This window comes from Bufo bufo, chromosome 1 (assembly GCF_905171765.1).
Source record: "Bufo bufo chromosome 1, aBufBuf1.1, whole genome shotgun sequence".
Taxonomy (NCBI): domain Eukaryota; kingdom Metazoa; phylum Chordata; class Amphibia; order Anura; family Bufonidae; genus Bufo; species Bufo bufo.
Window position 1 is genome coordinate 9,203,309 of NC_053389.1, and position 72,089 is coordinate 9,275,397.

The 72,089-nt window shown below is 45.4% G+C and overlaps 1 protein-coding gene across 1 annotated transcript; it reads left to right on the forward strand.

Annotated features, from left to right (window-relative positions):
• The first annotated feature begins 2,401 nt into the window (after positions 1 to 2,401).
• On the forward strand, positions 2,402 to 51,422 carry LOC120987310 (urokinase plasminogen activator surface receptor-like). Its single transcript, XM_040415881.1, has 8 exons — positions 2,402 to 2,412; positions 4,436 to 4,585; positions 12,693 to 12,808; positions 25,578 to 25,715; positions 30,823 to 30,969; positions 36,935 to 37,087; positions 45,979 to 46,110; positions 51,175 to 51,422. The coding sequence occupies exons 1-8, from the start codon at positions 2,402 to 2,404 to the stop codon at positions 51,420 to 51,422; spliced, it is 1,095 nt and encodes a 364-aa protein (XP_040271815.1).
• The last annotated feature ends 20,667 nt before the right edge of the window (positions 51,423 to 72,089 follow it).

The following is a 72,089-nucleotide window of genomic DNA, read 5'->3' on the forward strand; positions in this document are numbered from 1 at the left end:
CGAACTTTTCAAAATTAAACCCTTCTTGGTTAACCCCTTCTACCCTGGAACAGTTTTCAGCCTCCTGCCCAGACCATTTTTTGGAAATCTGACATGTTGTCACTGTATGTGGTAATAACTTTGGAACACTTTTACTTTTCCAAGTCATCCTGAGATTGTTTTCTCGTGACACATTGTACTTCATGACCGTGGTAAATTTATTTATAAAAAAAAAAAAATCCAAACATTTACAAAAACTTTTTTGAAAATTGCAAATTTTTTTATTGTAATTTCACTGCTTTTAAAACAGAAAGCGATACCTCATAAAATATTTATTACGTAACATTCCCCATATGTCTGCTTTATGTTGGCATCATTTTGTAAATGTTTTTTTTTATTTTTCAGGATGTTAGAACGTTTAGAATTTTAGAAGCAATTCTTAAAATGTCTAAAACCCACTTTTTTAAGGATCAGTTCAGTTCTGAAGTCACTTTGTGGGGCTTACATAGTGGAAACCACTCATAAATGACCCCATTTTAGAAACTACACCCCTCAAGGTATTCAAAACTGATTTTACAAACTTTGTTAACCCTTTAGGTATTCTACAAGAATTCAAGAAAATGAAGAAGAAATTTCGCTACGCAATTTGCAGACCGCAAAACACGGCACGGTCGTGTCAATGTAGCCTAATTCACTGACCGTTGCCTAGGAGACCCCAGGGGCTCAATCTCCTCGGCTTCCGTAGAAGGCAGGTCCCGATACCTCTGCAAGGCATCAGGCTGCCTCCTCACCTATCGGGTCCCTGTCACCACAGAGCGGGGACCCGATGGAGACCCTGACTGACCGTGGCATAGAAAGTATTAATACGGTGGCAACAACTTCTACAGCGATGCCGGCGGATACAGCAGGGGCCCTGATATCAGTGACGGCCGGGCCCCCGCACTGATCAGGCGCACACCGCTCTGGTGCACGCCTGATCAGCATGACATACTAGTACATCGTATGTCGGGAAGGGGTTTAAGGGTTCTAGGAGATGAGAAAAACATGGCTGCTTTCCTCCAGAAACAGCGCCACTCTTATCCCGTGTCTGAGTCTGGTACTGCAGCTGAGCCAATTCACTTAAAGTGGTTTTTTAGGAGTACATTGGCGATAGGTCATCAATATCTGATCTGTGGGGGTCTGACTCCTGGCCCCCGACAGTCAGAAGAAGACGTGGTGCTCCAGTGACCGCCGTGGCCTCCTCACAGCATGCCAAGTACAGCGCCCTACTTTGTATAGTGGATGCGTTTGGTATTGCAACCCCAGCACTTTTCAATTTTATATCAATCGTTCATGTTTTTCAAGATCTCCGCTTGTTGTCATTTGCAGTGGACAAAAATGTGTCCTGATCACGTGACACACAACTCTGAGCTGTGCCTCTGCTGAAAGAAGTCAATGAAGATTCCCATTTAATGACAGCCAGCAGAGATCTTGAAAACCAGGAGAAACTGATCCAGAAAGTGTATTGGAAAATGATCCATCTTTTACTTTGTATCTTTTCATTTATCTCTGCTGATTTCGCTGATTTGCTCCGATCCTCGCAGCACCGGTGCGGAGAAGACGAGGATGACGTGATGGAAATGTATTGCGCGCACAATGGACGTCAGGTCACATGAATAACACATCCTGGAATTCACTTTTTTGGGTGGCGTTCCTGCTTATAGGTCAAGTATTTATTACTGTAATATTTACAATTTTCTGTTGCATTTTTTTGCCGGGGAGGGAGAAAAAAAAAAAAAAAAAAAAGAAGCGAGGTGTGTCCATCGTCATCACCAAACCAGTTCTGAGCTATGTCCTCAGTAGTGCTACCCAGCTGTGGGACAGGCGAGGACTGAGCGTCCCCCCACACACCACCGGGCGGCTGGGAGGAGAGACCCTCAGGGCTGACCTGGACTCCGCGAGATGAAGGCCAAAGGCTGGACACTCTTACTGCTCTGCCTCCACATCTCACCAGGTAAGTGACCGTCCCCTGGGCGATCCATGGGGGAACGTCAGACTATGCCTGCTGGACTCGTGGATGGGATCGCATCCAATGCCTCTTACCACAGAGATGTAGCAGAGCTGAGTTTATCATTTGACACATTTGTAACCTATAGTCTTACATAGGACTGCTAGTAAACCTAGTGTGCGCTATCACAATGCAACCAAAAAGAGCTAAGTGTCATTGTCAGCTCTGCTACATCTGTCCTGGTCCTCTGTTCTAATCTGATATCATAACTATGGAAAGTGCCAGTAATTGCTTTCCACTGGATTGCTGTTGGACATCATTTCACCTAATTTTGGGGAGCGGCCTAATTTGTTTTTGAGGGGAATTGAATGGTGTTGATATCAGTTTGGTTGATAGAAATGGAGCGCCCTGTCCCTGCATCAAAATACCTTGACGATGGCGGATGGGTTTGTTTGGACTCCCTTGAAACCGGCACCTGGGGCCCCTCGGCGACACAATGATAAATTGCGAGGGGGGCCCACATTCCAAGTGCTCTGTGGCCGTTATTCCCCCACAGGCCTGGAATCTTAGTAATCTCATTACGCCCGGGCAGAGGTTGGGTGTGATACGATGACATCACAGGTCCAGACTGCAGTACAGAAGGATCACGACGTAGTGTACAGGCTGGAGTCATCTAGGACGGAATCTTGCGTTGCGTTGTTGGATTCCGGCAGGCAGTTTCGTCCGGCAATCTGTATGCAAACGGACGGCATTTGTAGACGGATCCGGATGCATCTCACAAATGCATTACAATACCGGATCCGTCTCTCCGGTTGTCATCCGGAAAAAACAGATCCGGTATTTATCTTTTTTCACATTTCTAAAGGTCTGGGCATGCGCAGACCGCAAAACCAGATCCGTTTTTCTGGAACACTTAGGGCCATTGAAATTACATTAATGCATTTCATTGTAAAATAATGACGTTCTGGAATTTTGGACGGAGAAAATACCGCAGCACTCAGTATTTTCTCCGTCCAAAAACCGTACAGTGACTGAACTGAAGACATCCTGATGCATCCTGAACGGATCGCTCTCCATTCAGAATGCATTAGGATAAAACGGATCTGTTTATTTCCGGTATTGAGCCCCTAGGACGGAACTCAGTACCGGAAAAGTTTAGCGCAAGTGTGAAAGTACCCTAAAAAAAAAATGTAAAAAAATGGATAAAGTTTCTACAAATGTAAAACAAACAGTAAAAATTCACCACCAATAAACAATAAAAAAAAATAATTGCTAACGCCGCGAAAAATTACAATATAACGCTATTTATCCCATATGGTGAAGATCGTAAAAAAAAAAGTGCAATGTCAGAATTATCAATTTTGGTCACATTGCTTCCCAGCGAAAAAAATGTAATAAAAAGATAATCAAAAACTCATACTGTATGTGGCTCAATCAGCTCGCCCTTGAAAAAAAACTAAGGAACAAAAAACACGGAGAATAAAAAAAAAAACTATTTATTAATTTTTTTTACTTTGTAAAAGCACTAAAACATAAAAACTATAAAAGTTTGATATATCGCCGTAATCAAGACATATTATATGGAACATTAAATGGCGCCACTAAAAAATACAAAATGGTTACACCGCATGTCAATGGAACAATAAATAAAGTTATGGCTTTCGGACGGCGGCGGGAAGGGGGCAAAACTATCACCCCCATTATTGGCTGGATGTCCTGCGGAGGTGCAGTTTGCTTGGTTTACCTTTAGGGGGCACCCAGGAGCTCTTTCTGATAGCAGGTTCCCTTTAACGTCTCATCTGTCATGTCTACGAGGCCAACACGAAGTGCCGCCTCGTACCTCACAGGCGTCCCCTGCGCTCATCCCACAGATAAATCTACCGTCACGATGCAGATCTCCTCGACCTGCACGCAGCCGGCAGATAATGGTGGCGCCCGTGTAATTATCGCCGGCGCCCCAGCTGAAGCGCGCCGCCTTGATGTTTCCCGCTGATTGAAGACTTGTTATTTCCCTTTATGGCAATTTGTTCTTTGATATTTTACAAGCTGCGTTATCTCCGGCGGCAGCGGCGGCGGCGGAGAGATAAGGCCATTGTCTCTCTGCACCTCCATAAGAAGATGGAAAGTGACGGATCTTTCTGCTTCATAAGTCGGAATTTACTTATTTTTATGGCAGGAAAAGAAGCCAAAAATGGGAGATAATTGACAATAATTGCCGTCATGTCTGGTAATTAGCGTTACCTGGACGGCCGCCATTCAAGAGGCTGGATCCGTAGAGATTGTGAGAGGCGGCGTACGGCTAGGACATACTGACAGTGTCCAGTCAGTCGGGATCCGGATACGTGACGCTCTTCTGCCAACGTCATGTCCTTGACCAGGTTTCCGGCCTCGGCTATGGCGGGGGCGTCACTTCCGCTGTGGACGGGGACAGAACTATTCCTCTCTCCTCATCCCACTCCATCTGCGCAGGCGAATTTGTGTGGTCCGTGAAATACTAGGGGACTGGCCTAGGTCCGAAGATGGTGGAGCACGGGTCGCACCAGAGGTCCCAGCCACACAGGCACCAGAAGTGGGGCCCCGACTGATAACACATTCATGGCTGCTGCTATCAATATGCCAATACATGTGGACGGCTCTTAAAGGGGTTGTCGGCTTTTCTATATTGATGACCTGTTGTCAGTATCTGATCGGTGGGGTCTGACTCCCGGGACCCCCACCGATCAGAGAAAGCAGGTTCGTGCTCTCTTCTTGTATCCCTGCTCGCCGCTGTCATTGCGGTGATCATACAGTGTGAATACGGCTCTGACGTCCTGTTGACGTGAAGTCGGAGCCGCCCCATCGAGGTGAACGGGACGGCAGAGCCGTATTCACACTGTATGATCACCGCAATGACGGCGGCGAGCAGGGAAACAAGAAGAGAGTGCGGCGCTCGTCCGAACCTGCTTTCTCTTCATACAGCTGATCGGCAGGGGTCCCGGGAGTCAGACCCCACCGATCAGACACCGACAACAGGTCATCAATATAGAAAAGCCGACAAGGATGATGAGAATGATGGACAGATAGATAGACATATGAGATATATCGGAACTGTCCGACTCCAGGATGTATCAGCCCTCGGTCGCACGGAGCTGCAGAGCTGAGTTGGTTATTTAACCCAATCAACCATGGTAATAATATTGATGCAGAAAGGCACAAATCCAGCTCTGCTACATCAATCAATTCCTTCTACAGTTTGGAAGCATCAGATCCTCGTAAACTTCCTCCCACGAGTGACACTGATGTCCCAAACAGTGATTTCTATGCAGAAGAAGTGAAACGTGACGAGTGAGCGCCACGTGGACGGACAATGGGAGGCATGGGGGGGGGGGGGGGGGGGGGAAGCGCGACGCTCACAATGCGCTGCAATCCTCTGCTTTTGTCTCTGTAATCTCAGCCTTTCGCCGTATTTTCCGCAGACTCCCCACCGCCCACTCCTTTATGTGGTTGACATAAAAGCCCCGGGAGCAGATGTCACAGCCCGGGGCGGAGGGCTCGGCCAGGAGGACACCAGGGGCCCCTCACCAGCGACGCTGACGTCCCAAACAATGAAAAAACATTCACATTTTTACCAGACACCCCCCAGAGGTTCCTGACACCCTTCTACCATCTCCAGCAGCAATGTTGTCAGCAGTTTGCTCTACAGCAGGAATCAGCCCGACGGGCTCGCCTTCACCCCCTCATCGCCCCCATGACCCCGTGGCCGATTGTCCTTCCTGGAACTCTTTTTGGTAGGTACCGACTACTACATACCGATATACCGCACACCGCCGTCCTTCTGGAGTTCTCACCCCGTCATCTACAGATCCTCACACTCGCCCATCTTTCCCGCTTGCGCTCGCCCATGTTTCCCGCTTGCGCTCGCCCATCTTTCCCGCTCACGCTCGCCTATCTTTCCCGCTTCCAACTCATCAACCTCAAGGACTGACGGTTCAGTCGGTGGCCGATGTAAACCTGATAATCGGTGGTTTTACGGTATTTTTATCGCACGTACACGGCTCTCTCATATAGGTCATGTTTTGATTCCTTTCCTTTTTTAACCCCTTAATGACGACCCATAAGTATTTTTACAGCGGTCATAAATGTCCTTTATTCTAGGCCACCTCCTCACGTGCAGTAGAGAGTGGGGTCTCAGCTCTCACATGATGAGAACTGGCCTCCTACTTAAATGGCACAGATCGGCAGAAGCGCTGATCCGGGCTGCTTAACCCCTTAGATGCCACGGTCAATAGCGACTGCGGCATCTTAATGGTTTAGAGGGAGAGGGTTTGCTCTCTCAGGCATTAGCACTCCAGGGTGCTGATGTCTGTGCACAGCAGGCTGGAGCCTAATGAAGGCCCCTGGGCCTGTCTGCAGTGTATGCCCTATCAGGCTGTACCTCTCTGGCGCACCCTGATGGTGCCCGTCAGTATAGCACTGACAGTATAATACAGTGGTGCCCAACCATTTTTCCCCTGAGGGCCGCACTAGACTTAGTATAAATTTCGTGGGCCGGAACCAGGTAGCTTTGCCAGAAAGAAATGCAAACGCTGTGAGGGGGCACGTGTGAGCATTACTACTGTGAAGAGGGCACATATCTGGCATAACTACTGTGAGGAGGCCACATATCAGGGTATAACTACTGTGAGCTGTGAGGAGGGTACATATCAGGGCATAACTACTGTGAGGGGGCGCGAGTGAGCATTACTACTGTGAAGAGGGCACATATCTGGCATAACTACTGTGAGGAGGCACATATCTGGGCATAACTACTGTGAGGAGGGCACATATCAGGGCATAACTACTGTGAGGAGGGCACATATCAGGGCATAACTACTGTGAGGAGGGCACATATCAGGGCATAACTACTGTGAAGAGGGCACATATCTGGGCATAACTACTGTGAGGGGGCACATATCTGGGCATAACTACTGTGAGGGGGCATGTGTGAGCATTACATCTGTGAAGAGGGCACATATCTGGGCATAACTACTGTGAAGAGGGCACATATCTGGGCATAACTACTGTGAGGAGGGCACATATCAGGGCATAACTACTGTGAGGAGGGTACATATCAGTGCATAACTACTGTGATGGGGGCACGAGTGAGCATTACTACTGTGAAGAGGGCACATATCTCTGGCATAACTACTGTGAGGGGTCACATATCTGGGCATAACTACTGTGAGGAGGGCACATATCTGGGCATAACTACTGTGAGGGGGCACATATCTGGGCATAACTACTGTGAGGGGGCATGTGTGAGCATTACATCTGTGAAGAGGGCACATATCTGGGCATAACTACTGTGAAGAGGGCACATATCTGGGCATAACTACTGTGAGGAGGGCACATATCAGGGCATAACTACTGTGAGGAGGGTACATATCAGTGCATAATTACTGTGATGGGGGCACGAGTGAGCATTACTACTGTGAAGAGGGCACATATCTCTGGCATAACTACTGTGAGGGGTCACATATCTGGGCATAACTACTGTGAGGAGGGCACATATCAGGGCATAACTACTGTGAGGAGGGCACATATCAGGGCATAACTACTGTGAAGAGGGCACATATCTGGGCATAACTACTGTGAGGGGGCACATATCTGGGCATAACTACTGTGAGGGGGCATGTGTGAGCATTACATCTGTGAAGAGGGCACATATCTTGGCATTATTACTGTGAGGGGGCACATATCTGGGCATAACTACTGTGAGGAGGGCACATATCAGGGCATAACTACTGTGAGGAGGGTACATATCAGTGCATAATTACTGTGATGGGGGCACGAGTGAGCATTACTACTGTGAAGAGGGCACATATCTCTGGCATAACTACTGTGAGGGGTCACATATCTGGGCATAACTACTGTGAGGAGGGCACATATCAGGGCATAACTACTGTGAGGGGGGCACATATCAGGGCATAACTACTGTGAGGAGGGCACATATCAGGGCATAACTACTGTGAAGAGGGCACATATCTGGGCATAACTACTGTGAGGGGGCACATATCTGGGCATAACTACTGTGAGGGGGCATGTGTGAGCATTACATCTGTGAAGAGGGCACATATCTTGGCATTATTACTGTGAGGGGGCACATATCTGGGCATAACTACTGTGAGGAGGGCACATATCAGGGCATAACTACTGTGAGGAGGGTACATATCAGTGCATAATTACTGTGATGGGGGCACGAGTGAGCATTACTACTGTGAAGAGGGCACATATCTCTGGCATAACTACTGTGAGGGGTCACATATCTGGGCATAACTACTGTGAGGAGGGCACATATCAGGGCATAACTACTGTGAGGGGGGCACATATCAGGGCATAACTACTGTGAGGAGGGCACATATCAGGGCATAACTACTGTGAAGAGGGCACATATCTGGGCATAACTACTGTGAGGGGGCACATATCTGGGCATAACTACTGTGAGGGGGCATGTGTGAACATTACATCTGTGAAGAGGGCACATATCTTGGCATTATTACTGTGAGGGGGCACATATCTGGGCATAACTACTGTGAGGAGGGCACATATCAGGGTATAACTACTGTGAGGAGGGTACATATCAGGGCATAACTACTGTGAGGGGGCACGAGTGAGCATTACTACTGTGAAGAGGGCACATATCTGGCATAACTACTGTGAGGGGGCACATATCTGGGCATAACTACTGTGAGGGGGCACATATCAGGGAATAACTACTGTGAGGAGGGCACATATCAGGGCATAACTACTGTGAGGGGGGCACATATCTGGGCATAACTACTGTGAGGGGGCACATATCTGGGCATAACTAGTGTGAGGTGGCATGTGTGAGCATTACATCTGTGAAGAGGGCACATATCTTGGCATTATTACTGTGAGGAGGGCACATATCAGGGCATAACTACTGTGAGGAGGGCACATATCAGGGCATAACTACTGTGAGGAGGGCACATATCAGGGCATAACTACTGTGAAGAGGGCACATATCTGGGCATAACTACTGTGAGGGGGCACATATCTGGGCATAACTACTGTGAGGGGGCACATATCAGGGCATAACTACTGTGAAGAGGGCACATATCTGGGCATAACTACTGAGAGGGGGCACATATCTGGGCATAACTACTGTGAGGGGGCATGTGTGAGCATTACATCTGTGAAGAGGGCACATATCTTGGCATTATTACTGTGGGGGGGCACATATCTGGGCATAACTACTGTGAAGAGGGCACATATCTTGGCATTATTACTGTGGGGGGCATGTGATGTATACATGTGTGTTATGTATGAAGTGCAGTATCTGATGATCACACAATGCACTACATACATTACACACATGTACACATCACATACTGCGCTGTCACCTTCTTCTGCAGGTCTACCTTGATGTCTGGTCTTTAGGCTTCAGTCAGATCCTCCACCGCCATGCTTGCGCCGTGTGCCCGACACCACCAGGAGCTGGCCCCTCCTCCTTTCATCTCCCGCCGGCTTCTCCTACAGCAGGGCGCTCTATCGCTCCAGTGCCCGCCCAATCTTACCAATCAGGGGCGTAGCTAGAAATGACTGGGCCCTAGCAAAAAAATTTATGGGCCCCCCCTCCCGGATCTCCCACCCCCACATACCTATCTGACTTCCCACCCCTTCCAGAGCTCCCACCCAAACACTCCTCCTGTCCTCCACAGATCCCCCCTTCAGTGTCCTCCACAGATACCCCCCTTGAGTGTCCTCCACAGATCCCCCCTTCAGTGTCCTCCACAGATTCCCCCCCCCCTTCAGTGTCCTCCACAGATTCCCCCCCCCTTCAGTGTCCTCCAAGATCCCCCCTTCAGTGTCCTCCACAGATTCCCCCCCCCTTCAGTGTCCTCCAAGATCCCCCCTTCAGTGTCCTCCACAGATTCCCCCCCCCCCTTCAGTGTCCTCCACAGATCCCCCCTTCAGTGTCCTCCACAGATTCCCCCCCCCTTCAGTGTCCTCCACAGATTCCCCCCCCTTCAGTGTCCTCCACAGATTCTCCCCCCCCCTTCAGTGTCCTCCACAGATCCCCCCCTTCAGTGTCCTCCACAGATTCCCCCCCCCCTTCAATGTCCTCCACAGATTCCCCCCCCCCCTTCAGTGTCCTCCACAGATTCCCCCCCCCCCCCTTCAATGTCCTCCACAGATATCCCCCCCCACCCAGAGCCGCCTCCTAGCTAATTTATTCACTGCACTTCCCTCTGTGAAATTGAAGAGAAGCGCCGTAATCTCGCACAGGGAGAAATGGCAGAGGCCTCGAAGTGCGCATGCACCGTCTTCCCGGCCTCTGCCAGCGCGCCTGTGCGAGATTACGGCGCTTCTCTTCAATTTCACAGAGGGAAGTGCAGTGAATAAATTAGCTAGGAGGCGGCGCAGCGCGGGGAGATTGCAGGCAGAATCGCTTTGCTGCCTGTGCCGTTCGCAGCGCGCCCTGCGCTGATAAAGTCCGGTCACTGCGCGGGCTGCATGACACGGCTTCGCTGCCTGTAGGTTGGGCATCACTGGTATAATACACTGTACTGCATAAGCAGTAGAATGCATTACAGAAGCGACCAAAGGATCCCCTGTCAAAGTCCCCTTGTGGGGATAATTAATGGTAAAAAAGGAGTTAAATAAAGTTTTTTAAAAAGTTTAAAAAAATTAAAATACACCCTTTTCCATTGAAAAAAAAATTCTAAAATAAAATCCCCTCCATGTATTTGGTATCACAGCATCTGTAACAATCTGACCTATACAGTTATCACATCATTTATCCCTTCTGGAGAATGGTGAATTCTGTAAAAAGATAAAAATAAAATCAATGGCAGATTTGCTGTTTTTTGCTTTTCTGTCACCAAAAAAAAATGGAATACAAAGCGATCAAAAAGTGTTATATACCCCAAGATGATACCAACGAAAACTATTAGTGTTGAGAGAAGCTTCATCCTAGGTCGCTCATCGGAGCCCATACATTCTAATACCGGATGGAGACGGATCTCCGTACAGTATTGTTGGAAGCGACTTCGGATGAAGCCCTCACACGGCTCCGCAGAACGAAAAATAAAAAAGTTTGGGTCTTGAGAAGCAGCGATGCAAAAACATTTTTTAAAAGAGTTTTTATTGTGTAAAAGAAGTAAAATGTAAACCTACTCGGTGTACACTGTACACATGGTGTCGCTGTGATCGCACTGACCCAGAGGAAGGCTACTTGTTATTTATGCCACAAACTGAACGTCATAAAATCTGCAAAAGTGTTTTTTTGTGTTTTTTTCCCAGTCCCCTCAGAAAGGGCTCGTTCACAAGACTGTATGGCTTTTTCAGTGTTTTGCGGGCCGTTTTTAACGGATCCGTTTTTTCCGTTATTTGTTTCAGTAGTGTTTCCGGTTCCATTCCGTTTTTCCGTTCCATTGTTCTGTATGGCATATACAGTATACTGTAATTACATAGAAAATATTGGGCTGGGCATAACATTTTCTATAGATGGTTCAGCAAAAACGGAACGGATACGGAAGAGGTACGGAGTGCATTCCGTATGTGTTCTGTTTTTTTTGCAGACCCATTGACTTGAATGGAGCCACGGAACGCAATTTGCGGCCCATAATAGGAAATGTTGTATCTTTGAACGGAACGGAAAAACGGAAATATGGAGACGGATTGCATATGGAGTACATTCTGTTTTTTTTTTGTGGAACCATTGAAATGAATGGTTCCGTATACGGACCTCAAAAAACGTTTGTGTGAACGAGCCCAAAGAGTTAATAAAAGTTAAATCTGTAAGTTCTGTGCCATTTAAAATTAGAATAAAACAAGCCCCCGTGCGGCTACATTGACGGAAAAACGTCATAGCTCCTGGAACGCAAAGATGGAAAAAAAAACAGCTTTGTCTCTACAGCCCCAGATGCAGATGACAGGGGTTAAAATCTCTGCTTGATGTCACTGAATTATAACAATTTTCTCTCTTTCCAGAGGCTTCTCCCAGTTTAGATTCTTCTCCCAATGTATCCAGTTTACAGATCCTCTGATACATTTTACCTGCAATGATACAATGTTGCAACCTGTCAGGAGAGGAGGGGGATTGAGGTATCAGGCGTCAGTCTAGGCCCGCTATGTGACGCCGAACAGTACGGGCCCCATGTACGCAGCAGTGATGAATATGTGGCTCCTAAGGCTACAGGGAGGCCCGACCTGCGTCTCTCCAGCTGTTGCAAAACTACAACTCCCAGCATGCCTGGACAGCCTACAGCTGAGCATGCATGTGTCCTGCGTGGAGAGAGAGGAGAACGTTCCTGCCAGAGACCTCAGTCCTGTCCTGATTCCGTTAGCAGAATAAAGGGATTTCCAATGCTGGATCCTGATCACCCCCGGTAGAGAGTCGGGGGCCCCGTGCACTTCACGGAATCTGTGGGCTGGGCCGATATTTCGCTCACGTGCAGGGCCTGCTTTTGTTATGAAACAGGTGGAACGATGTAAATGTCAAGAGTTTTGTAGGACGACTATGGAGGTTCACACGATGGTGATGTCAGTACAGGGCGCAGTTTACACTTGACATTTAAGAAATAGGCGTCGCAGCCACAAGGTTCAATGCCTGAGAATAATAGGGGGGATTCACAGGTGATACCCGTATCTGTCCCCCTTTTAATAGAGGTGCAGATAACTGAGAGTCTCTGAAGGCTTCATACAAGGAGCGCCATCCTCACCCTTGTCTGCTTCCTCCCACAGTTCTCTGCCTGAAGTGCTTACAGTGCGTTGGCTCCAGCTCCTCGTGTCGTATGGTAGTGAAGACGTGCCCATCCTATGAGACCACCTGCATCTCCCTGGCCTACAGGTCAACAGGTGAGGCTGATATTTCATACTTCTGTATCGGAGATGGACAACGAAGCTACAAACAAAGCAATCAGGGTTGTGCAACCAACTAAGCAGCCGTGTAACAGTCTCAAAGCTCGTGCACATGAACGTAGGGGCAGCGTGACTGTTAGTGGTCCGCAATACATGGGCACTGGCCGTGTGCACTCCGAGCTGCGGATGGGAACCCATTGACTTGAATGGGTCTACGATCTGCAAAATACAGCCAAAGATGGGACATGTCCTATCTTTTGCGGAGCGGAGGCACGGATCGGAAGCCCACGGAAACACTACGAAGCGCTTCTGTGAGCTTCCTGGTCCGTGCCTCCACACCACAAAAGATAGGACATATCCCATCTCGGGACGCACCTTGCAGATCGCGAACCCATTCAAGTCAGTGGTTGTGGGAGTGCACGCGGCCAGTGCCCGTGCATTGTGGACCGCTATTTGAGGTCTGTAGCACGGACACGGAGCCCTTAGATGTATCCTACTGCTTTGGGTTAACAGCAAATATGCAGACCTTTGTGTCTCCATGGTTACAGACTACAAACATACCCAGGGTAGTCTGGTCAGATCCTGGCGTCATGTGTTAAAGGGTTTGTTTCATCATGGACAATGGGGGCATAGGATATGCCCACCATCGTCTTATAGGTGCGGGTCCCACAGCTGGAACCCGCACCTATATCGAGAACGGAGCCCTGCAAGTGTAGGAGGACGCACTGAGCATGTGCAGCCGCCCTCCTTACATTCTCTATGGGGCCGGCGATTTCCGTCGGCCCCATAGAAATGAATGAGAAAGGAGGCCGCGCGCGCGTGGTGCGCTCCCATTCACTTCTATGGGAGCCGGCTTGGTGGTGGCCGGACCGGAGTCCTCCAGCCACCACCTTGTGGGGCTCTGTCCTCAATATAGGTGTGGGTCCCAGCGGTGCGTCAATGGGCTCCATCAGTGAACGGCTGCATGCACGGATGCACAATTTGCGGATGCATGAGGCCTAAGGAACATGTGGGCCCGGCCTCCAGAAAATGTGTTAGCAGCCCCCTGCTCTGGTAAACAGGGTGGTCCATGCATAGGAACCTCTCTACATGCTCATTACATAGTACACAGTGATGGACGAACATTGGCTGGGACGGTTCGCGAACGCAAATGCGCTTTCACGATCAAATGTTTGCAAACCGGGCGTTCGCAGTGGGCCCTATTCACTTTAATGGCAGGCGAACCGGAAAAACCTTCAGGTCATATTTGCAGCCACCAAATACTTACTAGAAGTGCACAAATCATCCCACCACATGGACAGTGACATAGCAGAGGGGGATCAATGGCAAAAATTCCCACAAAAAATATGTATTTTAATCAGGGGCCATTTTTATGCGTCTTAAAGGGAAGCTCTCAAAAATGTGCCCTGTTGAAGCCTAGAAAATTTTTATTTTAGGCCACGGGAGTACAGGCCCCAAAAATTCGGCATTCACCTGACAGAAAGGAACTTGTGATGATGTGGCTGGAGGTACATTAGGCGGTCACTGGATAAAATTTTAGGCATTCACCGTACAGAAAAGGCTGTATATAGATAAGACAAGGACCATTCTTTGTTCTGGGTGGTGGCGGATATGTGTGGGCTGGCATGAGGAAATTCAATTACACGTGGTTGTCACAGATGTTGAATACTCCGAGATCCATGCCTCATTCATTTTTAGAAATGTGAGGTAGTCCACACTGTTGTGATCTAGGCGAGTGCGCTTATCGGTCACGATCCCCCCCTGCTGTACTGAACGTCCTTTCGGACAGGACACTCGATGAGGGGCAAGCCAAGAGTTCCATGGCAAATTGTGCCAGCTCTGGCCACAGGTCAAGCCTGCACACCCAGTAGTCCAGGGGTTCCTCGCTTCTCAGAGCGTCCACATTGGCAGTTAACCCGATGTAGTCGGACACCTGTCGGTCTAGGCGTTCCCTGAGGCTGGATCCGGAGGGCGGCTGTCGATGGGTTGGCTGCAAGAATGATCTCATATCCGAAGTGACCAACACATCTTCAAACCGCCCTCTTCTTGCAGGCGCGGTAGGATTGGTACCAGAACCTGTTTCGCTGTGATTGGAAATTCCTCTGCCAGCGCCCGCAACAGTAGAATGCAGCATCTCTCGCAGCAAGGCCTGGGAATGCTGCATTCTGACAGCCCTCTGTGATGCTGGTAACATGTCCGCCATTTTGTGTTTGTATCGGGGGTCTAAGTACATTGCCACCCAGTATTGGTCCTTGCCTGTCACGACCGCTATCCCAGCAGCAGTCGTGTCGCACCAGACGGAGGGGAAGGGGGACCCTTATCTACGGATGGGAAATAGAATGGCCACCCCTGACTAACCCCAAGCTGGCACCTGTCTGCCCTGATACCCTAGACGGGGTGTGAACCCGTGCGGCGAGCAGGATGCCTAAACCCTCAGTCACCCTAACAAGACTAGACTGGGGAAAGGCCGATGGGAGCACTAGTCACCATCACTCACGTCTAGGAGAACAAAAGGGGAAGACAGCAACAAACAAACAATCAACAGCAGAGATAGACTTATCCAGTCACGAGCAGAGAAGGCGATCCCAAACACGACAGTCCACACCAGACAAGAGCTCCACAGCAATACCGTCAAACGATCTCCTTCAAAGGTCAGAATAGCACTGAAAGTAAGGACTATATCTGGCAATGACTGCAAGTGAAAGTGAAACTAATATAGTAGCTGGGAGTGGCAGACAGGACTCACCTGAGAAGGATGCCTACAAACTCCCAGTCAGGACAAAAAGGTTCACAAGGCAAAACCCGGATGACATACCCTGAACCACGGAGCAAACTTACAAGCTATCGCGAGTAGCCAGTCGCTGCGACCTTCTCCTCCCAGACCTGTCTGGATCAGTCACAGTCGTGACATTGCCCTTTATGCTTTTTATACGGGGGTCCCTCTTCAAACACTGGAGCATGAAGGCCCCCATTTGCACTAAATTGGAAGCGGTGGAGCGCCCTGGCTCCTGCTTATCGCCCAGGAGAATGTCGTCCTCGGTCTCCTCCCCCCAGCCACGGACAACCACATTAGGGATCCCTGAAAAGTTTAAAGTCTCCCTCAAAGTCAGCTCTTCTTGCTCCTCCTCCTCCGCCCCGGCACCATCCTCCTCTGACTCCTCTTCAGACTCCTGTTGACTTGTCTCAGATGGAGTAGCCCCCATGGGAATTCATCGAGCATTGCGACTTCCTCATCTTCCTGCTCCTCCAAGGCTTGATCAATGACACGACACAATGCACGCTCCAGAAAGAAGGCATAAGGTACGATGTCACTGATAGTGCCCTCGCTGCGACTGACCAGTTTGGTGATCTCATCAAATGGCCGCAGAAGTCTGCATGCGTCGTGCATGAGCAGCCACTGGCGCGATGAAAAGAAACCAAGCTCCCCAGAACCTGTCCTGCCGCAGAGTTCGTAAAGGTAGTCGTTAACGGCACATTTCTGCTGGAGCAGCCTATCAAGCATATACAAGGTGGAGTTCCAGTGCGTCAGGCTGTCACAAATCAGACGTCTGACGGGTAGGTCGTGTCGCCGCTGAACGTCAGCAAGGCGAGCCATGGCCGTGTAAGATCTTCTAAAATGGCCAGAGATTTTCCAGGCCTGCCGCAAGACGTCCTGGACCCCGGGGTATTTGGAAACGAATCGCTGCACGACTAAGTTCAGGACGTGTGCCATGCACGGCACATGTGTCATTTTGCCCTGTTTCAGTGCGCTCACCAGATTGGCACACCACTTTACCAACTGTCAAATTGAGCGGGGTTAGCCACTGATCGACCTAGGACCACAAAGCTGAAAGCAGCGCAGGATCGGTGTGGCTCTTGGCTTCCAGGCACAACAACCGCAGGACAGCATGGCCACGTCTCACCTGGCACGTCGAATAGGTTCTGAGGAGCTTGGGGGGTGCAGCAGAAGAGGTGGTAGCAGTGGAAAAGGAGGAGTCAGCCGAGGAGGAGAAGAGGCAGGCCTGCATGCAATCCGTGGCGGTAACACCAAATCCACACGGGTGCCACGGGTTACATGCTTGACGTCTGTCATAAGGTTCACCCAGTGGGCATTAAAAGTTATGTACTTCTCTGCCCGTGTTTGCTAGACCACATGTCTGTGGTCAGATGTATCTTGGCACCGACACGATGTGCCAGAGATACATTCACTTGCCGCTGAACGTGGCCTTATAGCTCTGGGATGCCCTTCTGGGAGAAATATTTCCTACCTGGGACCTTCCATTGCGGTGTGTCAATGGCCACAAATTTTCTAAAGGCCTCCGTGTCTACCAGTTTATATGGCAGTAGTTGGCGGGCTAGCAGTTCCAACAAGCCAGCGGTCAGCCGTTGGGCAAGAGGGTTATCCGGCGTCATCAACTTTTTACGCTCGAACATTTGGGCTACGGAAGCCTGCCTTCCGCCAGATGAACGCGACGACGGCACGGTGGAAGGTGGAGTGGAGGACAAATGAGAGGAGAGAGGAGAAGAGGCAGGACGTGGAGGGCCGGGTGTGTGGCTTTGTGGGTTCTGACAGTGTTGCTCCCACTGGGCTCGGTGATGGGAGGCCAGGTGCCTTCTTAAGGCGGTCGTTCCTAGGTGAGTGTTGGGCTTACCGTGACTTATGCGTTGACAGCACAGGCTGCAGATGGCAACACTATTATCAGCAGCTGACATGTTAAAAAACATCCCACACTGCGGAGCCATGTGCCGGCGTCCTGGGAGCGCCAGATGTGACCGTGCATGGTGGATCACACCCCTCAGTGTATCATACATATCGATAGCACATCTACACCAGTCCTGAAAAGGACTTTTGTGGCCCTATTAGCCAGCGTTTGGTGTCCCTAACAGCCTGTCCCTGCTCCACACAGCAACCTCTCCAGATCGGGTTCTGTTATAGGGTGGGGGTATGTCCATGTGCTGAAACATCTCAATTGGCTGTCCTGTACCACCTGATGGATGTGTCATGGGTAAAAGTTCGGCACAATGCAAAAGAATATGGCGCCAGCGGACATCGCCGTATGCTCGCATGTTCGGCGAATCGCGAACACGCAAAGTTCACAACGAAACGACAGCCAGGCAAACCACAAGGCCATCTCTAATAGTACATATGAAAAGGGGTTGTCCTTGACAGACAACACCTCTAACACTTTCACTGCATTCATATATGTGGACCACCTCTGGCTGTTGGACTACTGCCCGGATTCTCATCTGATATTAGAGGAAATCATCATACACTGTAATCTTTCATAAAACCGTCTCATGGTGTGAAGGTTTGGTGGACCGAGACCTGCCTGCTCATGCGTCTCCGCGCTCCCTCTGGCCTCACCACAGACCTTCAGCTCATTTCACCCGATCATAAGTGAATTTCAAGCATCAAGAAATAAAAGAGCAGCAAATAAGAAAACAAAAGATGACCGGAGTGACTCATTACATCAGAGACAACGGATGAGGAGATCCCAGAAGTGCTCATCATCATCATCATCTAGACAGATCCAAAATTCCCTGCTGATTCATTTATTAATAAATATTTATAACGATCGGAGCTCAATTATTCTTTTACAGAGCTTCAAATCCCATAGATAATAGGATTTTGTCTGCCTGCAGTCACCACTAGGGGGCACTCACTGCATACTGTGCTATTATAGAATTTTATAGAATTGTATGTATTATCAGCATGCAGTAATCTCCTGAGCTCCCTCTAGTGGTGGCTGTATATATCTGTATGTAGTAATCTCCTGAGCTCCCTCTAGTGGTGGCTGTATATATCTGTATGTAGTAATCTCCTGAGCTCTCTAGTGGTGCTGTATATATCTGTATGTAGTAATCTCCTGAGCTCCCTCTAGTGGTGGCTGTATATATCTGTATGTAGTAATCTCCTGAGCTCCCTCTAGTGGTGGCTGTATATATCTGTATGTAGTATTCTCCTGAGCTCCCTCTAGTGGTGGCTGTATATACACTGCGTGCAGAATTATTAGGCAAATTAGTATTTTGACCACATCATCCTCTTTATGCATGTTGTCTTACTCCAAGCTGTATAGGCTCGAAAGCCTACTACCAATTAAGCATATTAGGTGATGTGCATCTCTGTAATGAGAAGGGGTGTGGTCTAATGACATCAACACCCTATATTAGGTGTGCATAATTATTAGGCAACTTCCTTTCCTTTGGCAAAATGGGTCAAAAGAAGGACTTGACAGGCTCAGAAAAGTCAAAAATAGTGAGATATCTTGCAGAGGGATGCAGCACTCTTAAAATTGCAAAGCTTCTGAAGCGTGATCATCGAACGATCAAGCGTTTCATTCAAAATAGTCAACAGGGTCGCAAGAAGCTTGTGGAAAAACCAAGGCGCAAAATAACTGCCCATGAACTGAGAAAAGTCAAGCGTGCAGCTGCCAAGATGCCACTTGCCACCAGTTTGGCCATATTTCAGAGCTGCAACATCACTGGAGTGCCCAAAAGCACAAGGTGTGCAATACTCAGAGACATGGCCAAGGTAAGAAAGGCTGAAAGACGACCACCACTGAACAAGACACACAAGCTGAAACGTCAAGACTGGGCCAAGAAATATCTCAAGACTGATTTTTCTAAGGTTTTATGGACTGATGAAATGAGAGTGAGTCTTGATGGGCCAGATGGATGGGCCCGTGGCTGGATTGGTAAAGGGCAGAGAGCTCCAGTCCGACTCAGACGCCAGCAAGGTGGAGGTGGAGTACTGGTTTGGGCTGGTATCATCAAAGATGAGCTTGTGGGGCCTTTTCGGGTTGAGGATGGAGTCAAGCTCAACTCCCAGTCCTACTGCCAGTTTCTGGAAGACACCTTCTTCAAGCAGTGGTACAGGAAGAAGTCTGCATCCTTCAAGAAAAACATGATTTTCATGCAGGACAATGCTCCATCACACGCGTCCAAGTACTCCACAGCGTGGCTGGCAAGAAAGGGTATAAAAGAAGAAAATCTAATGACATGGCCTCCTTGTTCACCTGATCTGAACCCCATTGAGAACCTGTGGTCCATCATCAAATGTGAGATTTACAAGGAGGGAAAACAGTACACCTCTCTGAACAGTGTCTGGGAGGCTGTGGTTGCTGCTGCACGCAATGTTGATGGTGAACAGATCAAAACACTGACAGAATCCATGGATGGCAGGCTGTTGAGTGTCCTTGCAAAGAAAGGTGGCTATATTGGTCACTGATTTGTTTTTGTTTTGTTTTTGAATGTCAGAAATGTATATTTGTGAATGTTGAGATGTTATATTGGTTTCACTGGTAAAAATAAATAATTGAAATGGGTATATATTTGTTTTTTGTTAAGTTGCCTAATAATTATGCACAGTAATAGTCACCTGCACACACAGATATCCCCCTAAAATAGCTAAAACTAAAAACAAACTAAAAACTACTTCCAAAAATATTCAGCTTTGATATTAATGAGTTTTTTTAAGTTCATTGAGAACATGGTTGTTGTTCAATAATAAAATTAATCCTCAAAAATACAACTTGCCTAATAATTCTGCACTCCCTGTAGCTGTATGTAGTAATCTCCTGAGCTCCCTTTAGTAGTGGCTGTATATATCTGTATATAGTAATCTCCTGAGCTTCCTCTAGTGTTGACTGTATATATCTGTATGTAGAAATCTCCTGAGCTCCCTCTAGTGGTGGCTGTATATATCTGCATGTAGTAATCTCCTGAGCTCCCTCTAGTGGTGGCTGTATATATCTGTATGCAGTAATCTCCTGAGCTCCCTCTAGTGGTGGCTGTATATATCTGTATGTAGTAATCTCCTGAGCTCCCTCTAGTGGTCGCTGTATATATCTGTATGTAGTAACCTCCTGAGCTCCCTCTAGTGGTGGCTGTATATATCTGTATGTAGTAATCTCCTGAGCTCCCTCTAGTGGTGGCTGTATATATCTGTATGTAGTAATCTCCTGAGCTCCCTCTAGTGGTGGCTGTATATATCTGTATGTAGTAATCCCCTGCGCTCCCTCTAGTGGTGGCTGTATATATCTGTATGCAGTAATCTCCTGAGCTCCCTCTAGTGGTGACTGTATATATCTGTATGTAGTAATCTCCTGAGCTCCCTCTAGTGGTGGCTGTATATATCTGTATGTAGTAATCTCCTGAGCTCCCTCTAGTGGTGGCTGTGTATATCTGTATGTAGTAATCTCCTGAGCTCCCTCTGGTGGTGGCTGTATATATCTGTATGTAGTAATCTCCTGAGCTCCCTCTAGTGGTGGCTGTATATATCTGTATGCAGTAATCTCCTGAGCTCCCTCTAGTGGTGACTGTATATATCTGTATGTAGTAATCTCCTGAGCTCCCTCTAGTGGTGGCTGTATATATCTGTATGTAGTAATCTCCTGAGCTCCCTCTAGTGGTGGCTGTATATATCTGTATGTAGTAATCTCCTGAGCTCCTTCTAGTGGTGGCTTTATATATCTGTATGTAGTAATCTCCTGAGCTCCCTCTAGTGGTGGCTGTATATATCTGTATGTAGTAATATCCTGAGCTCCCCCTAGTGGTGGCTGTATATATCTGTATGCAGTAATATCCTGAGCTCCCCCTAGTGGTGGCTGTATATATCTGTATGTAGTAATCTCCTGAGCCCCCCCTAGTGGTGACTGTATATATATATATGTATGTAGTAATCCCCTGAGCTCCCTTTAGTGGTGGCTGTATATATCTGTATGTAGTAATCCCCTGAGCTCCCTTTAGTGGTGGATGTATATATCTGTATGTAGTAATCTCCAGAGCTCCCTCTAGTGGTGGCTGTATATATCTGTATGTAGTAATCTCCTGAGCTCCATCTAGTGGTGGCTGTATATATCTGTATGTAGTAATCTCCTGAGCTCCCTCTAGTGGTGGCTGTATATATCTGTATGTAGTAATCTCCTGAGCTCCCTCTACTGGTGGCTGTATATATCTGTATGCAGTAATCTCCTGAGCTCCCTCTAGTGGTGGCTGTATATATCTGTATGCAGTAATCTCCTGAGCTCCCTCTAGTGGTGGCTGTATATATCTGTATGTAGTAATCTCCTGAGCTCCCTCTAGTGGTGGCTGTATATATCTGTATGTAGTAATCTCCTGAGCTCCCTCTAGTGGTGGCTGTATATATCTGTATGTAGTAATCTCCTGAGCTCTCTCTAGTGGTGACTGTATATATCTGTATGTAGTAATCTCCAGAGCTCCCTCTAGTGGTGGCTGTATATATCTGTATACAGTAATCTCCTGAGCTCCCTCTAGTGGTGGCTGTATATATCTGTATGCAGTAAGCTCCTGAGCTCCCTCTAGTGGTGGCTGTATATATCTGTATGTAGTAATCTCCAGAGCTCCCTCTAGTGGTGGCTGTATATATCTGTATACAGTAATCTCCTGAGCTCCCTCTAGTGGTGGCTGTATATATCTGTATGTAGTAATCTCCAGAGCTCCCTCTAGTGGTGGCTGTATATATCTGTATACAGTAATCTCCTGAGCTCCCTCTAGTGGTGGCTGTATATATCTGTATGCAGTAAGCTCCTGAGCTCCCTCTAGTGGTGGCTGTATATATCTGTATGTAGTAATCTCCTGAGCTCCCTCTAGTGGTGGCTGTATATATCTGTATGTAGTTATCTCCTGAGCTCCTTCTAGTGGTGGCTGTATATATCTGTATGCAGTAAGCTCCTGAGCGTTCTCTAGTGGTGGCTGAAGGCAGACAAAATGCATCTTTTAACTATGTTTATGCAGAGATTTGGAGCTGCGTATTAGAGGCATGTATTAGGCGTTGCGCTTGATGTACAGTTACAGCTATGGGTTGGTTTTTGCTCTGATGCATTGTCAGCTGTGAGACATTATACAGACAGGGCTGTTTCCTTCTGAATCATGTCCAATCCACTGAATTTAACACAGGTAATTCCAATCAAGGTGTAGAGGCATCTCTAAGATGATCCTAAGTTAATGGGAGGCCCCAGAGCTAAATGTCAAGTTTCATAGCAGAGGGTATGAATACTTATGTTCAGGCCACATTTTAACATTTTTTTACTGGAAAATATTTCTAACATTCTGTTCCCACTTTCTCATTATGGGGTATTGTGTGCAGAATCATGGGGAAAATATATCGTTCTGGACCGTCTGGGGCAAAGTGGAAAAGGTGCGGCATGAACGCCCCCTACAATGAGAGGTGACCACAACTTTTCTGGGGCCCCTCGGGGGTGGGGATTCTGCTAGTCTGCATTAAGTTCCCGACCACACTACAGTTTATTAAAACCGGATGAAAACAGCATCTCGTTTTTAATCGGAGGAGAGAAGATTATCTATGTAGATGTATGCAGCCCCGAGCGGTGACACCGGTGATTTCACAGTATGGCTGACACGGCTGTTGTCTAGACCGCTTCTGTCACGGTAATAAATTCTCGGTGGCCCCCAGGTGGAAATATCTTTATATTATTGTCGGTCAGGGGACACATTTCAGACGCTGCTGACGTACGGCTATAAATCTTTACTGAGTCGCACAGTTCACAAGACGCCACAGAAAACACAGCGGCGCCTGCATGGAGCGCCATGAGCCCTCTTACACCGGCAGTCGGCTGACCACGGACAGACCGCGTCCGCCACAGCGAGGGCAGCTCTGGGACATGGCTGAATGCTCACATGCACGCACGCTTTGGATGAGTGTGCGTGTGTTCTGAATGGGGAGAGGGGCGGAATTTCTCCCCAAGGACAAAAGGATTGGGCATGTTGAAATCCATCAGCCCGATCCTCATCTCCATCAGCAGAGGAAAGTCCGGAGGCTCCCACACACATTAGATCAATATTCTCCAACCAGTGACTCTCCAGCTGTTGCAAAAGTACAACTCCCATCATGCATCCCATGACGGATATCCTGTAATAACCTCTCACTGAGGGCGTCAATCCCAAAATTCCTTTAGCCCCCCCCCCCCCCCCCCAAGACCAGCCGATCTTGGGCCAGAACAGTATTTCTTTTTGTTTTTAAGTCCTCGTTGCAGCCGTAGCAGAGCTTGTGTATTGTTGGGGACAGTATCTGTTGGGCTACTTTCACACTAGCGTTTCCATTTTCCGGTTTTGAGATCCGTCATAGGGGCTCAGTACCGAAAAAAAAAAAAAAACGCTTCCGTTTTGTCCTCATTCATTGTCAATGGGGTCAAAACGTAACTGAACAGAACGGAGCGCTCCAAAATACATTCCGTTCTCGTACCGGAGAGCAGCGTGCTGTAGTTTGCTTTCCGTCCTGAGATGCGGAGCAAGACCCACAATGCAAGTCAATGGGGACGGATCCATTTTTTCTGGCACAATCGGACACAATAGGAAACGGATCACTTCAATTAACTTTTAGCAGCATTTCTGCAAATGTTCTTCTACACCTTTTATTGTAAAATATACATTTTCTTTCTCTGCCAATGTATGATACATGGATGACCTCAGTATGATATGTTTGTATGTGTTTTCTATATGTATTATATATTATTACTGTTGCACCATAAAAGCATTTTTCATAGAAAATGTCTATATTTTTTCACCACCGTCCCATTCGGAGAATCCTGTCTGTTTTCCCGTTGACGGGCGAGGACCTGTCTTCAGCAGGTGGAGTTTCACCATCAGCGGTCGATGGTTTCTTAGGGGACGTCAATGGGGAAAATAACAGCAGCTCCGCCAGTTACATGATTTACTAAGGGGCATGAAGAACATTTTCAGGGAGTTTATAACTGGAAAAGGAAGGGGAAGGGGGTGTGGAGAGGCAGGAGTTGCACCATATAGGAATTATTTGCACTATAGGCAGTAATTGCACCATAGAGGTTGTAATTGCACCATAGAGGTTGTAATTGCACCATAGAGGCAGTGATTGCACCATAGAGGCAGTGATTGCACCATAGAGGCCGTAATTGCACCATAGAGGCTGTAATTGCACCATAGAGGTAGTGATTGCACCATAGAGGCCGTAATTGCACCATAGAGGCAGTGATTGCACCATAGAGGCCGTAATTGCACCATAAAGGCTGTGATTGCACCATAGAGGCTGTGATTGCACCATAGAGGCAGTGATTGCACCATAGAGGCAGTGATTGCACCATAGAGGCTGTAATTGCACCATAGAGGCAGTTATTGCACCATAGAGGCAGTAATTGCACCACAGAGGCAGTAATTGCACCAAAGAAGCAGTGATTGCACCAAAGAAGCAGTCATTGCACCATAGAGGCAGTGATTGCACCATAGAGGCTGTAATTGCACCATAGAGGCAGTGATTGCACCATAGAGGCTGTGATTGCACCATAGAGGCCGTGATTGCACCATAGAGGCCGTGATTGCACCATAGAGGCCGTGATTGCACCATAGAGGCTGTAATTGCACCATAGAGGCAGTGATTGCACCATAGAGGCAGTGATTGCACCATAGAGGCAGTGATTGAACTATGGCTGCAATCTCTTAGCAGTCTCAGCCTTAGGGCCCATGCACATGACCGTATATTTTTTCTGCCTCCGATCTGCGTTTCTTGCAGGTCGGATGTGGACCCATTCATACGTCCATACAATGGCCCCGCAAAAAAAATAGAACATGTCTTATTCTTGTCCTTTTTACGGACAAGGGTAGGACTGTTCTATAGAGAACCGGACATTCTGTTCCACAAAATGCGGAACACGCACGGCCTGTATCCGTGTTTTGCAGATGCGTGAGCATTTAGAAGAGTAGGCCGATACGGGCGGACCTGAGTCGCAGGATGAATGGAGGATTCTGAAAGTATCATCTGCTTTCTGATCTGCAGGCAGTAACACTGTGATGAAAGGCTGCTCCACCACCGAACTGTGCAACCAGACCTCAATCATCGACACTGGGGACCAATTCATCTACATGTCCTCCACCTGCTGCGAGAGTAACTTCTGCAACATCAACCGCTACTCCAGTAAGTACCCACATCATCTGTGGCTGTCAGGGCATGCTGTGGGTTGTAGTGGAAATCCCCCGCTTACATCGCCCATATGAACCGTACAGGAAAGCTTAGCAGTCTTCAGGGGCGAAGCTAGAGCTGACTGCCCCCCCCCAATGACATCATCACGCTGAGATCCGGTGCAGGCAGCGCTATCGACCGCCTGCGCTGTTCTACCAGTTGTATAGCCTGAGGTCACAGCACCAGGCACCGAGGATAAATATGCCCCCGCTAATGGCACATTTACCACCTGACTGGCTGTATTCTGCACAACTGCAATAATAAACTGTAATGGTCGCGGCACGGTCCTGGTGGTCGGGGGGGGGGGGGACTGTGCGCCCCAAGGCTCATTTACTCTATTGGGAAATACTGGAATCTATATACTGTATATACTGCGTATATTACACCTACCCCCAAATAATAATACTCTTAGTGACAATATACTATCAACATACAGAGACTAAATAATACTGCCATACTGGATAATAGCTCATACCATGACTGGATAAAAACACAGTAATGTTATAGCCATATACCATGACCGGATAACACCGACATACAGTGACTGGATAACGCCTCCATACAGTGACCGGATAACACCTCCATACAGTGACCGGATAACGCCTCCATACAGTGACCGGATAACACCTCCATACAGTGACCGGATAACATCTCCATACAGTGACCGGATAACTCCTCCATACAGTGACCGGATAACGCCTCCATACAGTGACCGGATAACACCTCCATACAGTGACCGGATAACACCTCCATACAGTGACCGGATAACATCTCCATACAGTGACCGGATAACTCCTCCATACAGTGACCGGATAACACCACCATACAGTGACCGGATAACTCCTCCATACAGTGACCGGATAACACCACCATACAGTGACCGGATAACACCTCCATACAGTGACCGGATAACACCACCATACAGTGACCGGATAACTCCTCCATACAGTGACCGGATAACACCTCCATACAGTGACCGGATAACTCCTCCATACAGTGACCGGGTAACTCCTCCATACAGTGACCGGATAACACCTCCATAATACAGTGACCGGATAACACCTCCATACAGTGACCGGGTAACACCGCCATACAGTTACTGGATAACACCGCCATGCAGTGACTGGATAAAAACTCCACAGTGACTGGATAACACCTCCATACAGTGACCGGATAACGCCTCCATACAGTGACCGGATAACTCCTCCATACAGTGACCGGATAACTCCTCCATACAGTGACCGGGTAACTCCTCCATACAGTGACCGGATAACACCTCCATAATACAGTGACCGGATAACACCTCCATAATACAGTGACTGGATAACACCTCCATACAGTGACCGGGTAACACCGCCATACAGTTACTGGATAACACCGCCATACAGTGACTGGATAAAAACTCCACAGTGACTGGATAACACCTCCATACAGTGACTGGATAACACCACCGTACAGTGACTGGATAACACCACCGTACAGTGACTGGATAACACCGCCATACAGTGACTGGATAACACCTCCATACAGTGACTGGATAACACCTCCATACAGTGACTGGATAACACCACCGTACAGTGACCAGATTACTCCTCCATACAGTGACTGGATAACACCACCGTACAGTGACTGGATAACACCGCCATACAGTGACTGGATAACACCACCATACAGTGACCGGATAACTCCTCCATAAAGTGACTGGATAACACTGCCATACAGTGACTGGATAACACCTCCATACAGTGACTGGATAACACCACCGTACAGTGACTGGATAACACCGCCATACAATGACTGGATAACACCACCACACAGTGACTGGATAACACCGCCATACAGTGACTGGATAACACCACCGTACAGTGACTGAATAACACCTCCATACAGTGACTGGATAACACCGCCATACAGTGACTGGATAACACCGCCGTACAGTGACTGGATAACACCTCCATACAGTGACTGGATAACACCGCCATACAATGACTGGATAACACCACCAGACAATGACTGGATAAAAACTCCACAGTAACTAGATAACACCTCCATACAGTGACTGGATAACACCACCATACAGTGACTGGATAACACCGCCATACAGTGACCAGATAACACTGCCATATAATGACTGGATAAAAACTCCACAGTAACTAGATAACACCTCCATACAGTGACTGGATAACACCACCATACAGTGACCGGATAACACCTCCATACAGTGACTGGATAACACCTCCATACAGTGACCGGATAACACCGCCATACAGTGACCGGATGACTCCTCCATACAGTGACCGGATAACACTACCATACAGTGACTGGATAACACCGCCATACAGTGACTGGATAACACCACCACACAGTGACTAGATAACACCGTCATACAATGACTGAATAAAAACTCCACAGTGACTGTATAACACCTCCATACAGTGACTGGATAACACCGCCATACAGTGACCGAATAACACCTCCATACAGTGACCGGATAACACCTCCATACAGTGACTGGATAACACCTCCATACAGTGACTGGATAACACCACCGTACAGTGACCGGATTACTCCTCCATACAGTGACTGGATAACACCACCGTACAGTGACTGGATAACACCGCCATACAGTGACTGGATAACACCACCGTACAGTGACCGGATAACTCCTCCATAAAGTGACTGGATAACACCACCTTACAGTGACCGGATAACACCACCTTACAGTGACCGGATAACTCCTCCATAAAGTGACTGAATAACACTGCCATACAGTGACTGGATAACACCGCCATACAGTGACTGGATAACACCACCGTACAGTGACTGGATAACACCTCCATACAGTGACCGGATAACGCCTCCATACAGTGACTGGATAACACCGCCATACAGTGACCGGATAACACCTCCATACAGTGACTGGATAACACCACCATACAGTGACCGGATAACTCCTCCATACAGTGACCGGATAACACCACCATACAGTGACCGGATAACACCTCCATACAGTGACCGGATGACTCCTCCATACAGTGACTGGATAACACCGCCATACAGTGACTGGATAACACCGCCATACAGTGACTGGATAACACCACCTTACAGTGACCGGATAACTCCTCCATAAAGTGACTGAATAACACTGCCATACAGTGACTGGATAACACCGCCATACAGTGACTGGATAACACCACCGTACAGTGACTGGATAACACCTCCATACAGTGACTGGATAACACCGCCATACAATGACTGGATAACACCACCACACAGTGACTGGATAACACCGCCATACAGTGACTGGATAACACCACCGTACAGTGACTGAATAACACCTCCATACAGTGACTGGATAACACCGCCATACAGTGACTGGATAACACCGCCGTACAGTGACTGGATAACACCTCCATACAGTGACTGGATAACACCGCCATACAATGACTGGATAACACCACCACACAGTGACTGGAAAACACCGCCATACAGTGACTAGATAACACCACCATACAATGACTGGATAAAAACTCCACAGTAACTAGATAACACCTCCATACAGTGACTGGATAACACCACCACACAGTGACTGGAAAACACCGCCATACAGTGACTAGATAACACCACCATACAATGACTGGATAAAAACTCCACAGTAACTAGATAACACCTCCATACAGTGACTGGATAACACCACCATACAGTGACCGGATAACACCTCCATACAGTGACTGGATAACACCTCCATACAGTGACCGGATAACACCGCCATACAGTGACCGGATGACTCCTCCATACAGTGACCGGATAACACTACCATACAGTGACTGGATAACACCGCCATACAGTGACTGGATAACACCACCACACAGTGACTAGATAACACCGCCATACAATGACTGAATAAAAACTCCACAGTGACTGTATAACACCTCCATACAGTGACTGGATAACACCGCCATACAGTGACCGAATAACACCGCCATACAGTGACCGGATAACGCCTCCATACAATGACTGGATAACACCGCCATACAGTGACCGGATAACACCTCCATACAGTGACTGGATAACACCACCATACAGTGACCGGATAACTCCTCCATACAGTGACCGGATAACGCCTCCATACAGTGACTGGATAACACCACCATACAGTGACCGGATAACACCTCCATACAGTGACCGGATGACTCCTCCATACAGTGACTGGATAACACCGCCATACAGTGACTGGATAACACCGCCATACAGTGACTGGATAACACCTCCATACAGTGACTGGATGAAAACTCCACAGTGACTGGATAACACCGCCATACAGTGACTGGATAACACCGCCATACAGTGACTGGATAACACCTCCATACAGTGACTGGATGAAAACTCCACAGTGACTGGATAACACCGCCATACAGTGACTGGATAACACCGCCATACAGTGACTGGATAACACCTCCATACAGTGACTGGATGAAAACTCCACAGTGACTGGATAACACCGCCATACAGTGACTGGATAACACCGCCCTGATAGGTACACAACTGGCAGTCTTTCCCGTAAAAAGTACCACCTGGACAAAAAACAAACAAACATTGAGTGCAATAAATGTTTTTTTGTTTTTGTTTTTTTACCATGGTACCCTATGGGCGACATATGCAGTGGCTCCCATTACATAGGAGCCGTCCATTGGAGGTCTCCTCCTGATCACGGTGTCTGCAATGTCGCTTCATAGCTATTGTACCGTACGCAGTGCACTGCCGGGGAAATAGGCGTCCTTCTTCACTGGCCCCTATGGCACGTCTTCCCATTCACCTCCCAGTCACCAGGTTACTGGGCGAGCAGTTCTTCATAGAGTTCTAGACGATTATTAGGAAGTGTCTGCAATGTCACTTGCTCCTTATCTATAAATGGGGCCAGGTCCGTGTGTAATATCATCTGGTGCATCCTAATCCTTTACATTGCCCCGAGCACCCCCTCCTAGTGTGATGTCCACGTGCTCTCCCCATCCTATATCCGAGTATGTCCGAGTATGGCTAACGCATTGTCTCCCTTCCTCAGCTAATGCGGTTTACTCCAGCCGCTTGAACTGCTACACTTGTGACAGCACCAACCCCTCCTTGTCCTGCACATCCACATCGAACACTACATTCTGCGATGAAGTCAACAACCACTGCGTGGACCTGGTCACTACGGAGTGGAGGAACGGTGAGAGATCTGGTTGTCATCCAATGTACGACTATAGGCAGTATCTGGCATCTCTGGATGTCCAGGCCTACATCAACATACTTCACCCATCTACCAAGGGATTGCTTGGACTGGAGACAGTTGCAGCAAACCCTCAGAAGTTAGAAGGTCTGTAGTTGAATGGAGATGAACTGTAGAATGGGCAGAAGTGACTTTTTTCAGGAGGAAAGCAGCCATGTCTGTATTTCCTCTAGAAACAGCACCACACCTCTGCTCAGGCTGTGTCTGGTATTGCACCTCAGCTCCATTAAATTCAGCAGAGCTAAGCTGCATTACCACCCACAACCAGTGAGCAAGAGTTGCACTGTTTTTGGAAGAAAGATGCCATGTTTTCTAATCTTGGAGAACCCCTATAAAGGTTATGTGCACCTTTGGGGTCATTTTGTTATGATTGCATTCTACTCATTTTGGGCTTAAAATATTTTTTTCAATTGGTCTTTATTAAAAATGTCTGAGAAACAAGGGTTAAACAATCAGCTGGTTTTCAAACTGTGACTTTCTGTTGTCTTTGAATCCCATCAGCTGACGGCTCATGCACAGCTCGTATCTCTGATCTCCTGACCTCTTAAATACTTTTTTGAAGGGGTTAGCCGAGCTTGGAAATTTCCCCCATATGCTTGGTCCCCTCACACCAATTCTACTTACCTGGCTCCCCGCGCCGTTCTCTGCGCGTGGATGAAAACATCCGATTTCGGGGTGGGGGCAGCCAATGGCAGGCAGTAACGGATGACGCTAGGGAGGCTCGTCCCCGGCACTGCCTGCCATTGGCTGTCCCCACCCTGAAATCGGATGTTTTCATCCAAGCAGCGGGGACCAGGAGCGGCTCAAGGAGCGGGGAGCCAGGTAAGTAGAATCAGTGTGAGGGGCCCAGCTTATGGGGGGGCATTTCCAGGCTCGGATAACCCCTTTAAGCCATATTCCTATCAGTTTGATATGAATTTCACTATAATGTTTAATAGGTCAGGAGATCAGAGATAAGAGCTCTACATGATCTCTCAGCTGACAGGATTCAAAGCAAACAGAAAGTCATAGCTCGTAAAACAGACTGATCATTTAACCCTTGTTTCTCAGAAATGGTTTTAATTTTTTTTTACTGAAGACTAACTGAAAAAATGGTTAAATTCAATCATAAAAGATGCCCCCAACGGCGTCCATAGCCTTTAAGATATAACTACATAGAGTCAGAAAATCTCTCATACAGAAATAGTAAAGTTGTGTTTTTTGGGGTTTTTTTGTGGGGGGGGGGGGGGGGGGAGAGATTTGTGTCTCTATTTTCTATACATTTAGGAGTCTTCCTGTAAATGATTTCTTTGGTTGCTTCGAAAAATTCTCCCTGAATTCAACTTTGTGTCCCAGCTGTCTTTATGATCCGCCCTCAAGGTGCAGGCATCCAAAGTTTTTCTTCGACTTCGACTTTTACTTGTGAGTCAACATCTGCACGCCAGCGATCGGCCCACAATGACCTATTTTCTAGTCAGAGTGTGACGCACCCAGGAGGCCATTTAATCAGACGTCCCGGCGGCTGCCCTGTCATTATAAATAAAGTCTTGCAGCTTCATTTCCATTGGGTTTTTGATGTGCGCATCAGAAACTTTTATCCCATCTCGTCTTAACGCTCCATGAAATTGATCTGCTATTTACATATTGCTGGTTGCAGTGCTCGCCTAATGGAGAAAAACGCACAGCTCTCGTTAATGTACCAGCTGGACCACGGGGCTTTGGCTGCAGACGAGGAAATGATGTTTTGGAATTTAGTTCAAAGTTCTAGTAATGTTTTTTTTTTACGACTGACGATATCTACAAAGGCGATGAAGATTAAGTGTGTAGATAATGGGAGATCACAGTCATACCATGACTGAAAATGAAGAGTCAATCAAAATGAACCAAGGAATGACTTCAGAAGTCAGGTGTCTTGGCCATCATCTTGGAGATGGAGAGTCAATCCTTACTCAATATCCACCATGGGGGTTGAGGATGCCTTCTTCTTCCCCTAAAGGTCCATGTGGAATAGAAGAACCACTACTGTTTAACATCATGTTTCGGGAAAAATGCATAAGGGATCACTAAAACTCAGAACTTCCCCCTCTTCATAGACCACCAAAGGGGTTGGCCACGTGGAGTTCATCCGAGATAATGTGAACCACAACAGGTTGCCATCATCCTTGAGGAAGGAGATAGCTGAGTGTGGGCTTTTTTCTTTCCATAGAGTCAGGTCCATAAATATTGGGACATTGACACAATTCTAACATTTTTGGCTCTATACACCACCACAATGGATTTGAAGTGAAACAAACAAGATGTGCTTTACCTGCAGACTGTCAGCTTTAACTTGAGGGTATTTACATCCAAATCAGGTGAACGGTGCAGGAATTACAACAGTTTGCATATGTGCCTCCCACTTGTTAAGGAACCAAAAGTAATGGGACAGAATAATAATCATAAATAAAACTTTCACTTTTTAATACTTGGTTGCAAATCCTTTGCAGCCAATTACAGCCTGAAGTCTGGAACGCAGAGACATTACCAGACGCTGGGTCTCATCCCTGGTGATGCTCTGCCAGGCCTCTACTGCAACTGTCTTCAGTTTCTGCTTGTTCTTGGGGCATTTTCCCTTCAGTTTTGTCTTCAGCAAGTGAAATGCTCAATCGGATTCAGGTCCGGGGATTGACTCGGCCATTGCATAACATTCCACTTTTTTCCCTTAAAAAACTCTTTGGTTGCTTTTGCAGTATGCTTTGGGTCATTGTCCATCTGCACTGTGAAGTGCCGTCCAATGAGTTCTGAAGCATTTGGCTGAATATGAGCAGATAATATTGCCCAAAACACTTCAGAATTCATCCTGCTGCTTTTGTCAGCAGTCACATCATCAATAAATACAAGAGAAGCAGTTCCATTGGCCGCCATACATGCCCACGCCATGACACTACCACCACCATGCTTCACTGATGAGGTGGTATGCTTATGACCATGAGCAGTTCCTTTCCTTCTCCATACTCTTCTCTTCCCATCACTCTGGTACAAGTTGATCTTGGTCTCATCTGTCCATAGGATGTTGTCCCAGAACTGTGAAGGCTTTTTTAGATGTCGTTTGGCAAACTCTAATCTGGCCTTACTGTTTTTGAGGCTCACCAATGGTTTCCATCTTGTGGTGAACCCTCTGTATTCCATCTGGTGAAGTCTTCTCCTGATTGTTGACTTTGACACACATACACCTACCTCCTGGAGAGTGTTCTTGATCCGGCCAACTGTTATGAAGGGGAAAAATTCTTCGGTCATCCACCACAGTTGTTTTCCGTGGTCTTCCCGGTCTTTTGGTGTTGTTGAGCTCACCGGTGCTTCCCTTCTTTTTAAGAATGTTCCAAACAGTTGTTTTGGCCAGGCCTAATCTTTTTGCTATCTCTCTGATGGGTTTGTGGTGTTTGTTCAGCCTAATGATGGCTTGCTTCACTGATAGTGACAGCTCTTTGGATCTCATCTTGAGAGTTGACAGCAACAGATTCCAAATGTAAATAGAAGACTGGAAATGACCTCTGGACCTTTTATCTGCTCATTGTAATTGGGATAATGAGGGAATAACACACACCTGTCCATGGAACAGCGGAGAAGCCAATTGTCCCATTACTTTTGGTTCCTTAACAAGTGGAAGGCACATATGCAAACTGTTGTAATTCCTGCACCGTTCACCTGATTTTGATGTAAATACCCTCAAATTACAGCTGACAGTCTGCAGTTAAAGCAAATCTTGTTCATTTCATTTCAAATCCATTGTGGTGGTGTATAGAGCCAAAAATGTTAGAATTGTGTTGATGTCCCAATATGTATGGCCCTGACTGTATGTCTCACAGAAAATCAAAATGAAAACTTATTGTGGCTTCTGGCCCACCAGATAAGTAATACAGGAGTTGGAAAGTGCTTCACCAATCTCTACTCATCATCCATTGAGAGAGTTGATGATGCCTCCTTCTTCACCTCGTGGTCCATGTGGAAATAAATAACCACCACAAGTTGACACCATCCTTGGGAAAATGAAATAAGGGTTCACTGGAACTCAGCTTCTGCCCTCTTCAAAGGCCACCACAGGGGTTGGCCATGTAAAGTTCATCCCAGATAATGTGGTCCACCAAAGGTTGACTTTATCATTGGGGAAGGATATAGGGACCACCTGAACTTTGACGTCGTTCACTTCATAGGTCTCATAGCTTTTTCACAGTTAGATTTTTTTGTCGGTACAGTATGTCCTTGATTCAACACAAGTTCTGGTAACAAGATTGAAGGAGATGGGACAATGACCCAGGAATTTGAGTCAGTATGGAGGTTTAATCCTAATATTAGGTTTTTGTGTTCGTCTGGATGAACACAGTAGCATAACAGTATTATGGGCAGTGGGTGGAAAAGCACTGTGTCAACCAACCGGTTTGGCTTTGGCCTAAACCTAAGGGTGTTATCCTGGCAGTCACCTGGGATTCACCATGGGATACAGGGATCTGGGCTTTGTTGCAGGGGAGCCATCAGGCTGCTACTTCATGGAGTAATGCTGATGTGGTTGACAGCAGACCCACAGAGATATTACAAAGCACTGGTTTGTCAGACAATACTGGTAGTCACTAATAGGCTGAGGTTGGGGCAGGAAGAGTACGTGCGAATCTGAGAAAGAGTCCAAAGGTCTGGACAGGCAGCACATGGTGATCAGGCCAGGCGGCAGATGGTCAGAATCCAGTAATCAGGCAGAAGTCTGTACACAGGCAGACAAGCAGGTTATAGCACCTTTACAGGATCAAGCAAGTTTGAAAATCTATTTCTCGGGCAGTGAATGAGACAAACAGCAGAACTAATTAACACATCAGAAGCAGCTGCACACAGAAACGAAGGAGGGTTAAAAGTGTTTTCCGAGATTTAAATACTGATAACCTATCCACTGAATAGGTCATCAGTATGTGATCAGTGGGGGTCTGACACAAGGGACTCCCAACAACCTGCTATTTTCAAAAGGCTCCGGAGCTCCTGTGAGCGCCACGGCTTCTCCTTGTTCCCCATGCACAGCGCCGTACATTGTATAGTGGCTGTGCTTGGTATTGCACCTCAGCCCCATTCACGTCCATGGGGCTGAGCTGCGCCTAGGCCATGTGACCGATGTACGTGTTGTCACTTGGCCTAAGGAAAACTGGAGAAGGCCGTGGCATTACTGCGAGCATCGCTGCCTTCTCAAACAGCTGATAAGCGGGGGTCCCGGGTGTCGGATCTCCACTGATCAGACACTGATGACCTATCCATCAGTATTTTAGTCTCAGAAAACCCCTTTAACCCTTGCAATACTGTAGAATGAGCTGAGGGTCAATGAAGAATACCCCTAATAGAGTCACAGACACCTGAGCTCTGAAGCTGTGACAGACACAGGGTAAGTGAAGTAGTGCCTGCACCAAAGTAGCAGGGCAGAGCCGGGCACGGGTGGATGACATAACAAACAGGTTGGACTTAATGAACCTGTGTCTTTTCTCAATCTTATCACCTATGTAACTACTGTATGTAGGAACATAACTAGATATTCTCCACCTGCTTAATGCACTCTCTTTGGTTCCTGAGCACTGTTCTCAATGACCGTGGCTTCATAGAAACAGTTTTTGGTTCCACGCTTCCAATTCAATGCAACCAAACCAAGAAGTCAATACCAGGATGAAATATCATCAGGAAGCTTGTAGCTGTAGTCACTAGAGGTTAAGGGTGTAGTCTTCTGGTAGTCAAAAAGTGAGGAATATACTAGATATAAGCAACTGACTGATGACCATGCCAGCTCTGACCTTGGGGGAGTAACTAATAAATGACCATGAGACATCATCGTTGTAAAGAATGAGGGATGGTAAGAAGGCAATGTATCTACTACGTGTGGGATTCTGGGTGAATCTAACAAGACGCCGACATTATCTTTCAGGGGCAGTTTCTGCAACATCGTACGCAAAAGGTTGTGGATCAGGAAGCACTTCTGCATGTACAGACCTGTTTGCCTACAACACGGGACGTTACCAACGCTACACTTATCTTAAATGCTGTGACAGTGATAAATGCAACAAAAACAAAGTAACCAGTGAGTATGACCGAAATCAGCAGCACATGTCCCCATATTAGACCAAATAGGTGACATCGTGCTCTCCTTTCAACAGTCTGTAGACCGCCTTTCCCTTCCTGCAGACTCTAACCTAAACCAGTAAATAGAAGAGGGGGAAGAGGCGGATGCGGCTGCAGTTTATTCCATGAGAGGGGAGAGGGAGCAGCAGATTGGCTCAGAACAGCTCTTACATCAGTGTCTACTAATGCAATTTGTTATTGATGTAATCTTTTAATGCACTGGGAAGGTTACGTAGTTACATAGTTAATACGGTTGAAAAAAAGAGATAAGTCCATCAAGTTCAGCCAAGGGACACTCTGGACACGGTCCTTCAGCCAGTTTACAATCCAATTACAAACTATACTTTCCAAACCTATAGACCTTACTTTACCTATTATACGTCTATGAGGGACAGTATCAAAAGCCTTTGCAAAATCCAGAAACACTTCATCCACAGCCGCCCCTCTGTCCAGGCTTCTACTCACCTCACTACATCCACAGCCGCCCCTCTGTCCAGGCTTCTACTCACCTCACTACATCCACAGCCTCCCCTCTGTCCAGGCTACTACTCACCTCACTACATCCACAGCCTTCCCTCTGTCCAGGCTTCTACTCACCTCACTACATCCACAGCCGCCCCTCTGTCCAGGCTACTACTCACCTCACTACATCCACAGCCTCCCCTCTGTCCAGGCTACTACTCACCTCATTACATCCACAGCCACCCCTCTGTCCAGGCTTCTACTCACCTCACTACATCCACAGCCGCCCCTCTGTCCAGGCTACTACTTACCTCACTACATCCACAGCCGCCCCTCTGTCCAGGCTTATACTCACCTCACTACATCCACAGCCGCCCCTCTGTCCAGGCTACTACTCACCTCACTACATCCACAGCCGCCCCTCTGTCCAGGCTTCTACTCATATCACTACATCCACAGCCGTGCCTTTGTCCAGGCTACTACTTACCTCACTACATCCACAGCCGCCCCTCTGTCCAGGCTACTACTCACCTCACTACATCCACAGCCACCCCTCTGTCCAGGCTACTACTCACCTCATTACATCCACAGCCTCCCCTCTGTCCAGGCTACTACTCACCTCACTACATCCACAGCCGCCCCTCTGTCCAGGCTTCTACTCACCTCACTACATCCACAGCCGCCCCTCTCTCCAGGCTTCTACTCACATCACTACATCCACAGCCGCCCCTCTGTCCAGGCTTCTACTCACCTCACTACATCCACAGCCGTCCCTCTGTCCAGGCTTCTACTCACCTCACTACATCCACAGCCACCCCTCTGTCCAGGCTACTACTCACCTCACTACATCCACAGCCGCCCCTCTATCCAGGCTTCTACTCACCTCACTACATCCACAGCCGCCCTTCTGTCCAGGCTTCTACTCATATCACTACATCCACAGCCGTGCCTTTGTCCAGGCTACTACTTACCCCACTACATCCACACCGCCCCTCTGTCCAGGCTTCTACTCACCTCACTACATCCACAGCCGCCCCTCTGTCCAGGCTACTACTTACCTCACTACATCCATAGCCGCCCCTCTCTCCAGGCTTCTACTCACCTCACTACATCCACAGCCGCTCCTCTGTCCAGGCTACTACTCACCTCACTACATCCACAGCTGTCCCTCTGTCCAGGCTTCTACTTACCTCACTACATCCACAGCCGTCCCTCTTTCCAGGCTTCTACTCACCTCACTACATCCACAGCCGTCCCTCTGTCCAGGCTTCTACTTACCTCACTACATCCACAGCCGCCCCTCTGTCCAGGCTTCTACTCACCTCACTACATCCACAGCCGCCCCTCTGTCCAGGCTTCTACTCACCTCACTACATCCACAGCCGCCCCTCTGTCCAGGCTACTACTTACCTCACTACATCCATAGCCGCCCCTCTCTCCAGGCTTCTACTCACCTCACTACATCCACAGCCGCTCCTCTGTCCAGGCTACTACTCACCTCACTACATCCACAGCTGCCCCTCTGTCCAGGCTTCTACTTACCTCACTACATCCACAGCCGTCCCTCTCTCCAGGCTTCTACTCACCTCACTACATCCACAGCCGTCCCTCTGTCCAGGCTTCTACTTACCTCACTACATCCACAGCCGCCCCTCTGTCCAGGCTTCTACTCACCTCACTACATCCACAGCCGCCCCTCTGTCCAGGCTACTACTCACCTCACTACATCCACAGCTGCCCCTCTGTCCAGGCTTCTACTTACCTCACTACATCCACAGCCGTCCCTCTCTCCAGGCTTCTACTCACCTCACTACATCCACAGCCGTCCCTCTGTCCAGGCTACTACTCACCTCACTACATCCTCCCCATCTGTCCAGGCTTCTACTCACATCACTACGTCCACAGCCGCGCCTTTGTCCAGGCTACTACTCACCTCACTATGTCCACAGCCGCGCCTCTGTCCAGGCTACTACTCACCTCACTACATCCTCCCCATCTGCCCAGGCTACTACTCACCTCACTACATCCACAGCCGCGCATCTGTCCAGGCTTCTACTCACCTCACTACATCCACAGCCGTCCCTCTGTCCAGGCTTCTACTTACCTCACTACATCCACAGCCGTCCCTCTCTCCAGGCTTCTACTCACCTCACTACATCCACAGCCGTCCCTCTGTCCAGGCTTCTACTTACCTCACTACATCCACAGCCGCCCCTCTGTCCAGGCTTCTACTCACCTCACTACATCCACAGCCGCCCCTCTGTCCAGGCTTCTACTCACCTCACTACATCCACAGCCGCCCCTCTGTCCAGGCTTCTACTCACCTCACTACATCCACAGCCGCCCCTCTGTCCAGGCTACTACTCACCTCACTACATCCTCCCCATCTGTCCAGGCTTCTACTCACATCACTACGTCCACAGCCGCGCCTTTGTCCAGGCTACTACTCACCTCACTATGTCCACAGCCGCGCCTCTGTCCAGGCTACTACTCACCTCACTACATCCTCCCCATCTGCCCAGGCTACTACTCACCTCACTACATCCACAGCCGCGCCTCTGTCCAGGCTACTACTCACCTCACTACATCCACAGCCGTCCCTCTGTCCAGGCTTCTACTTACCTCACTACATCCACAGCCGTCCCTCTCTCCAGGCTTCTACTCACCTCACTACATCCACAGCCGTCCCTCTGTCCAGGCTTCTACTCACCTCACTACATCCACAGCCGCGCCTCTGTCCAGGCTACTACTCACCTCACTACATCCACAGCCGACCCTATTTCCAGACTTCTGTTCTGCCACCTGCTGTTCATTTTGTATTTTTCAGATTTTATCTCCTTTTTACATATTTTATTAAGCCCCTTGTAAACTTAAAAGTCTACAGCTGACCCCTCAGATTTGTATTTTTGTCATTTATTGCCCTTTTTACAGTAGCTGTAAGCCATGGGGGGGGGGGGGGGGTAATTTTAGCTGTTTATACTTGTTACCTACAGGAATACATTTTTCAGTGTAATGACTCAACTGTCAACTGTCAACAGTGTAATGACTTGATACTGTCAACTGGATTTAAAGTTCTCCCATTTATCCTCCGTATTATTATATGACAGTATCTGCTCCCAGTCTATGCCCTAAAATGCTGCCCTCAACCCGGGGAAATTGGCTTTTTTTTTTAAATTCAGTGTATTTGCTCTCCCAGCCTGAGTTTGCTTCTTATTGTTTTGGGGGAATATAATTATATTGTGGTCACTATCACCCAGTGTTTCTCGAACAGTAGCGTTCTCAAAAAGTTCGGCATTTTTAGAAATTACCAGATCCAAAAGAGCATTGCCCCAGAGTAATCTTCCATAAAGTGGTCCTGCAGCAAGTTGAGGAATCTTCTCCCCTTTGCAGGTGAGGCAGAAGTTACATGTCAGGGAAGTTAAAATCTCCCATTATGACCACTGTGCCAGCCTCTGCAGCCCGCTCTATTTGGTTATACAGCTGAACTTCTGTCTCCTCTGTGATGTTAGGGGGTCTATAGATTACACCAAGTATTATTTTTTCAGTTAAAATAGCAAAATGAAAAGTCAGTCCTGTATCCCAACACGGACAGATTACTTGCGCTGCTGCTGGTCCCGGAGTAGTGTGGTAGGTCGTGCACACTGATGAATACAATATGAAGGGTTTTGGAACCGCGCTGCTCTGAACCGAGTCTCCCGATAAACGTGGATAGCAGAGGATGAGCCCCTTTTTCCCAACACCCAAAGGATCCAATCTTCAAAAGATCTCCTCTTCTAAGGGTTCAAATGGGATAGGCAGAATAGTGAAGCACCCTTTGCAGTTTTTTCTTAAAAGGTTTTATTATACTCACAAGAGTAGGTAGACAAAAAGCATATAATACAAATGTCAGAACGTCAGGTTCCTGCCCGACCCGGGTTTCGCTGCCTCGCTTCCTCAGGGGCATCTACTGCGCATGCTTGCACTCAGGCCCTTAAATAGCCCAGCTGATCTTAATCAGTTAGCCGGTGTGGTTCCGGAACATGCAGCAGTTTATAAAACACAGTTGTACATCTCACATTATCATTTTGTCATTAACATTCCTTTATGCATTCACAAACACATTAGATGTCAAAAATAAGGAAAAAATCACTTCCTCTTTTATAAAAGTCATAAATAAAAATCATACATAAAAAACACAGATAAAAACATAGATCAAAAATAGGGGACCGATTCCCTCTATTACAAAAATAAACCACATATATATCCTTTTGGTTGCCGCACCATTACATATTATGTTTCAGCCTTATTCGCATTGTAATTATATCATCACATACCCAAAATCTACATTGCCGTTCCTTGTATCCACCCACTCCTAATGCATAATGCTGGTGTCCCCCACCCATTCTTGATAGCGTCATCCGGGTATCCCTTACCCCGCCTCCCTCCTCTGTCGTGCATAGCATGTGGCAGCACCGCCCAATTAAACGGTCCGGCCACCATGACGTCACCCACAGGTCCTTGAGAAGCCAAGCCAAAAGAAGGACAGATACCACCATGGGTGCGGACAGACTACTAAAGCATAAAATAAGTATATCACTGCCCACTCCTAGATCTTATATCCATACAATCTCCACCTAATTCCTCCTATAGCGTAATCCGGGTATCCTCAACCCCGCCTCCCTCCCCCGGCGTGCGTCTATTGGGGCATCATCGCTCCACCCCCACGACGTCACCCACAGGTCCTTAGGAGGCGCGGTGGTGGAGAGCCAGACTACGCTAATTGGAACAAGTTACAGTATACAAGGTTTCAAATCAAATTCGATATTAAGCCCTCCTGGTTGTAGGGTCCCTAATTGATAGATCCACTCCACCTCTTTCTTATTAATCTGTGCCAAAGCATCCCCTCCTCGCCAGTGATGTTTAACGCTTTCTACTCCCACAAATATTAAACCTCGCGGATTTTTATCATGCTTTAATTTGAAATGTGCTGATACACTGTGGGTCATCAGGCCTTTTTTTATATTACGTAGATGTTCCTGTATTCTGACTTTCAGTTTCCTGACCGTCCTGCCCACGTACTGGAGCCCACAAGGGCACTCCAGCACGTATACCATACCCTCTTTTTCGCACGAGCAATCTCCTCTTATACGGAAATCAGCCCCATTCTTTTTTGATGTTATAGAATTGGTGTATCTCTGCCGTTCTTTCGAATTCCGGTTCTTACAACCTGCGCAAAATCCGCACCAGATGGATTTTCCTCCATTTTTTTGGGTCTTAATATTTATTGGGGGGATGGCACTGTGCACAAGTTTTGTTCTAATACTTGCTGCTTGTTTAAAAATAAAGGAGGGATTCGTTGGTATCGTTTTTCCTAATATCGGGTCAGTCTTTAGAATTCCCCAATTCTTTTTTACCATTTTCTTAATGTTATCGGACATGGAGCAGAATTTGGTTACAAAGGAGAATCTGTAGTCCCTATCCACCTTTTTGTTAATCTCTTTAGTTTGTTCCTTTCCCCCCCCCCTTTTTCTAACTCCACGCTCTGTATACACTCATCCAAAACAGCCTCATTATAACATCTCTCCAAAAACCTACCTTTTAGTACCCCACATTGTGTCTTATAGTCGCTCGTCACTGTACAATTACGGGCCATCCTCTTAAACTGACCTTTCGGTATGTTCTTGAGCCATGGGCCGTAATGACAGCTCTTGGTGTCAATGTAGGAGTTCACATCCGTTTCCTTAAAATAGGACTTAGTCATGTCCGCACCCATGGTGGTATCTGTCCTTCTTTTGGCTTGGCTTCTCAAGGACCTGTGGGTGACGTCATGGTTGCCGGACCGTTTAATTGGGCGGTGCTGCCACATGCTATGCACGACAGAGGAGGGAGGCGGGGTAAGGGATACCCGGATGACGCTATCAAGAATGGGTGGAGGACACCAGCATTATGCATTAGGAGTGGGTGGATACAAGGAACGGCAATGTAGATTTTGGGTATGTGATGATATAATTACAATGCGAATAAGGCTGAAACATAATATGTAATGGTGCGGCAACCAAAAGGATATATATGTGGTTTATTTTTGTAATAGAGGGAATCGGTCCCCTATTTTTGATCTATGTTTTTATCTGTGTTTTTTATGTATGATTTTTATTTATGACTTTTATAAAAGAGGAAGTGATTTTTTCCTTATTTTTACATCTAATGTGTTTGTGAATGCATAAAGGAATGTTAATGACAAAATGATAATGTGAGATGTACAACTGTGTTTTATAAACTGCTGCATGTTCCGGAACCACACCGGCTAACTGATTAAGAGCAGCTGGGCTATTTAAGGGCCTGAGTGCAAGCATGCGCAGTAGATGCCCCTGAGGAAGCGAGGCAGCGAAACCCGGGTCGGGCAGGAACCTGACGTTCTGACATTTGTATTATATGCTTTTTGTCTACCTACTCTTGTGAGTATAATAAAACCTTTTAAGAAAAAACTGCAAAGGGTGCTTCACTATTCTGCCTATCCCATTTGAACCCTTAGAGGAGGAGATCTTTTGAAGATTGGATCCTTTGGGTGTTGGGAAAAAGGGGCTCATCCTCTGCTATCCACGTTTATCGGGAGACTCGGTTCAGAGCAGCGCGGTTCCAAAACCCTTCATATTATTTTTTCAGTGTTTATATCCCTTTGTATTTCCACCCATAAGGTTTCAACACCCTCACCCACAATTGCCTCTTTCACACTTGTCTTCAGATCACTCCTCACATAGAGGCACAGATGCCACCGCCTTTTCTACTGACCCTGTCTTTCCTAAATCGTGTAAAACTCTGAATATTAACATCCCGGTCATGTGAAGAGTTCAGCCATGTCTCAGCCACACCAACTGCATCTATGTGTTCCTCTAATACCATAGACTTCAGCTCCCTCATTTTGCCCACAAGATTTCTGGCATTTGTGAAAATACATTTTAAATTACTATTTAAGTTCTCACATTCAGTTCCCGTAAAGTGAATATCTGGGATTTTGGGTACCTTGGTTGATATTGTTAGTATGTAACAGGTCCATGTTGCCAGCAGCTCTATTTTACATTGGTGTAATGTTTTGCCCAGTCTTCTCCCTACTTTCCTTACTAACCCCATCCCCCAACTAAATCCCCTCTGTCCCCTGCTCTATCCCACTCTCTACCTACACTATCTACCCCCTTATTAGTATGACCCCCCGCCCTCCACCCAGATCCTCCAGCCGTCTAACCATTCTTTCCCCCAGAGCAGCTGCCCTCTCCCCATTGAGGTGAAGCCCGTCCCTACTGTAGAGCCTGTAGCCGACAGAGAAGTCAGATCAGTTCTACATGAACCCAAACCCTTCCTTCCTGCACCAGCTTCTGAGCCACTTATTTAACTCCCTAAGCTCCCACTGTCTATCTGGTGACACTCGTGGCCCTGGTGGTTTTTCTGAAAACACTACCTTGGAGGTCCTGGACTTGAGCTTCTCTCCTATTTTCCTAAAATAATTTTTAAGACCTTCTATCTCCCCCTGATTTTGTCATTGGTACCATTATGGACCACGACCACCGGGTCTTCCCCAGCCCCACCCAGCAATCTATCTGATCCGTAATATGCTGAACCTAAGCACCCGGAAGACAACACACTGTATGGGATTCATGGTCTCGGCGAGTCTCCTACCACCAGCATCTGTCTGAACTTTGCTGCACTCCTTTTCCCATCCTTCCTACAGCAGTCATCCTCCTGGGTGCAAGGACCACTGCCCTGCTGCAGTGTTGCTGGCCCTGGGCTTTCGTCCCTAATATCAGCCAAAGAGGCATATTTACAAGGGCATTGCAACTCATGACTAGCCTCCCTGGCACCTCTACCCCTATTGACCTGATCTTGCCATCCTCCACCCACCTCCATTTCACTGACCGCAGCCAGTGTCTGCACAGTGAGGTCTAAGCCTCTCTCCAAGTCTGCAATGCCCCTAAGTATTTAGATCCAAGATCTGGGCTTCCAAATATGCAACATGCATCTAGGGCAAATGTATTCACCATTGAATGGCTCTTCGAGGCAGGCAGACATCGCACCGGACACACACGTAGTAGCATGGTCCATGGAGCACACGTTTAGATGGGGATGAACAGTAAAGAAAGAAAACAGTAAATAGGAGTTTAGATTTAGACCCCCGACCGCTGTAACTGGAGAACTTTCAAGAATCAAGGAAACAACACACAAGGAAAATCTATCCAAACTTAGTTTCTTGCTCCTTGTCTTAAACTCCGGTTCTTTAACTCTTTAACACTTATTCACAAGCCCAGAAGGAGCAGGAGAATATTACCGTCATGGATTCACAAATTTCCTTACCTTTTATTGGAGGCTATAACGGGGATCCAGCTTATACTCATGTGGTTTATTGCTTTTTCATCCCAGCTCAGGTGCTAAATAACAAAAATGGAATATATTGTCATGGATGTCTGGAGACTGGAAATAACGAGTGCGCCGAAAATGCACAAGAATCGGTGGAGTGTAGAGGCTACTTGATCCGATGCATGGAAGCGTTTGGTGAGTACTGTATATATTCCGGTATACCATTTTGGTCCAGGAGAAGTTTTATACTTGTACATAGGAGCAGTATTATAGTAGTTATATTCTTGTACATAGGGGCAGTATTATAGTAGTTATATTCTTGTACATAGGAGCAGTATTATAGTAGTTATATTCTTGTACATAGGAGGCAGTATTATAGTAGTTATATTCTTGTACATAGGAGGCAGTATTATAGTAGTTATATTCTTGTACATAGGGGCAGTATTATAGTAGTTATATTCTTGTACATAGGAGCAGTATTATAGTAGTTATATTCTTGTACATAGGAGCAGTATTATAGTAGTTATATTCTTGTACATAGGAGCAGTATTATAGTAGTTATATTCTTGTACATAGGAGGCAGTATTATAGTAGTTATATTCTTGTACATAGGAGCAGTATTATAGTAGTTATATTCTTGTACATAGGAGCAGTATTATAGTAGTTATATTCTTGTACATAGGGGCAGTATTATAGTAGTTATATTCTTGTACATAGGAGCAGTATTATAGTAGTTATATTCTTGTACATAGGAGGCAGTATTATAGTAGTTATATTCTTGTACATAGGAGCAGTATTATAGTAGTTATATTCTTGTACATAGGAGCAGTATTATAGTAGTTATATTCTTGCGCATAGGAGCAGTATTATAGTAGTTATATTCTTGTACATAGGAGCAGTATTATAGTAGTTATATTCTTGTACATAGGAGGCAGTATTAGAGTAGTTATATTCTTGTACATAGGAGCAGTATTATAGTAGTTATATTCTTGTACATAGGAGCAGTATTATAGTAGTTATATTCTTGTACATAGGAGCAGTATTATAATAGTTATATTCTTGTACATAGGAGACAGTATTATAGTGGTTATATTCTTGTACATAGGAGCAGTATTATAGTAGTTATATTCTTGTACATAGGAGCAGTATTATAGTAGTTATATTATTGTACATAGGAGGCAGTATTATAGTAGTTATATTCTTGTACATAGGAGCAGTATTATAGTAGTTATATTCTTGTATATAGGAGCAGTATTATAATAGTTATATTCTTGTACATAGGAGCAGTATTATAGTAGTTATATTATTGTACATAGGAGGCAGTATTATAGTAGTTATATTCTTGTACATAGGAGCAGTATTATAGTAGTTATATTCTTGTATATAGGAGCAGTATTATAATAGTTATATTCTTGTACATAGGAGCAGTATTATAGCAGTTATATTCTTGTACATATGAGCAGTATTATAGTAGTTATATTCTTGTACATAGGAGGCAGTATTATAGTAGTTATATTCTTGTACATAGGAGCAGTATTATAGTAGTAATATCCTTGTACATAGGAGCAGTATTATAGTAGTTATATTCTTGTACATAGGAGCAGTATTATAATAGTTATATTCTTGTACATAGGAGCAGTATTATAGTAGTTATATTCTTGTACATAGGAGCAGTATTATAATAGTTATATTCTTGTACATAGGAGCAGTATTATAGTAGTTATATTCTTGTACATAGGAGCAGTATTATAATAGATATATTCTTGTACATAGGAGGCAGTATTATAGTAGATATATTCTTGTACATAGGAGGCAGTATTATAGTAGTTATATTCTTGTACATAGGAGCAGTATTATAGTAGTTATATTCTTGTACATAGGAGGCAGTATTATAGTAGTTATATTCTTGTACATAGGAGCAGTATTATAGTAGTTATATTCTTGTACATAGGAGGCAGTATTATAGTAGTTATATTCCTATACATAGGAGCAGTATTATAGTAGTTATATTCTTGTATATAGGGGGCAGTATTATAGTAGTTATATTCTTGTACATAGGAACAGTATTATAGTAGTTATATTCTTGTACATAGGAGGCAGTATTATAGTAGGTATATTCTTGTACATAGGGGCAGTATTATAGTAGTTATATTCTTGTACATAGAAGGCAGTATTATAGTAGTTATATTATTGTACATAGGAGCAGTATTATAGTAGTTATATTCTTGTACATAGGAGGCAGTATTATAGTAGTTATATTCTTGTACATAGGAGGCAGTATTATAGTAGTTATATTCTTATACATAGGAGCAGTATTATAGTAGTTATATTCTTGTATATAGGGGGCAGTATTATAGTAGTTATATTCTTGTACATAGGAACAGTATTATAGTAGTTATATTCTTGTACATAGGAGGCAGTATTATAGTAGGTATATTCTTGTACATAGGGGCAGTATTATAGTAGTTATATTCTTGTACATAGAAGGCAGTATTATAGTAGTTATATTATTGTACATAGGAGCAGTATTATAGTAGTTATATTCTTGTACATAGGAGGCAGTATTATAGTAGTTATATTCTTGTACATAGGAGCAGTATTATAGTAGATATATTCTTGTACATAGGAGGCAGTATTATAGTAGTTATATTCTTGGACATAGGGGCAGTATTATAATAGTTATATTCTTGTACATAGGAGCAGTATTATAGTAGTAATATTCTTGTACATATAGTGGATATAAAAAGTCTACACACCCCTGTTAAAATTTTTCTGTGATGTAAAAAAAATGAGACAAAGATAAATCATTTCAGAACTTTTTCCCCCTTTAATGTGACCTATAAACTGTACAACTCAATTGAAAAACAAACTGAAATCTTTTAGGTGGAGGGAAGAAAAAATATAAAAATAATATAATATGATTGCATAAGTGTGCACACCCTTAAACTAATACTTTGTTGAAGCACCTTTTGTTGTTATTACAGTGCTCAGTCTTTTTGGGTATGAGTCTATCAGCATGGCACATTTTGACTCTTCTTTGCAAAAACCCTCCAAATCTGTCAGATTGCGAGGGCATCTCCTGGGCACGGCCCTCTTCAGATCACCCCACAGATTGCGAGGGCATCTCCTGGGCACAGCCCTCTTCAGATCACCCCACAGATTGCGAGGGCATCTCCTGGGCACAGCCCTCTTCAGATCACCCCACAGATTGTGAGGGCATCTCCTGGGCACAGCCCTCTTCAGATCACCCCACAGATTGCGAGGGCATCTCCTGGGCACAGCCCTCTTCAGATCACCCCACAGATTGCGAGGGCATCTCCTGGGCACAGCCCTCTTCAGATCACCCCACAGATTGTCAATCGGATTCAGGTCTGGGCTCTGGCTGGGCCATTCCAAAACTTTCATCTTATTCTGGTGAAGCCATTCCTTTGTTGATTTGGATGTATGCTTTGGGTTGTTGTCATGCTGGAAGATGAAGTTCCTCTTCATGTTCAGCTTTCTAGCAGAAGCCTGAAGGTTTTGTGCCAATATTGACTGGTATTTGGGACTGTTCATAATTCCCTCTAGCTTAACTAAGGCCCCAGTTCCAGCTGAAGAAGAACAGCCCCTTGGCATGATGCTGCCACCGCCAGGCTTCACTGTGGGTACGGTGTTCTTTTGGTGATGTGCAGTGTTGTTTTTGGGCTAAACATATCTTTTGGAATTATGACCAAAAAGTTCCACCTTGGTTTCATCAAACCATAACACCTTTTCCCACAGGCTTCTGGGAGACTTCAGATGTGTTTTTGCAGAATGTAGCCTGGCTTGGATGTTTTTCTTGGTAAGAAGAGGCTTTCGTCTTGCCCCTCTGCCCCATAGCCCAGACATATGAAGAATACGGGAGATTGTTGTCACATGTACCACACAGCCAGGACTTGCCAGATATTCCTGCAGCTCCTGTAATGTTGCTGTAGGCCTCTTGGTCGCCTCCCAGACCAGTTTTCTTCTCGTCTTTTCATCAATCTTGGAGGGACGTCCAGGGCTTGGTGATGTCACTGTTGTGCCATATCTCCTCCACTTGATGATGACGGTCTCCACTGTGCTCCATGGTAGATCTAATGCCTTGGACATTCTTGTGTCCCCTTCTCCTGACTGACACCTTCTAACAATGAGATCCCTCTGATGCTTTGGAAGCTCTCTGTGGACCGTGGCTTCTGCTGTGGGATGCGACCAAGAACATTTCAGGAAAGACCAACTAGAGCAGCTGAGCTTTATCTGGGGTCAATCAGAGACACTTTACATGATGGCCGGTGTATGCTGACTCCTATGTAACAGGATTCTGAATGTGATTGCTTCATTCTGAACACAGCGACATCCCAGTTATAAGAGGGTGTGCACACTTATGCAACCACATTATTATAATTTTTTTTTTTCTTCCCTCCACCTAAAAGATTTCAGTTTGTTTTTCAATTGAGTTGTGCAGTTTATAGGTCACATTAAAGGTCGAAAAAGTTCTGAAATGATACATCACAGAAAACTGACATTTTAACAGGGGTGTGTAGACTTTTATATCCACTGTATAGAGTAGTAGAGAATCAGTAAACCAGTGTATTACATTTTACAGACAGATCAAAATATATTTCTTCCTTTGAAGCTGCTTGAAGTATATGGCAGTTGTTGCCCCAGGTATCATACGTGTTTACACCCAAAATACCCGCGCCTCCGCCCTTCAATGCACACTGCATGAAACCATATAGACGGTTACATGAACTTGACTTGGAGGAATCATTGGTTGCTGTCACATGTTCAGATGGTGATTACTACCACGTAGACAATAATGTCACTCGCTTTAGGCTACTTTCACACTCGCGTACGGTGCGGATCCGTCATGGATCATACGTTTGTATTATCTGTAACATAGCCAAGACGGATCCGTCTTGAACACCATTGAAAGTCAATGGAGGACGGATCCGTTTTCTATTGTGCCAGATTGTGTCATAGAAAACGTTTGGCTCAGTTTAGTCAGACGGACACCAAGCGTTTTGGTGTCCACCTCCGAAGCAGAATGGAGACTGATCGGAGGTAAACTGATGCGTTCTGAGCGGATCCCTTTCCATTCAGAATGCATTAGGGCCAAACTGATCCGTTTTGGACCGCTGAGCCCGGAACGGATCTCACAAACGGAAAGCCAAAACGCCAGTGTGAAAGTAGACTTAGTTTGACAGCCATATCTCCTTAGATAAATGGGTTTGACTTGGTTTTCCATTTGTTCCTTTCTAGATCAGAACCGGAAGACGGTCATGAAGGGTTGCAGTTCCGTGGCCTTCTGTTCATCTACGTTCCCAACAATGGGAGTCCCCAACATTTCAGAGATCCAGTGCTGCGCAGGAAGCTACTGCAATAACTTTACCCGGGAGACCAGCAGCCCTAGCACCGTGGTCAGTAGCTCCACAAGACTAAACACAGACTTAAGGCTCCCGGCCTTTCTCATTACCTTAATATATGCTATAATAAGGCGCTTTCCCTAGCGGTATCCTTCAGAAAGCACTAAGACTTGTACAGAAGACTGACTATTTATATTGAAGAACTCAGTGTCCTTAATTTGGATACAAACTCGTTTTGTCAGAGATCCAGACTTGTGCTCCTACACCGAGGGTCTATCATTGGTTCTCATGAAGTGAGGAGCACCACATTATGGAGAAGGCCGGAGAGGTCACTGGAATACTGCATGTAATTCCCAATAGTACCTAAAGTATCCAGGTATTCATTGGAGACTGGGTTAGTATTCTTAAAAAAGTTGGCTTTCTTCTATCCCATAGAAAATCATCAATGGTGCCACCATGACCACCTCCACCACCACTGGTCATCAGCTTCTATTGAATGGTCAATGTCTTACTTCTTGATAACTATAACTTATTATTGAGTCCCCTTCCCTTTTTATTTTAAGTAGAATTAAGTCTAACAGGTTTTTTTTTTTACATTTTCTTTGATAACTGGTGATGAGAGCGGTCTATCCGCCCTGCCTCGAGGCTTGTCTACAGATTTACCACTGTCCCAGATACGTCTCCAGATCCTCAGAGGTCTTGCATGACGTCGTTATTGTGCCTCGTCTGGAATGTCCACTATCACCGCAAAATCTCTGAGACGTCCCTAGAAGTTACATTTATTTTTTCTCTCGCATTCTTAAGTCTTTCAGTCTGAAGTCGCTTACCTTCACCATCCGCATGATGCATCAAATAAGTCTACAGCTTCAAAGCCGGGCTTGGGGCGAACCGCAGGGTTCTTCAGCATCGCAAAGTAGCAGTGAAAGCTATATGGGTCATTTCAAAGTGGGATCTACAAATGTAATAATGGCTGGAATTACTGCCGTATGTGCGTTCAAATGTGCAACTGTTTCCCACTCTTGGAAAATGAGTGAACGTGGGTGGGTTCGGCCGAGGGGGTCCGACGTATTCCAACACATTCATCAGTTGTTATATTGGTGCAGAAAGCTCATAGCAGACGTAAATGTCATTTTCTGGCTTTACGACAGACTACAGATTTATTAAAGGGGTTATCACATGATGTAAAAACCTAAAATCATATAGTACAGAACAATCTCTTTCTAACACAGCTAGAAGCAGCCCTGGACCTCACATGGATCCCGAGATCTCCATTTTCACTGCTCCAATTGCTCTGCGGGAGTTTCTTCAAGCTAGCAGTTCAGGGGGCATGTTCTTTCTGCAGCAGCTATCTTCTTGTCACAACTCAGTTGGCGTGTCCTCTCTGCTGCAGCTCTCTCTCTATCACAGCTCAGGGGATGTGTCCTCTCTGCTGCAGCTCTCTCCCTATCACAGCTCAGGAGATGTGTCCTCTCTGCTGCAGCTCTCTTCCTATCACAGCTCAGGGGATGTGTCCTTTCTGCTGCAGCTCTCTTCCTATCACAGCTCAGGGGATGTGTCCTTTCTGCTGCAGCTCTCTTTCTATCACAACTAGGGGGATATGTCCTTTCTGCTGCAGCTCTCTTTCTATCACAGCTAAGGGGATATGTCCTTTCTGCTGCAGCTCTCTACCTATCACAGCTAGGGGGATATGTCCTTTCTGCTGCAGCTCTCTACCTATCACAGCTAGGGGGATATGTCCTTTCTGCTGCAGCTCTCTACCTATCACAGCTAGGGGGATATGTCCTTTCTGCTGCAGCTCTCTACCTATCACAGCTAGGGGGATATGTCCTTTCTGCTGCAGCTCTCTACCTATCACAGCTAGGGGGATATGTCCTTTCTGCTGCAGCTCTCTACCTATCACAGCTAGGGGGATATGTCCTTTCTGCTGCAGCTCTCTGCCTATCACAGCTAGGGGGATATGTCCTTTCTGCTGCAGCTCTCTACCTATCACAGCTAGGGGGATATGTCCTTTCTGCTGCAGCTCTCTACCTATCACAGCTAGGGGGATATGTTCTTTCTGTGGCAGCTCTCTACCTATCACAGCTAGGGGGATATGTCCTTTCTGCTGCAGCTCTCTACCTATCACAGCTAGGGGGATATGTCCTTTCTGTGGCAGCTCTCTACCTATCACAGCTAGGGGGATATGTCCTTTCTGCTTCAGCTCTCTACTTATCACAGCTAGGGGGATATGTCCTTTCTGCTTCAGCTCTCTACCTATCACAGCTAGGGGGATATGTCCTTTCTGCTTCAGCTCTCTACTTATCACAGCTAGGGGGATATGTCCTTTCTGCTTCAGCTCTCTACCTATCACAGCTAGGGGGATATGTCCTTTCTGCTGCAGCTCTCTACCTATCACAGCTAGGGGGATATGTCCTTTCTGCTGCAGCTCTCTACCTATCACAGCTAGGGGGATATGTCCTTTCTGCTGCAGCTCTCTGCCTGTAACTGTCGCAACATCTAACAGAAGATCAAGCTGGTGGCAGTTCAAGGATAGAACTGGGAAAGTGCGACCACCTCAATAATGTAACTGAGGTGGACAGAGAAAAATGGAATAGAACAAACAGCAGGTGGCGCTATGCAGATACATTTTATTTAATAAGATTCCGGTGTTCGTTTGAAAAATGTAGAATATTTTTCATGGGACAAGCCCTTTAAAGGCATTTACATCTAAGTACATTCAGTTTAATAATCTCCAAAGATGCTTGCTTAAAACCAGCAAATTAAACCAGACTTAATACTGTACATTTCCCTCAATGTGTTTTGTATAGGATGGCCTGTTCCTCTGTATGTATGAAGCTCTTGTTTTTATATCTAATACCAAACTCCTCTGTATTGTCAAAGGGAACATTTATTTCACGTGTAATATGCGCCAGTTCTGTGGCACACATCTTGATGATGGACTGAGGAAGTCTGCCCCTGACCCGGCCCTCGCCAGCCCACGTACTGTTCCAATACACCCACCTTTTGCAAACATAGTGAGGGTGTCACAAAACGGGTGAAAATTTGAAAATTTGCTATTTTCTGTGTACCAAAAATATAAATTGCCGTTATAGATATATAATAAAACAGTTTTCAACCAGCACTAGAGTGAAAGAAAGAGGTTACTGTGTACCGATATATACAGCCACCACTAGAGGGTGCCCAGGAGATTACTATATACAGATATATACAGCCACCACTAGAGGGAGCTCAGGAGATTACTACATACAGCTATATACAGCCACCACTAGAGGGAGCTCAGGAGATTACTATATACAGATATATACAGCCACCACTAAAGGGAGCTCAGGAGATTACTATATACAGATATATACAGCCACCACTAAAGGGAGCTCAGGAGATTACTACATACAGATATATACAGCCACCACTAGAGGGAGCTCAGGAGATTACTACATAAAGATATATACAGCCCCCACTAGAGGGAGCGCAGGAGATTACTACATACAGATATATACAGCCACCACTAGAGGGAGCTCAGGAGATTACTACATACAGATATATACAGTCACCACTAGAGGGAGCTCAGGAGATTACTACATACAGATATATACAGCCACCACTAGAGTGAGCTCAGGAGATTACTACATACAGATATATACAGCTACCACTAGAGGAAGCTCAGGAGATTACTACATACAGATATATACAGCCACCACTAGAGGGAGCTCAGGAGATTACTACATACAGATATATACAGCCACCACTAGAGGGAGCTCAGGAGATTACTACATACAGATATATACAGCCACCACTAGAGGGAGCTCAGGAGATTACTACATACAGATATATACAGCCACCACTAGAGGGAGCTCAGGAGATTACTACATACAGATATATACAGCCACCACTAGAGGGAGCTCAGGAGATTACTACATACAGATATATACAGCCACCACTAGAGAGAGCTCAGGAGATTACTACATACAGATATTTACAGCCACCACTAGAGAGAGCTCAGGAGATTACTACGTACAGATATATACAGCCACCACTAGAGGGAGCTCAGGAGATTACTACATACAGATATATACAGCCATCACTAGAGGGAGCTCAGGAGATTACTACATACAGATATAAACAGCCACCACTAGAGGGAGCTAAGGAGATTACTACATACAGATATAAACAGCCACCACTAGAGGGAGCTAAGGAGATTATTACATACAGATATATATACAGCCACCACTAGAGGGAGCTCAGGAGATTACTACATACAGATATATACAGCCACCACTAGAGGGAGATCAGGATATTACTACATACAGATATATACAGCCACCACTAGAGAGAACTCATGAGATTACTACATACAGATATATAGAGCCACCACTAGAGGGAGCTCAGGAGATTACTACATACAGATATAAACAGCCACCACTAGAGGGAGCTAAGGAGATTACTACATACAGATATAAACAGCCACCACTAGAGGGAGCTAAGGAGATTATTACATACAGATATATATACAGCCACCACTAGAGGGAGCTCAGGAGATTACTACATACAGATATATACAGCCACCACTAGAGGGAGATCAGGATATTACTACATACAGATATATACAGCCACCACTAGAGAGAACTCATGAGATTACTACATACAGATATATAGAGCCACCACTAGAGGGAGCTCAGGAGATTACTGCATACAGATATATACAGCCACCACTAGAGGGAGCTCAGGAGATTACTACATAAAGATATATACAGCCACCACTAGAGGGAGCGCAGGAGATTACTACATACAGATATATACAGCCACCACTAGAGGGAGCTCAGGAGATTACTACATACAGATATATACAGTCACCACTAGAGGGAGCTCAGGAGATTACTACATACAGATATATACAGTCACCACTAGAGGGAGCTCAGGAGATTACTACATACAGATATATACAGCCACCACTAGAGTGAGCTCAGGAGATTACTACATACAGATATATACAGCTACCACTAGAGGAAGCTCAGGAGATTACTACATACAGATATATACAGCCACCACTAGAGGGAGCTCAGGAGATTACTACATACAGATATATACAGCCACCACTAGAGGGAGCTCAGGAGATTACTACATACAGATATATACAGCCACCACTAGAGGGAGCTCAGGAGATTACTACATACAGATATATACAGCCACCACTAGAGGGAGCTCAGGAGATTACTACATACAGATATATACAGCCACCACTAGAGGGAGCTCAGGAGATTACTACATACAGATATATACAGCCACCACTAGAGAGAGCTCAGGAGATTACTACATACAGATATTTACAGCCACCACTAGAGAGAGCTCAGGAGATTACTACGTACAGATATATACAGCCACCACTAGAGGGAGCTCAGGAGATTACTACATACAGATATATACAGCCATCACTAGAGGGAGCTCAGGAGATTACTACATACAGATATAAACAGCCACCACTAGAGGGAGCTAAGGAGATTACTACATACAGATATAAACAGCCACCACTAGAGGGAGCTAAGGAGATTATTACATACAGATATATATACAGCCACCACTAGAGGGAGCTCAGGAGATTACTACATACAGATATATACAGCCACCACTAGAGGGAGATCAGGATATTACTACATACAGATATATACAGCCACCACTAGAGAGAACTCATGAGATTACTACATACAGATATATAGAGCCACCACTAGAGGGAGCTCAGGAGATTACTACATACAGATATAAACAGCCACCACTAGAGGGAGCTAAGGAGATTACTACATACAGATATAAACAGCCACCACTAGAGGGAGCTAAGGAGATTATTACATACAGATATATATACAGCCACCACTAGAGGGAGCTCAGGAGATTACTACATACAGATATATACAGCCACCACTAGAGGGAGATCAGGATATTACTACATACAGATATATACAGCCACCACTAGAGAGAACTCATGAGATTACTACATACAGATATATAGAGCCACCACTAGAGGGAGCTCAGGAGATTACTGCATACAGATATATACAGCCACCACTAGAGGGAGCTCAGGAGATTACTACATACAGATATATACAGCCACCACTAGAGAGAGCTCAGGAGATTACTACATACAGATATGTACAGACACCACTAGAGAGAGCTCAGGAGATTACTACATACAGATATATACAGCCACCACTAGAGGGAGCTCAGGAGATTACTACATACAGATATAAACAGCCACCACTAGAGGGAGCTCATGAGATTAATACATACAGATATATACAGCCACCACTAGAGGGAGCTCAGGAGATTACTACATACAGATATATACATTCACCACTAGAGGGAGCTCAGGAGATTACTACATACAGATATATACAGCAACCACAAGAGGGAGATCAGGATATTACTACATACAGATATATACAGCCACCACTAGAAAGAGCTCAGGAGATTACTACATACAGATATATACAGCCACCACTAGAGGGAGATCAGGATATTACTACATACAGCTATATACAGACACCACTAGAGGGAGCTCAGGAGATTACTATATACAGATATATACAGCCACCACTAGAGAGAACTCAGGAGATTACTACATACAGATATATACAGCCACCACTAGAGGGTGATCAGGACATTACTACATACAGATAAAAATAGCCAACACTAGACGGAGATCAGGAAATTACTACATTCAGATATATACAGTCACCACTAGGGGGAGCTCAGGAGATTACTACATACAGAAATATACAGCCACCACTAGAGGGACATCAGAAGATTACTACATACAGATATATACATCCACCACTAGGGGGAGTTCAGGAGATTACTTCATACAGATATATACATCCACCACTAGGGGGACCTCAGGAGATTACTTCATACAGATATATACATCCACCACTAGGTGAAGCTCAGGAGATTACTGCATACAGATATATACAACCACCTCTAGAGGGAGTTTAGGAGATTACTAGAGACAGATATATACAGCCACGACTAGAGGAAGCTCAGGTGATTACTATATACAGATATATACAGCCACCACTTAGGGAAGCTCAGGAGATTACTACATACAGATATATACATCCACCACTAGAGGGAGCTCAGGAGATTACTACATACAGATATATACAGCCACCATTAGAGGGAGGTCAGGAGATTACTGCATACAGATATATACAGTCACCATTAGAGGGAGCACAGGAGATTACTACATACAGATATATACAGCCACCACTAGAGGGAGCTCAGGAGATTACTACATACAGAAATATACAGCCACCGCTAGAGGGAACTCAGGAGATTACTACATACAGATATATAAAGCCATCACTAGAGGGAGTTTAGGAGATTACTGCATACAGATATATACAGCCCCCACTAGAGGGAGCTCAGGAGATTACTACATACAAATATATACAGCCACCACTAGAGGGAGCTCAGGAGATTACTACATACAGATATATACAGCCACCACTAGAGGGAGCTCAGGAGATTACTGCATACAGATATATACAGCCACCACTAGAGGGAGCTCAGGAGATTACTACATACAGATATATACAGCCACCACTAGAGGGAGCTCAGGAGATTACTACATACAGATATATACAGCCACCACTAGAGGGAGCTCAGGAGATTACTACATACAGATATATACAGCCATTACTAGGGGGAGCTCAGGAGATTACTACATACAGATATATACAGCCACCACTAGAGGGAGCTCAGGATATTACTACATACAGATATATACAGTCACCACTAGAGGGAGCTCAGCAGATTACTACATACAGATATATACAGCCACCACTAGAGGGAGCTCAGGAGATTACTACATACAGATATATACAGTCACCACTAGAGGGAGCTCAGGAGATTACTACATACAGATATATACAGTCACCACTAGAGGGAGCTCAGCAGATTACTACATACAGATATATACAGCCACCACTAGAGGGAGCTCAGGAGATTACTACATACAGATATATAAAGCCATCACTAGAGGGAGTTTAGGAGATTACTGCATACAGATATATACAGCCCCCACTAGAGGGAGCTCAGGAGATTACTACATACAGATATATACAGCCACCACTAGAGGGAGCTCAGGAGATTACTACATACAGATATATACAGCCACCACTAGAGGGAGCTCAGGAGATTACTACATACAGATATATACAGCCACCACTAGAGGAAGCTCAGCAGATTACTACATACAGATATATACAGCCACCACTAGAGGGAGCGCAGGGGATTACTACATACAGATTTATACAGCCACCACTAGAGGGAGCTCAGGAGATTACTGCATACAGATATATACAGCCACCACTAGAGGGAGCTCAGGAGATTACTGCATACAGATATATACAGCCACCACTAGAGGGAGCTCAGGAGATTACTGCATACAGATATATACAGTCACCACTAGGGGGAGCTCAGGAGATTACTACATACAGAAATATACAGCCACCACTAGAGGGACATCAGAAGATTACTACATACAGATATATACATCCACCACTAGGGGGAGTTCAGGAGATTACTTCATACAGATATATACATCCACCACTAGGGGGACCTCAGGAGATTACTGCATACAGATATATACAACCACCTCTAGAGGGAGTTTAGGAGATTACTAGAGACAGATATATACAGCCACGACTAGAGGAAGCTCAGGTGATTACTATATACAGATATATACAGCCACCACTTAGGGAAGCTCAGGAGATTACTACATACAGATATATACATCCACCACTAGAGGGAGCTCAGGAGATTACTACATACAGATATATACAGCCACCATTAGAGGGAGGTCAGGAGATTACTGCATACAGATATATACAGTCACCATTAGAGGGAGCACAGGAGATTACTACATACAGATATATACAGCCACCACTAGAGGGAGCTCAGGAGATTACTACATACAGAAATATACAGCCACCGCTAGAGGGAACTCAGGAGATTACTACATACAGATATATAAAGCCATCACTAGAGGGAGTTTAGGAGATTACTGCATACAGATATATACAGCCCCCACTAGAGGGAGCTCAGGAGATTACTACATACAAATATATACAGCCACCACTAGAGGGAGCTCAGGAGATTACTACATACAGATATATACAGCCACCACTAGAGGGAGCTCAGGAGATTACTGCATACAGATATATACAGCCACCACTAGAGGGAGCTCAGGAGATTACTACATACAGATATATACAGCCACCACTAGAGGGAGCTCAGGAGATTACTACATACAGATATATACAGTCACCACTAGAGGGAGCTCAGGAGATTACTACATACAGATATATACAGTCACCACTAGAGGGAGCTCAGGAGATTACTACATACAGATATATACAGCCATTACTAGGGGGAGCTCAGGAGATTACTACATACAGATATATACAGCCACCACTAGAGGGAGCTCAGGATATTACTACATACAGATATATACAACCACCACTAGAGGGAGCTCAGGAGATTACTACATACAGATATATACAGTCACCACTAGAGGGAGCTCAGCAGATTACTACATACAGATATATACAGCCACCACTAGAGGGAGCTCAGGAGATTACTACATACAGATATATAAAGCCATCACTAGAGGGAGTTTAGGAGATTACTGCATACAGATATATACAGCCCCCACTAGAGGGAGCTCAGGAGATTACTACATACAGATATATACAGCCACCACTAGAGGGAGCTCAGGAGATTACTACATACAGATATATACAGCCACCACTAGAGGGAGCTCAGGAGATTACTACATACAGATATATACAGCCACCACTAGAGGAAGCTCAGCAGATTACTACATACAGATATATACAGCCACCACTAGAGGGAGCGCAGGGGATTACTACATACAGATTTATACAGCCACCACTAGAGGGAGCTCAGGAGATTACTGCATACAGATATATACAGCCACCACTAGAGGGAGCTCAGGAGATTACTGCATACAGATATATACAGCCACCACTAGAGGGAGCTCAGGAGATTACTGCATACAGATATATACAGCCACCACTAGAGCGAGCTCAGTTTTTTCCCCATGCATTCTGAATGGAGAGCAATCCATTCAGGATGCATCAGGATGTCTTCAGTTCAGTCTTTCTGACTGATCAGGACAGAGATAATACCGCAGCATGCTAAGGTTTTATCTCTGGCCAAAAAAACTGAACACTTGCCTGAATGCCGGATACGGCATTTTCTTCCATAGGAAAGTATTAGTGCCAGATCCGGCATTCAAAATACAACAATGCCAGATCCGTCTTTCCTGTCTGCGCATGAAAAAAATTTTTTTTACGGATCCGTTTCTCCAGATGACATCCGGATCCGTCTACAAATGCTTTCCGTTTGCATGTAGATTGCCGGATCTGGCAGGCAGTTCCGGCGACGGAACTACTTGCCGGATCACTCTGCTGCAAGTGTGAAAGTACCCTTAGGATAAAACTGATCAGTTCTTTTCCAGTATTGAGCCCTAGGATGGAACTCAATGCCGGAAAAGAATAACGGTAGTTTGAAAGTAACCTTATTACTGAGTCTTTCCTTCTCTTCCTACATCACTGCGGCATAGAGTCTGAAGAAGGCCTATGTGCTATAACGTTACTCATATTATTATTATTATTATTATTATTATTATTATTAAGATTATTGCCGCATGTCCAAAAATAAATAAAAATTCTCTACTATCAAGATAAAAAAAAGTCTAATGCTGTAGTTGTATTGTTTATTACAAACATGGTTGGAACCCTACTTACAGCAAGTTCTACGAAGTGCGACAAAGAATTACTACATACAGATATATACAGCCACCACTAGAGGGAGCTCAGGAGATTACTACATACAGATATATACAGCCACCACTAGAGGGAGCTCAGGAGATTACTACATACAGATATATACAGCCACCACTAGGGGGAGCTCAGGAGATTACTACATACAGATATATACAGCACCACTAGAGGGAGCTCAGGAGATTACTACATACAGATATATACAGCCACCACTAGGGGGAGCTCAGGAGATTACTGCATACAGATATATACAGCCACCACTAGAGGGAGCTCAGGAGATTACTGCATACAGATATATACAGCCACCACTAGAGGGAGCTCAGGAGATTACTACATACAGATATATACAGCCACCACTAGAGGGAGCTCAGGAGATTACTACATACAGATATATACAGCCACCACTAGGGGGAGCTCAGGACATTACTACATACAGATATATACAGCCACCACTAGAGGAAGCTCAGGAGATTACTACATATTGATATATACAGCCACCACTAGAGGGAGCTCAGGAGATTACTACATACAGATATATATAGCCACCACTAGAGGGAGCTCAGGACCTTACTACATACAGATATATACAGCCACCAATACAGGGAGATTAGGAGATTACTACATACAGATATATACAGTTACCACTAGGGGGGGAAGGGGCTCAGGAGATGACTGGATACAGATATATACAGCCACCACTAGAGGGAGCTCAGGAGAATACTACATACAGATATATACAGCCACCACTAGAGGGAGCTCAGGAGATTACTATATACAGATATATACAGCCACCACTAGAGGGAGCTCAGGAGATTACTACATACAGATATGTACAGCCACCACTAGAGGGAGCTCAGGAGATTACTACATACAGATATATACAACCACCAGTAGATTGAGCTCAGGAGGTTACTACATACAGATATATACAGTCACCACTAGAGGGAGCTCAGGAGATTACTACATACAGATATATACAGCCACCACTAGGGGGAGCTCAGGAGATTACTACATACAGATATATACAACCACCACCAGAGGGAGATTAGGAGATTACTACATACAGATATATACAGCCACCACTAGATGGAGCTCAGGAGATTACTACATACAGATATATACAGCCACCACTAGAGGGAGATTAGGAGATTACTACATACAGTTATATACAGCCACCATTAGAGGGAGCTCAGGAGATTACTACATACAGATATATACAGACACCACTAGAGGGAGCTCAGGAGATTACTACATACAGATATATACAGCCACCACTAGAGGGTGATCAGGAGATTACTACATACAGATATATACAACCACCACCAGAGGGAGATTAGGAGATTACTACATACAGATATATACAGCCACCACTAGGGGGAGCTCAGGAGATTACTGCATACAGATATATACAGCCACCATTAGAGGAAGCTCAGGAGATTACTACATACAGATATATACAGTCACCACTAGAGGGAGCTCAGGAGATTACTACATACAGATATATACAGCCACCACTAGAGGGATCTCAGGAGATCAGTTATTTTCCGGTATAGAGCCCCTAGGACGGAACTCTATGCCGGAAAAGAAAAGCGCTATTGTAAAAGTACCCTAATGCATTCTGAGTGGAATGCAATCCGTTAAGGATGCATCAGGATGTCTTCAGTTCAGTCTTTTTGACTTTTCAGGATGGAGATAATACCGCAACATGCAGGAATTTCCTGACCTCCCTCTAATGGTGGCTGTATATATCTGTATGTAGTAATCTCCTGAGCTCCCTCTAGTGGTGGCTGTATGTAGTAATCTCCTGAGCTCCCTCTAGTGGTGGCTGTATATATCTGTATGTAGTAATGTCCTGAGCTCCCCCTAGTGGTGGCTGTATATATCTGCATGTAGTAATCTCCTGAGCTCCCTCTAGTGGTGGCTGTATATATCTGTATGTAGTAATGTCCTGAGCTCCCCCTAGTGGTGGCTGTATATATCTGTATGTAGTAATCTCCTGAGCTCCCCCTAGTGGTGGCTGTATATATCTGTATGTAGTAATCTCCTGAGCTCCCTCTAGTGGTGGTTGTATATATCTGTATGTAGTAATCTCCTGAGCTTCCTCTAGTCGTGGTTGTATATATCAGTATGCAGCCACCTCTAGGGGGAGCTCAGGAGATTACTGCATACAGATATATACAGCCAACACTAGGGGAGCTCAGGAGATTATTACATACAGATATATACAGACACCACTAGAGGGAGCTCAGAAGATTACTGCATACAGATGTAAACATTCACCACTAGAGGGAGCTCAGGAGATTATTACATACAGATATATACAGCCACCACTAGATTGAGCTCAAGTGACTACTACATACAGATATATACAGCCACCACTAGAGGGAGCTCAGGAGATTACTACATACAGATGTATATATCCACCACTAGAGGGAGCTCAAGAGATTACTGCATACAGATGTATCCATCCACCACTAGAGGGAGCTCAGGAGATTACTACATACAGATATATACAGCCACCACTAGAGGGAGCTCAGGAGATTACTACATACAGATAATTACAGCCACCACCAGAGGGGGCTCAGGAGATTACTACATACAGATATATACAGCCACCACTAGAGGGAGCTCAGGAGATTACTACATACAGATATATACAGCCACCACTAGAGGGAGCTCAGGAGATTACTACATACAGATATATACAGCCACCACTAGAGGGAGCTCAGGAGATTACTATATACAGATATATATAGCCACCAGTAGGGGGAGCTGAGGAGCACAGTATGCAGAGTCCCCCCTAATGTCTGTTGCAGTATGCCAGGCATTCACATTTAATTATTTTTATATTGAGCCCGCTATAATAATACATTTCATAAGTACAAACTTTTGGACTTCTTCATTGTGCAGCGTCCGGTCCTGATATAGGACGAGTTTCGACTAAGCTCTGCATCCAGGTCGCTCCTGACAAGCCTCTTCTTTTAGAGCTGGCCATACACATTAGACTTCTTTAACACTAGCGTCTTTTGCGGATCCGTCATGGATCTGCAAAATCGTGCCTGACTAATAAAACTGGGGAGCTGGAATTAGTGATGTGTGAGGAGAACTATGACACAGTGGAAATAACTGAGACACGGCTGGATGATAGCTATGACTGTGGGAATAACTGAGACACAGCTGGATGATAGCTATGACAGTGGAATAACTGAGACACGGCTGGATGATAGCTATGACAGTGGGAATTACTGAGACATGGCTGGATGATAGCTATGACAGTGGGAATAACTGAGACACGGCTGGATGATAGCTATGACAGTGGGAATAACTGAGACATGGCTGGATGATATCTATGACAGTGGGAATAACTGAGACATGGCTGGATGATAGCTATGACAGTGGGAATAACTGAGACACGGCTGGATGATAGCTATGACAGTGGAATAACTGAGACACGGCTGGATGATATCTATGACAGTGGGAATAATTGAGACATGGCTGGATGATAGCTATGACAGTGGGAATAACTGAGACACGGCTGGATGATAGTTATGACAGTGGAATAACTGAGACATGGCTAGATGATAGCTATGACAGTGGGAATAACTGAGACATGGCTGGATGATTGCTATGACAGTGGGAATAACTGAGACACGGCTGGATGATAGCTATGACAGTGGAATAACTGAGACACGGCTGGATGATAGCTATGACAGTGGGAATAACTGAGACATGGCTGGATGATAGCTATGACAGTGGGAATAACTGAGACACGGCTGGATGATAGCTATGACAGTGGAATAACTGAGACATGGCTGGATGATAGCTATGACAGTGGGAATAACTGAGACACGGCTGGATGATAGCTATGACAGTGGAATAACTGAGACATGGCTGGATGATATCTATGACAGTGGGAATAACTGAGACATGGCTGGATGATAGCTATGACAGTGGGAATAACTGAGACATGGCTGGATGATAGCTATGACAGTGGGAATAACTGAGACATGGCTGGATGATATCTATGACAGTGGGAATAACTGAGACATGGCTGGATGATAGCTATGACAGTGGGAATAACTGAGACACGGCTGGATGATAGCTATGACAGTGGAATAACTGAGACACGGCTGGATGATATCTATGACAGTGGGAATAACTGAGACATGGCTGGATGATAGCTATGACAGTGGGAATAACTGAGACACGGCTGGATGATAGCTATGACAGTGGTAATAACTGAGACACGGCTGGATGATAGCTATGACAGTGGGAATAACTGAGACATGGCTGGATGATAGCTATGACTGTGGGAATAACTGAGACACGGCTGGATGATAGCTATGACAGTGGGAATAACTGAGACATGGCTGGATGATAGCTATGACTGTGGGAATAACTGAGACATGGCTGGGTGATATCTATGACAGTGGGAATAACTGAGACATGGCTGGATGATAGCTATGACAGTGGGAATAACTGAGACATGGCTGGATGATAGCTATGACTGTGGGAATAACTGAGACACGGCTGGATGATAGCTATGACAGTGGGAATAACTGAGACACAGCTGGATGATAGCTATGACAGTGGGAATAACTGAGACATGGCTGGATGATAGCTATGACAGTGGGAATAACTGAGACATGGCTGGATGATAGCTATGACTGTGGGAATAACTGAGACACGGCTGGATGATAGCTATGACAGTGGGAATAACTGAGACACAGCTGGATGATAGCTATGACAGTGGGAATAACTGAGACATGGCTGGATGATAGCTATGGCTGGGAAGTTAATGTGCAGGGCTACAGTTTGTTTTCAAAGGATCACCAAAACTGGAGAGGGGGGGAGGGGTTCTCCTTTATGTAAAGTCCTGTCTAAAGCCCACAGTCCGAGAAGATATAAGTGAGGGACATGGACATGTGGAGTCACTGTGGGTAGAGATACATGGAGGCAAAAACAATAATAAATTACTAATAGGAGTTTATTATAAACCGCCTAATATACCAGAGTCCACAGAAAATCTGCTACTAAACGAGATAGACGAGGCGGCAAATCATAATGAGGTGGTTATTATGGGGGAACTCCGCAGATATAGACTGGGAAACTGAGAGCTGTGCATCTCATAAAGGAAACAGGTTCTTGGCAATAACCAAAGACATTGCTGACACTCTGCTTGAAACGGCTGACATCTGTGCTGTGATGTCAGCCGTTTAACCCTTTCCATGCCGCGGTCCGTAGGGACCGCTGTATGGTAGGGGTTAACAGGGAGGGAGCTCCCTCTCCGATCGAGGCTGCTGTGCCGTTTCAGCCCCTGATTCTTGACGGGATCACAGGATCCCAGAGGGAGGGGGCCCCCCTCCCTCCCCATCACCCGCTGCTCTGTTGTGGCAGCGGGCGATGGTAACCATGGTAAGGCTAAGTCTGATCAGTGTAAAGTCACAATACACTACAGTACACTATATAGTGTACTGTAGTGTATTATACAGACATCAGACCCACTGGATCTTCAAGAACCAAATGGGTCTGGGTCAAAAAAAATAAAAAAAAAGTGAAAAAATGGTAAAAATAACAAAAAAAAACACATTTATCACTGATTAAAAATGTAAAAATTAAATGCACTACACATGTTTGATATCACCACGTCCGTAATGACCTGTTCTATGAAACGGTCATGTTACTTTTCGCGCACGGTGAACGCATTAAAAAAATGATGAAATTGACATTTTGCCCACCTTACTTCCCAAAAAAAGTAACAAAATTGATCAAAAAAGTTGTATGTACGCCAAAATGGTACCAATCAAATTGGCACCTCATCCCGCAAAAAATGAGCCCCTACATGAGACAATCACCCAATAAGAAAAAAAATATGGCTCTCAGACTATGGAGATACTAAAACATGATTTTTGTTTTCTAAAATGCTGTTATTGTGTTAAAGTAAAATAAATTAAAAAAAAACTATACATATTAGGTATCACCGCGTCCGTAAGAACCTGCTCTATAAAAGTATCACATGACCTAACCCCTCAGATGAACACCGTAAAAAAATAAAAATAAAAACGGTGTAAAATGAGCCACCTTTTTTGTCACCTTACATCACAAAGAGTGTAATAACAAGCGATCAAAAATTCATGTGCACCCTAAAATAGTGGCAATCAAACCGTCATCTCATCCCGCAAAAAATGAGACCCTACCTAAGATAAAAACTGAAAAAACATGATTTTTTTTTTTGTTTCAAAAATGATATTATTGTGTAAAACTTACATAAATAAAAAAAAGTATACATATTAGGTATCTCCCCGTCCGTTATAACCTGCTCTATAAAAATATCACATGACCTAACCCCTCAGGTGAATACCGTAAAAAAGATAAAATAAAAACAGTGTATAAAAAGCAATTTTTTGCACCTTAGATCACAAAAAGTGTAATAGCAAGCGATCAAAAAGTTATACGCACCCCAAAATAGTGCCAATCAAACCGTCATCTCATTCCGAACAAAATGAGCCCCAACACAAGACAGTCGCCCAAAAAATAAATAAAACTATGGCTTTCAGAATGTGGAGACACGAAAGAATCATTTTTTTTTTTTAAATGCTTTGGTATTGTCGCGTCCGTAACAATCTGCTCTATAAAAATACCACATGATCTAACCTGTCAGATGAATGTTGTAAATAACAAAAAATAAAAACGCTGCCAAAAAAGCTATTTCTTGTTACGTTGTCTCACAAAAAGTGTAATATAGAGCAACCAATAATCATATGTACCCTAAAATAGTACCAACAAAACTTCCACCCTATCCCGTTTTTTCTAAAACTGAGTCACTTTTTTGGAGTTTCTACTCTAGGGGTGCATCAGGGGGGCTTCAAATGGGATATGGTGTCAAAAAAACTGTCCAGCAAAATCTGCCTTCCAAAAACCGCATGGCATTCCTTTCCTTCTGCGCCCTGCAGTGTGCCCGTACAGCAGTTTACGACCACATATGGGGTGTTTCTGTAAAGTACAGAATCAGGGCCATGAATATTGAGTTTTGTTTGGCTGTTAACCCTTGCTTTGTAACTGGAAAAAATTGATTCAAATGGAAAATGTGCCAAAAAAGTGAAATTTTAAAATGTTATCTCTATTTTCCATCAATACTTGTGGAACACCTAAAGGGTTAACAAAGTTTGTAAAATCAGTTTTGTATACCTTGAGGGGTGTAGTTTCTAAAACGGGGTCACTTTTTTGGAGTTTCTACTCTAGGGGTGCATCAGGGGGGCTTTAAATGGGACATGGTGTCAAAAAAACAGTCCAGCAAAAACCGTATGGCATTCCTTTCCTTCTGCGCCCTGCCATGTGCCCGTACAGCGGTTTACGACCACATATGGGGTGTTTCTGTAAACTACAGAATCAGGGCCATAAATATTGAGTTTTGTTTGGCTGTTAACCCTTGCTTTGTAAATGAAAAAGAATGGATTTAAATTCTTGTGGAACACCTAAAGGGTTAACAGTTTGTAAAATCAGTTTTGAATACCTTGAGGGGTGTAGTTTATAGAATTGGGTCATTTTTGGGTGGTTTCTATTATGTAAGCCTCACAAAGTGACTTCAGCCCCGAAATGGTCCTGAAAAAGTGGGTTTTAGAAATTTTCAGAAAAATTTTAAGATTTGCTTCTAAACTTCTAAGCCTTGTAACATCCCCAAAAAATAAAATGGCATTCACAAAATGATCCAAACATGAAGTGAATGTAAATTAATAACTATTTTTGGAGGTATTACTATCTATTATAAAAGTAGAGAAATAGAAATTTGGAATTTAGCTAATTTTTCAAAATATTTGGTAAATTTTGAATTTTTTTATGAATAAAAATTTATTTTTTTTACTCAATTTTACCACTGTCGTGAAGTACAATACGTGACGAGAAAACAATCTCAGAATGGCCTTGATAAGTAAAAGCGTTTTAAAGTTATCAGATTTTCAAAAAATGGCCTGGTCTTTAAGGTGAAAATGAGCCCGGTCCTCAAGGGGTCTAAAGTGCCCTATCTGACCCAAGAAGAAGTACAGCGGCGTCTTAAAAAGATTAAAATAGACAAATCGCCAGGGCCAGATGGCATACACCCCCGTATCCTAAGAGAATTAAGTAATGTCATAGCTGCTTGCAGCATTATTCTGTCTGCAATGGGAGAGCAACCAAACGGAATGGAACGCATTCTGGCGGATTCCGTTTCGTCAGTTCAGTTCTGTCCCCATTGACAATGAGTGGGGACAAAATGACGGATCCTATGACGGATCTCAATAGCAGAATTAAAAACGCTAGTGTGAAAGTAGCCTTAGGTGTCATCAGCTATCCTTCTCGACCCTCCCCCGCACCTATTCACTCGTGTTGACCGAGTGTGCAAGTGTTCCCAACAGGAACACAGGAGAGAGCTGCTGCCAGAATTGCTCCTTTTCTGTGCACTTTTTAGTAGAGAAGGGAAACTGACAACTCCAGTGGGTGACACAAAACAGTCTCTAGAGTAGTTGTCACTTCCCAGCCCCCGGAAACTTGGCTGGGAGACCCGCCCTGCCGTATTGGTTACATTCCAGGCTTAACTGCTCTTTGGAACGTGCCTACAGTCCCAGTGTCGGAGGGACTACACTGATTGTGGACCTAGGAGGCGGTTTATGGGAAGAACATGCATTGTTTGCATTGTTATCGGCTCAGTAGTAGCCCCACAACTGGGGGCCCGAGGGCCACACAAGTATTCAGTCCATGGCCTATTAAAAGAGGGAACTTGTTCTACAGGATATTTGTGCACCCGACGATGTAGATGATGGCTCAAGGCCATTGTGAATGTTCTACATATGAAGGCAGGGCTCATGCTCCTCTCTACAGAAGCAAAATAAGATGATGAGAGCAATACAAAAACATGCGAATAATACCCGGTGGCGGCCACTGCCGAGGGCATCCAGTTCTATGTCATCACGAGGACTGGAATCATCCAGTTTGCATGCTCTGAAAACTAGTCTGTCTGCTCTGGATGTCAATGCATATACTGGATAACTGTACAATCAGCTGACGTGATTTATAAGACAATGGCGCCCTCCTCGGGGGAAGTGTGTGAGGTGCAGCAAACAGTAAAACACGTGATACATTTCTAAAAGAGAAGTAAATAAAAGGAGAGATCTGACATTCTTAGTTTATGTGCACCTTGTCAATACAATATATAACCTGTACTGATCCTGGGTCACATCCTGTATTATACTCCAGAGCTGCACTCAATATTCTGCTGGTGCAGTCACTGTGTACATACATTACTTATCCTGTATTATGCTCCAGAGCTGCACTCACTATTCTGCTGGTGGAGTCACTGTTTACATACATTACTTATCCTGTACTGATCCTGAGTTACATCCTGTATTATACTCCAGAGCTGAACTCACTATTCTGCTGGTGGAGTCACTTTGTACAGACATTACTTATCCTGTACTGATCCTGAGTTACATCCTGTATTATACTCCAGAGCTGCACTCACTATTCTGCTGGTGCAGTCACTGTGTACATACATTACTTATCCTGTACTGATCCTGAGTTACATCCTGTATTATACCCCAGAGCTGCACTCACTATTCTGCTGGTGGAGTCACTTTGTACAGACATTACTTATTCTGTACTGATCCTGAGTTACATCATGTATTATACTCCAGAGCTGCACTCACTATTCTGCTGGTGAAGTCACTGTCTACATACATTACTTATCCTGTACTGATCCTGAGTTACATTCTGTGTTATACTCCAGAGCTGCACTCACTATTCTGCTGGTGCAGTCACTGTGTACATACATTACTTATCCTGTACTGATCCTGAGTTACATCCTGTATTATACCCCAGAGCTGCACTCACTATTCTGCTGGTGCAGTCACTGTGTACATACATTACTTATCCTGTACTGATCCTGAGTTACATCCTGTATTATACTCCAGAGCTGCACTCA

What these genes read in the sequence shown, in the direction of transcription:
- LOC120987310 (XM_040415881.1), top strand. An exon ending in CTGCTGCTATCAATATGCCA is followed by an intron (nt 4,586 to 12,692) that starts ATACATGTGGAC and finishes GCTTCCTCCCAC; the next exon opens with AGTTCTCTGCCTGAAGTGCT. An exon ending in CCTGGCCTACAGGTCAACAG is followed by an intron (nt 12,809 to 25,577) that starts GTGAGGCTGATA and finishes TCTGATCTGCAG; the next exon opens with GCAGTAACACTGTGATGAAA.